Source organism: Plecotus auritus (genome assembly GCF_963455305.1).
Source record: "Plecotus auritus genome assembly, chromosome: 4".
Lineage (NCBI taxonomy): Eukaryota > Metazoa > Chordata > Mammalia > Chiroptera > Vespertilionidae > Plecotus > Plecotus auritus.
Window position 1 is genome coordinate 43,225,840 of NC_137775.1, and position 51,923 is coordinate 43,277,762.

The 51,923-nt window shown below is 41.8% G+C and overlaps 1 protein-coding gene across 1 annotated transcript; it reads left to right on the forward strand.

Annotated features, from left to right (window-relative positions):
* The first annotated feature begins 12,654 nt into the window (after positions 1-12,654).
* On the forward strand, positions 12,655-37,263 carry POPDC3 (popeye domain cAMP effector 3). The gene is made up of 4 exons (XM_080664282.1): positions 12,655-12,798; positions 32,535-33,271; positions 35,692-35,800; positions 36,787-37,263. Exons 2-4 carry the CDS (start codon positions 32,787-32,789, stop codon positions 37,066-37,068), a joined length of 876 nt encoding a protein of 291 aa, XP_080520408.1. The 5' UTR covers positions 12,655-12,798; positions 32,535-32,786; the 3' UTR covers positions 37,069-37,263.
* The last annotated feature ends 14,660 nt before the right edge of the window (positions 37,264-51,923 follow it).

A 51,923-nucleotide genomic window follows, 5' to 3' on the forward strand; every position in this document is an offset into this window, starting at 1 on the left:
CCAGAGTCCTTTCCACCTCAGAGTTCTGGGAATTCACCCCGGACATCGCTAATAAATGTAACAAAGCCAGGGAGATTTTGCCTGAGTCTAGCGATACCACTCAGCCAATTCCTGGAATAACTCTCTAAAGGGGGACCAGACGTTACTGACTTCCTCTCATTTAATGATGGAGCAATGAGGCCCCGATACTCCATTCACGGGAAAAGGAGGGCTGCAGGCAAGCCACACAACCACAGGGCAGATTCTTCCTGGCTGCCCTGCATAACTTCTTTATGGCTCTAAAACCCAGCAGCAACAGGCACTTTTGCTGGACAGGTGGCCCCAAAGATGCTGGCTTTACATGTCAGTTTCACATGCAGAGCTCCAAGCACATCAGTGAGAGTGTCCACACTTGCCTTCTACCTACCGTCCTACCCAGCATGCACTTAGTGCCCTCCCATCCTCCGAAGAGAGTATCCAGGTATGGTCAGGGTAATGTCCCTGATGACCGGTACTGCCTACCTGCGGCCACAAGAGCAGCCCATTGCTTCAGTACAACAGACCAGTGAAAGAAACCAATTTACTCAAATTTCTGGTCCACAATAAAGTCAGGATCCTTCCTTATGTCCTTGCTCTTTCTTAAGGACTCTTTTTAATTGCTTTATTGCTGATTATACATACAACATAGTATTTAAAAAGGGAAAAAACAGAAAAGTATACAAAGTAACTTAAACAGTATCTATTTTTTTCCTTATAAATCTCAGATATATAATAGTCTGTGGTATGGATAATTCTATATATATATATATAAAAGCCTAAGTGACCGTTATGACCAAATGATCAGAACGACCAGAATGACCGGAACAACCGGAATGACCAGTCGACCAGTCACTATGATGCACACTGACCACCAGGGGGCAGATGCTCAATGCAGGAGCTGCCCCCTGGTGGTCAGTGCGCTCCCACAGCCAACCTCCCGCAGCCCCTCCCCATCGCTGGCCGGCCCCCATCGGGCTCTTGTGCTAAACCATTCGTAGACAACCTGCTTCTGGTTTGGGGTTTCGTATGTAACAGAGCAGCTCCCTCACTGCACTCTATTGAAAGTCGGCCCTCGAAACAAGGGTTTGTCTTGCTCTCGTCCTCTCCCTTCCCCAGGGCTGCCCACCCGCCGCAGTGGTGGCATGGTGGCGAGGGAAGGAGAGGGGGGGAGGCGGGGAACCACACAGTGGCAGGGCGCCATTGGTGGCATCTGTGTCTGGCATCCATTCCTTCCGCATCCAGCCTGGCTACCACTGCCTCCTCTCCCAACCCTGCCGGGGCCTTCAGGCCTGGGCTGGGATGGGAACTGGGGGGTGGTGGTGGTGGATGCAGCCCCTTTCCCAGGGGGCCGAGAGCCAGCTCCCTCCTCAGGGCTGGTGGCCAACCTCCTGCCATGGTCCCTCCCCCGGTCGGCCAACCTCCCCGGTCCTGCTCCCCAGCCCCCTGTGCACGAATTCGTGCACCAGGCCTCTAGTAGTGACAATAATAATGATGAGATAGCTTATGTGCCAAATGCTGTTCTGAGGGCTTAATTTGCATCATCTTGCTAATGAAATCAATGCTGGACAGGAGATATTGGACTTTTCCTCCAGGTCCAATCCAGTCTGGCACTTTTAAGGAGTCAGATGTTTTCCCTATTTAAAAAAAAATAAAAATCTAATGCTAGCAAACATCAAAATCAGTGAGGTCATCTTATCATCTTAATTATAGCCTCAGATATATAGTTAACCCTAGTTGGTTTGGCTCAGTGGATAGAGCGTCAGCCTGTGGACCAAAGGGTCCCAAGTTTGATTCCGATCAAGAGCCCATACCTTGGTTGCAGGTTCCTCCCCAGCCCAGGCGCTCGTCAGGGCTCATGCAGGAGGCAACCAATGGATGTGTTTCTTTCACATCAATGCTTCTCTCTGTCTTTCCCTCTCTCTTCACTCTCCCTAAAAAAATCAGTTGAAAAAAATATCCTTGGGTTAAGATTAAAAAAAAAAAAAGTAAGAGGTATCCTTAGCATTAAAACCTAAAAAAAACTAATAAAAATTAACATGGATGATAAGCCTCTAAATCAATAAGGCCCCTCTGGGCTTTGCTAATCTGAAAAGTCAACAGTAGCCCATCACCCTTCCTTACCAGACCAATGGTAAAATTATTAGTCTAGTTGCAGAACCGTTTCAAGTTTGTGCTTTAGCCAAACTTTATTTTGATGACTTGTTTCAGACAGCAATAGAAATGTCTGAGGTTTTTCCTGGGTGCTGATGGAGATCTAGTCAAGCCAGCTTACTCTACTGGACTGCATCTCAGAAGGTTTCCTGATATATCTCCTCAGGCAAAGGAAACAAAGAAAAATTGGATTATATCAAACTAAAAAGTTTTTGCACTGCAATGGAAACCATCAACAAAATGAAAAGACAATACATTGAATGGAAGAATATATTTGCCAAGGGATTAATATCCAAAATTTATAAAGAACTCAACTCACACAACTCAACACCCAAAAAACAAACAATCCAATTTAAAAAATGGGCAAAGAACCTAAATAGACAATTCTACAAACAGGACATAAAGATGGCCAATAGACATATGAAAAGATTATCTACATCACTAATAATTAGAGTGATGCAAATTACTAGTAAAACCACAATGAGCTATCATCTAACACCTGTCAGAATGACTATCATCAAGAAATCAACAAATGATACTAGTGTTGGCGACAAAGTGGAGAAAGGGAACCCTCTTACACTGTTAGTGGGAATGCAGACTGGTGTAGCAGGTATGGAAAACAGTATGGAAGTGCCTCAAAAAATTAAAAATGGAACTGCCTATGACCCAGTGATTCCACTTTTGAGTAAATATCCAAAGAAATACAAAACACTGATTCGAAAGTATATATGCACCGCTATGTCCATTGCAGCATTATTTACAATAGCCAAGCTATGGAAGCAACCCAAGTGCTCATCAATAAACCAGTGGATAAAAAATGTTGTGATACATATATGCAATAGAATATTAGTCGGGCATAAAAATGAACAACATCTTACCATTTGCAACAGCATGGATGGACCTAGAAGGTATTATGCTAAATGAAATAAGTCAGTCAAAGAAAGACAGATATCATATGATTTCACTTATATGTGGAATCTAAAGAACAATATAAACAAACAAACAAAACAGAAACAGACTCATCACCACAGAGAACAAATTGATGGTTGGCAGAAGTGAGGGGAACGAGGGGACTGAATGAAAAAGGTGAAGAGATTAAGAAGTACAGATTAGTTGTTATAAAACAGCCATAGGGATGTAAGTGCAATATAGTCAATGATATATATATATAATAGAGGAATATGCAAATTGTCCATTACAGCGTTACGTCACGACAGGATCAGCAGGCTGCGTCCCCGCCCTCTGCTCAGGCAGCTGCAAGGCCTGGGGTAGGATAGGATACAATAGGAGGGGATAAGAAAGGAGAGGGAGAGGAAGGCAGGCCTGCATGCAGACTGGCCGAAAGGAGAAACAGAAATACAGAAAGGGAACAAGAAAAAGACACAGGAATGAAAAGGGGAAGGAAACTCGGAGCTGCCCACGGAAGGGGGTGCCGACTGCGGGGTGGGGGTGGGGCGGGAGGGGACAGAGCAGGTGCACCTGGTGAGGGGCGGGGCGCAGGCGGCACAGGGTGGGGAGCCCCGCCCAGATGCGGGAGGAGGGTGGTGGCGCCATTGGCGGGGAGGTGCCCACGGGTCCGGGTCTGGTATGGAGTGGAGGATGGTTCAAGGCCCTCTGGGCAGAGGTACTCCTGCTTCGCAGAAGCAGCACCCAGGCCGCATGGGCCTCGGCCACCCTTGCTGGGCCACTGGGAATGGGAGCGGGACAGCAGAAGGGAGGACAGGAGGACAGGGAAGGGGGATGGTGAACACCTGGCTGGGGCTGAGCCCTGGGCTGGGGGTTCGCTCCCCCCCCCCCCCAATGGAAGCTTTATGAAGGGAAGGAGGGAGGGAAGAACTTTATAAAGGAGTCAGTAGAGAGCAGAGTAAAAGAAGGAAAGAGGATGTGTGAGTGAACTGTAAAAGCTATAATAAAAATCAAGTATAGTTGTGTAGTGGGGACAGATTTTAAAAGTAGGAGTCAGAAAAGAAAAAAGATAAATGATGGTGAATAATTAGCCAGGTAGATAGATATTAAAACAGTGCAAGTAAGTAGAGAAGAATGTACGGGAAAGGTAGGATGAGAGAGAAAGAGGGAGGGAAGAAAAGTTTTAAAGGGGAGCCAGTAGAGCTTAAAAGGAGAATGGGAAGAAGGAAGAAATGGGGGAGGGAGCAAAGCAGGTCCGAGAGAGGAAGTGAAGAAAAAAATTAAGGTGGGAAGGAAGGAAAAGGGGAGGGAGGGCGAGGGTAAAGAAAAAGGAAAGGAGGAATGTGGGGAGGGAGGAAGGGTAGGAGAAAGATGGGAAGAAGGACAATGGAACAGAAGTAGGAAATAAGGAGGAAAGAAAAGTTTACAAATGATGAGTCAGTAGGAAAAAGTGTTACATAAAGGAGAGAGAAAAATTGTGTGAGAGGGAGAAGCCAATAAGGAAGTCAAATACAATTCTGTATGAAGCACACTTTTCCCGGGACAGTTGATTGTGTAATTCCTGCAATGCCTGGAGGCCCACATCATGATACCATTTTCCTGTTATGTTGGTAGGAAGCATAATAAAAGAAGGCTGCTTTAAAATTAATATATCTTCATTCAGGTTATGCCTGGAAACACAGCTGGTAAGGTTACAGTAATGGTATTGGACAGCATAATGGGTGTCCAATCTGGTGATATGCACATTTCCAGTCACCAATACATATGGGGGCTGGACACAGGCTCGTAAGCCATAGCAAGGGCTCGATGTGCATGCTCCTTTAGTATTAGTTAAGAAAGAGCCAGTAAAATTAAGAAAGTCAAGAGCAGCGGGCTAAACACCACAGATCTTTCTGTAAATTTCCTGTTTTCGTGGTTAGGGCATTACCTTCAAAACCTCCTGGTGACATAAGCTCGTGATAGGAATATTTAGCATCAAGCCTGTGGGACCAATCTAATACATACAAGTCAGAGCCAGAAATATTATGTCTCACTGGTATAGGATTGGCACAATCTTGCCATTGAGGAAATGCTCCCAACTCAGTAGTGGTGCTATTAGGGCAGGAGGGAAGCAGGGGATGCTTATCAGACAGCCATTGGGTGGCCTTAGGAAATCCTAGTTTAGTAACTGTCTGAACATATTTTCTCATATCCCAGGGACCTTCAATGTTAGCAATGTTTGTGCCTCCATAGGACGTCTTATTTTCTTGGCCAAGCTGCAAACATCCTGAAGTCCCCCTTTTTGTAAAACAAATAGGGAGCTCCCCACTAAAGCCATTATAAGTATAATCACCTTGGGAAGAAGGAGTTATATGCTTTTCGGAGCTACCCCCGACCATATCAGTGTCAGTAAACACTGGCACTGATTCTCTGGTCCAGGTGGCTGGATTGATCATAGGGGGATCTGGAACATAAGTCCAGTAAGTTTCTGCTGCAGCCATACTTACCTGGCAGCTGACAAGTGCCATCATAGCAAGAGAAAGGTTGGAGGGGGTTACCTGAACCCCCGTTCTTTCACCACTTGCTGAGCATCGGTGGTCAGCTTCTTCAGTTGACCCCATATTGGCACCTCAGTCCCTTGCGTAGCCTTCAGTTTTCTTCTTCCGCTTTGCTGTCATTGGGGCACCTCTCAGTCCTTTTGAGTGAAGGGACAAGAAGCTTCTCTGGGTCCATTGTGGTGACGCACGTAACGCTCTGGCACCCAAATTGGACTTATTATTTTGGGTATTGTTACCCTAGTTACTGTTATTGCATCTGCTGTGACTGCTTCTCTTGCTTTGACCCAAAGCATCCAGAACACAACGTTTGTCAATTAATTGACTCAGAACACCTCAACTACATTTCATGATCAAGAAGAGATAAACAAAAGGCTAGAAACAAAGCTGCGTTGCTCCTTCTGGAAAGATATAAAACACAAACTCTTCCCCACATTATTAATCTGATAAAAGTCTTGTCTGGTTTGTGCCTCCTTCCACCTAGCTAACTCGGTGGAGGCTATTGTACAGGAGGCCTGATGCCTTTCGCCTACTGTACGATCCTTTGCATCACAATTCAAAAATTTTAAAGTATAAAGAGCATGACTGAGTTTGTTTTGAGGTGACACATAACATCCATCTCCCCCTTTTTGTTTTAGTAATTGCATTTTAAGAGTACAATTGGCTCTTTCCACTATTGAGTGACATCCATTTTGCCAGATTTAATTAGGTTTAAGTCCTCGGGGATTTACCCCTCAAGTTGGCACAGGGAGGTGGATAACACACTGAGGACATTGCTTCCAATAAAACATGAAAATTGTCGTTCTCAAATAACATTTTGAAGGCTGAAAAATAAATGGAAAAGTTCCTCTGAATTAGTGTGCCCTATAGTAGCTGTTTCAATAATTTTGCCATAGTTACCACATAAGCACTATCACTATAAGTTGATGGGCTCCGTAGCAAAATCTGTTAAGGCATAAATAAGAGCTTGTATTTCTACTGAAATATAAGAGGTTTGAAGGACCTTTGCTCCCCTGATGCAGTAGATCCAGCCTTTCCAGAACTGGACCCATCTGTAAAAATGGTTAATGCCTGAGGTAATTTTAATTTTTGCACAGAAATATGACTGCTTTGGATTCGTTGCATGTTAAGCAATTTTACTATGAGATGAACTATCAATAAAAATTTTAGTTAACTTTTAACTAGAAACAGGTTTTTTGTCCAGTACAATTAAATTTTCTTGAATATTCACTTATTTCAAGTAGCCAATTTTAAATAATTTGAAATAAGGTTTATTTTTTAACTTCACTTGTAAACTTCTACAATTAGTCTTTAAATAACTTTAACATAAACTATCAGGGAGGCAAAAACATGAATTACTTACTTCAGTTTATGAGGCCAAATATATTGACTTTCAATTACAATCCTTACAACATTTGAAGGAAACCTCTTTATTTCCTTCCAGAATAATTTTCAGGCTACAGAGAGTTTCACTTAAGAATCTTTGTCTTTCTTTACACCAATAATAAGTACTGGGTCATACGTCCGAGTAGCCATATCACAAGCACTTTTACATTAAAGTTAACTACTAATTTACTGTCAGATTTAATACTTTAACAACAATCTTAGTTTATACCGTAAATATCAGTGAAAGAGTTTCAAAATTTTTAAATTTCTCCTTTTTATTAAGCTAGGATTTTATTTTTAAAGAGTATCCCCTTAGGCTTATTTGCATATACAGAGCGATTATGGGAGGTCTCAGTAACTTTCTTAGAAGACTTAATCAAATTGCTTACAAAGACATTGGCTTATTCAAAGGAAGGGGGTTGGCCTTTGCTGTTTCAAAATGGCGGCCCCCATGGGAGCAGCAAGCCATGAGGCCAACATGGTGGCTGCCAAGCCAGGCAGTCCTCATGGTGGCTTCTAATCTGTTCTTAGATTTTACTTGGATTCAATTACTTATAAAAACATGGCTTCTCATGTAACTTAATTTATATGAGACCTTGATTATATTTTAAAAAGCTAATTTATAAAGTATTTAAGTAGGTATTTTTATTAAAAAAGCAAAGCAAGCAAATTTAGTAAACTTATAGGTCTGATTCACAAAGCACAAACGCTGCCCCACAACCAACCTATTTAAAATGCAGGCGGCTATGGGCTTTTTGTTACTTTAAATTCCATCTTAAAATTTTGCTATTGAATTTTAAGAAATATTTTGCCCTCCTGAGAGGCCAAAACCTTCATAACATTTAATATATGTATATAAGTAAAATATATTGATTAATTTTTATTTGATAAAGCTTTCCATGCGATTTCAAGTATCAATTGGTTTAATTAAAAAATATTTCTTTTAAGAGAGAACAGACTTTTGAAAACATTTCAGGGCCCATGAAATGTCCGAAAGTTATTCTCAAAGTCTTGAAATAACTTGGAAAGATCATATATATATATATATATACATATATATATATATATATATGATTTAAAGATTATATACTTAAATTATCTTAAAGAATATCAATTACATTTAAACTGGTTCACAGAATTAATCCTCTTTTTTAATTAGACCAATAAGTAACATATTTTGAATTCCTAATTATCAGAGAAAACACAAAAATTATTTTCTCAAAAATAAATTGCTATACTCTAGGCATTTAATTACCACAATTATATAATTTCTCCCAATTCAATCTGAACCTTAAACTTTCAGAGCTTCAAATTTTAGGTAGCAAATTAAATACTTAACATTTCTCAAATCAATACTACTTTTACATTTTTAAGGATACATTTCAAATAAAATACAAGGTATATTCAATTAATAGATTAAATTTAATCCTCTAGACTTCATACGAGGCATACTCAGATCAACATTTCAGTTTTATATCATTTCAATATATTTAGATATAAGTTTTTATCATTTGATTTAGTAAACTTCAAAGTTTTTAAGTTTCCAGCTGACAGGCCTGGCTCAGAAGCTTGACTTTTATTTTTTTCCCAGGTCAAATCTGCCATCTTTAAGCATGGGGAAGATGAGACCTTTTAAAATGGCTTTCTCGGGGAGTGGGCATCCATATTGAATCGTCACGTGTCTCCCTTCCCCCACCTTCTTCTTGCTTTTGGGGAAAATTCAGTGATGGTCTGGCATCTACTGTTTTTATTTTCATTATTATTTCAATTTTTATTTATTTTTATTTTTATTTTTTAAGGAAATAAAAAGATTTTTTAAGATAAGGAATCATTGGCAGTTGCTGAGAAATTCCTTTAATCCTTTCTACTTGGTTCAGCCTAATAATACAAGTAGTTTGAGCCTCCGACAAAATGAAACATGAAGTCACTTTTGGACAAGCGCCAGCATCCAGCCATAAAGGCTGGGCAGCTGCGAGCAAAACCTTTCTTATCCCGCTCACAGTGATGCTTGTCCCGCTCTGCCTCAAACTCTAGCTCCTGCTCATAATTACGAGATAAATCTTTATCAGGTGGGTTTTTGACTGTGGTCACAGGAGTGTGCACGTGGAGGTGAAGGAGGCGCAGAGAGGGGAGGTGGTATTCTTTGAGAGTCACACCCCTCCACTGTAGGCTGAAAAGCTGTGGCCACATCCCGCTTAGACATTCCTAAACTCTTCTGTGCTGGATCAAGGCCATCACAAATTAAAGTAGGAATAGGAATCTTCTCTGGACCTTCTGCTGTGTATCAGTCACGCAACTGCTTTCTGACCTTTTCCCATGTTTCATCAACAAAACTTAAGAAATCAAGAATCTGACTATGCTTAACAGAGCATCCTTGAGCTTTGAACATAGTTTTAAACGAGAATTACCCATGTTTTACACCCAGCTAATACAACTTACAACAATCCGCTCCTTACCTTATTCCGTGGTGCGCACACTTCTTGGAGCAACCCCCTCGCCTCTTGCCTCTGTACTCAGCCAGACCACATGGGCGCCAAATGTAACTATTTTCTCTCTTTTCCGCATCCAGTGCGGCTAGAGAGCAGGTCCAATTCCTCAGTAGAGGCGGCTGGGGATTGAGAAATAAAAGAAAGAGACAAGACACAGAGATAGAAAGAAAAGCTGGGGCCAGGTGGACCACTGCCCTCTTCTGATGGAGAGACAGCCAATGCAGTGTGTTTATTTTATACCCCCAAATACCAGGAAGTTTCATCAAAAGGTCAAGACAAAGGAGATTATTTGCATTCTTGAGTAGGCCCTGAGCATTCCTGGTGCTAGGCTGGATTTAGATATCAAAACCCACTTCCCCACACCATGGGCTAAAATGAAGGTCAAGTTGACAACACCCTTGCACTTTTAGCAAGGTGTGTTCCCAGGGCATGGCTTTGCCGACGCCACTGGATTCAGCTGACAATAATTAAAGAATGCCCATGTGCCTTCCTAGGGGGCCTTCTACACCTAGTCTTCACCATAAGTGTTCCTCACATTGCAGTTGCAACTTGAATTGTGCAAGCTGAGTTGACTGTTTTTCCTAGAGTTAGTTAAGAGAATATCCCAAAAGACCTGAAGGGATGAAGTCTATGATCTCGGACTCAGGAGCAGGAGCAGAAATGCAGCTGGAAGTCCCAGGGAGCCCTAGATCTGTGGCTGATGTGTGGGGCACCATTTCATTAGGTTTCTGTCTCATGGAGACTCTGCAATGAAGATCAAGGCAGGGACATGTATGTGAAGAAATAAGGAAGAAAAAAATCAGAATGCAACAGGGCAGTCACATTTAACACAAAATTTACCAAAGAAGGAATTACACTGTATGCACTAATATGTTGACTATCTAAACAGCACATACACGCTGTATTAGTTACCACCAACATAATTGTGGAGAGCGGCTACAGTGTTTGGACAGGTTCAAGCCTTGGACTAATGAGAGGGCACAGTCCTCTCATGGCCACGTGCAAGTCCCAGCTTGGAGGGCAGAGCCCTCCCAGCACAATTATAGCCAACAGCTATAGTTGTAAGCTTGAACCTATGGTCTGAACATGTGGCCCCACATGCCTGAGTGATATGGGCTTAATAGAGTTCAGGTGCATGTAATTGAGTAGGAACAAAACTCACGAGAATGTTGTAAACATCTTGACCACGCCCTTACTTTACCTCGTGGCATCTGGCTATAAAATAAAGACACAGCTTGTAGTCTGTGATGCTGTGTCTCTCCATCAGAGAGGGCAGCATCCCACCAAAACCCAGCTTTCACTCTCTTCTCTGTCTTTTCTCAATCCTTCACTGGCCCCACTTGGGCTCACTGAACCTGGCTGAGCTGGCACAACACATAAGACGCCCAATGTGGGGCTGAGTATGCCATGGTCTTGCACTTAATGGCTTAAAAACACACATTTATTATCTCACAATTTTAGTGGGTCAGGAGTCCAGGCACAGCTTAACTGGGTCCGCTCCTTAGCATTTCACAAACCAAATAAGGTGTCCTCTGGTCTGCATTCTCATCTGGAGGCTTGACTGGGGAAGAATACATTTCCAAGGTCACTTAGATGGTTGACAGAACTCATCTCTTTGTGTTTGTAGGGCTGAGGACCTTGGCTTCTTGCTGGCTGTTGGACAAAGGCTGCTTTCAGCTCCTAGAGGCCACCTACAGTTCCTTGCCAGGTGGACTTCCCCAACATGGCCACCTACTTCATCAAGCCAGAAAGGATATCTCTAGAGTCTGCTAGCAAAACAGAATCTTTTGCAATGTATTGCTGTCACAGAATTGCCATCCATCACTTGTGCTATATTTATTGTTTACAAGCAAGTCACAGGTCCCAAATGCACTCAAGGGGAGGGGATCCTACAAGGGTGTGAACACCAGGAGGCAGTGGGAATCATGGGTCACCTTAGAGTCTGTCTGTCACACAAGCCTATCTTTGTTGCTTCTGAATTTTTAAATTAAAAATAACCATGAATATTATTCTTTAAAATTGTAATGTGAAACACTGAATAAGTGAAATTTAAATTCAGAATATACTTAATGTCAATGCTCATGACCTTCTCACTTCAAATTTTACACACACACACACACACACACACACACACACACACACAAATGAATTAGATCCACTTTAAACTGTATTTTCAACATTTCTGAATAAATCCCTGGAATGAAGAGTAAGAGCAAAGGCCTGGGAGTCAAATGGTTTCTTGCCACATATGATATGTAGGAATATGGTTTTTTGTTCTCAGTTCCAGCATCAATTAAAGGAGGATAATTTTACCATTTGTAAAATTATTCATTACTTTTGCAGTTATTCTGGGAGCCAAAAGAGACACTGAATATTCAATAAATGTTTGTTCCCAGCATCGCTGTCACCAATGTTTATATAAAGTGAAAGCAAGGATATTGAGAGAAGGGAGGAGATGGAAATCCTTGAGGACGTTGTGTGTTTCACTGATCCCTCATCAACCATGATATGGTTTCATCCCCAAAACAAAACAAAAAACTTCACTAAGTTCATAGGATGAAAAAATGCATTTGATGGTTGCCTTAAATTGCATGCATTTGGCTTATTACTGATTTGAACTTTGTTTTGATCATTTGCACTTTAATATTGTTTTTCTATGATTGTCTATGATCTTTACCCAATTGCTTGAGATGCTTACTGATTTGAATCAAGATATCAACCTTTCTCTGTCATATACATCCAATATTCCCATTTGCTTCTGGCCATATCTCATTTAAGTGTATGGTGTATGTGTGGGGGGTGGGGCGTGGGGGAGAATTTAAGAGTGGAGAGTGAGAGGGCGAATTCACAGTAGCTTTTCATTCCAGTAGTCATCTCCATCGCTCTCTGCCTGTTATAATAGCAAATATCTGGTTTATGTTAAAACCGTGACCAGTGTCCACTTCCAAAAACCAGTCTTTGCAAACTTTGTCCGCAGTGGCCTCTAGGTTTATAGGAGTCCTGTAAGGCGTTGGCCACAGTGCCTGCTCCCTGGAGGCCTGGGCTGCCCGGCCGCCGCGGCCGCCGCTACCCCCGCCCTCCCCGAAGCGCACTGGGGCGCGCGTCCGTCCCCGGCGCCTGTCCGCGCCGCTGCGCCGCTCCGGAGCTGCCTGCTGTCACCCGGCGCCCACGCGCGGGGCGGGGGCCAGCGGGGTGGCCGGCGAGGAGCGCGGGAGCCGGGCGCGAGGGGCTCCCGCGCGGGCCAGCGCGCTGGGCTGGGGGCAAACTTCTGCGGGCTCCAAGCAGAAGCTCTGCGCAGGACCGGAGAAGGAGAGGTAAGAAGGGACCGCGGGCCGCCGTGGCCGCAGTTTTCCTGGAGCTGTCCGCACCCTGGCACCTCCTGGCGCTCGGGCCAACTTTGCCGGCAGGGCTAATGCCCCGGCCCCGGCCCCGCCCCGGGAGGGGGGCTGCGAGGCCACCGACCTCCCGGAGCGCCCTTGCTTCGCCGCCCACTGTTCCGCGCTGCCCGCTAGGAGCTGGGCGCCCGGCCCCGCTCAGGCCAACTGCGAGCCTGGGGTGCGGGCGGCGCCACCCGCAGCTGAGGGTCCGCTGCTGCGGGCTCCTCCCGCGCCGGCCCCTGGGGAGCCGTCCTTAGAGGCCAGTCGTCCCCTCAGATCTGTTGGTTCGACTCTCGCCCCAACCACCGTTGGAGTGCAAAGAAAAAGACGGGATTTTCAACGGAGAAAAGCCAGTCCTAGAGGACCTGACCGTCTTAAACTTCACCCTGGGGAAGTCCGTGCAGTGTGACTGGGAGTTGCCTGTCCCTTGTCTGTAATGGGCCTGGCTAGGGTTGGGGACACTGGTTTGGGGCAAGAGAAAGCTGCCCCATCAAAGGTCACGCTGACCTGTTTTCTCTATTTGGGGATCGCCCTGGCAAAATAAATAAGGGAAGGAAGGAAAGAGAAAAGAATTTTGAAAACCACTAAATTACCTCATACCAAGGTCAGTTACAGAGGTATAATACATAATGAGAGTCTGTATTTTAGGAAAAAATTAAAGGCACATAATCAAAATGCAGTAATTGGGCCATGGCAAAAAAAAAAAAAAAAGTTGTTTTAGCCAGAAAACATTTGCAAAAATTGAAAATTTTCCATTTTAAATAATACATGGAAAAGTAGAATTAGAAGCCTGCTTTTGAACATTATTTAATTTGATGGACTGAACTTTTAGAATGTGACGATCTTCCTTCCCGGCTTTTTACTGTAACTCTCGTAGTTAGGTATTTTGAATTTGCAAGCTTGCACACTGCAGTTGAGTTTTATGGCACCCATAAAAATTATTGCTCTCTGTTCATACTAAGGTTCGGTGGCTGTTTTCTTTTCTGTTGTTTTTAATATCAGAAACTGTTGCATGTACATATCCCTGGTGTGACAGTACAGTTACTTGGCCTTGTTCTTTGTGGCAACAGAAAACCAAACAAGGACTATGTGAAAACAAAATATAAACAAAACAAAAGTTGGACCTCTTTCCACATTTGCAAAATGAGGTCTGGCTGATCTCAGATGAACTTTTAAGTCTCTTTTCTTCCCTGAGAGACTGTGTTTGTCTTTTGAAGAATTTTGGGATACTAATATTAATTGAAATCTAGAGTAAGACATTATTCATCCTAAAATTTTATGATAGGAGACATAGTTCAGTTTCTTTCATCTAATCAGTCTCTCAAAAAAGCTGAATCATTGTGCATCCTATGCTTCTAAATGGCGACATTATGTGCTATTAAATAAAAATGTGTCATGGGAAACCAAAATCCCATGCTTTTACACAAGACTGACTCATAGGGTTGACACACTGAAGCATTCCTATCTGCCTATTTTGTAATAGTCTGCAGGAACGATCAAGGATGGTTATGAAGCATTTGCTGTAGTACATGAGCATAACACGTAAGCAACACAGCCGTCAAGAAGTTTCTAAACTGCTTTGGAAAATATCCAAGATAGATTTGCAAGCCTGAAAATTGTAACTAAAATCGGTTGTTGTTGTTGTTTTCTTTTGTGTGTGTGTGTGTGTGTGTGGTTTTTTTTTTTAGCAAAGGTGGAGATTTATTGAAGAGGAAGTACAGACTCCCAGGTGGCGGGGGGGGGGGGGGGGGGGGGGGGAAGGGTCCCCTTTGTTTTGTTTTTTTTTTTGGTAAATATGGTTGTTGGTCACCTGCGATTATGATTTATAGAGAGTAAATAAGAATTTACAAAAGTATATATTAAATAGATCTTTTAAAGGAAAAGGAGAAATGTTTCTTTTATCTAAGGAAAATGTTTTAAAGTGAAAGTTACAAGTATTTTCCAAATTAAATAAATAACCAAAAGTTGCTGACTTAAAGTCCCTGTAGTAATGTTGGATCCTCCTCAAACCCAGAGAATTCATGGAGTAATTCTCAGAGACCCAGAGTGAGACCTCAGAGTAATAACCCCTAGTGACTCTCACACACTCTGAAATTGAAGGAGGTGAGGGGGCAGATTTAAGCTCTAGAAAGACAAGCAACTGGCTGTACCTATGGAAGAATCTTCATCTCTCTGAGCCTCATTTCCCACTCTGAACAATGAAAATACCAATTAGGCTGCAGAGTTGTGACTCCTAAAGAGGTCAGTGTGGAAGGCCAGTACCTGGCATGTGGGAAGAGCACAGGCTAATCTTAGCTGACCCTGTCTTGCTTAGTAGGTGTTTGTTTATTGACCGAACAAACTGGAGGATGAACTGGTTACAGTGTTTACTTTTAATTTCAAAAAACTATGTGGCAAAGTCTTGATAATTGTTGAATCTGGGTAATGGGTATGTGGGGGTTTACTATATAATACTTTCTGTTTTTGTATATGTTTAAAATCATTCATCAGAAAAAAAGTGTGAATCTGAAAAAAAAACCCACATTATAAGATACATTTCTAATCTTGCATTTCATTTTAAATGCAATTTTTAAAATTATTCTATGTAGACTGGAAGGTTAAATACAATTATATAGAGAGAGCTTTGGGTGGGGAATGGAACTAGAGAACAATCCATGGTGATCTTCAGTTTTTTGTGTGGAATTTAAAATATATATATATATATTTATTTAAAATCAATATGTCAATATATATAAATATATATATATATTTAAAATCAATATGTTTTTATTGATTTTTAGAGAGGAAGGGAGAGACAGAAACACCGATGAGAGAGAAACATCGATTGGCTGTCTCCTGTATGCCCCCAAGTAGGGATTGACCCTGAAACCTGGGCATGTGCCCTAATGGTAATCGAACCAGTGACCTTTTGATGCATGGGACAATGCTCAATCCACTGAGCCACACCAGTTGGGCAGGAATTTTTTTATTATAAAAAAGACCCCAAAATATGACAGTGTTGATGTGTTGTGAATTCTGGTTGTTGGGCTCATGAATTTTTATTATATTCTCTGAAATTCTTCTATTTTAAATTTTTCAAATTAATATAAAATCATTTTATTGTTAAATTATAAAGAATGCAAATAATATAGATATGTACACAAAGTAATAGTACCCCAGCATCCAAAAATAGCCATCCTTAACAATAAGTGAAGATCGTTTTATGTGTCTTTCTTTGCACTTATACAAATAGAAGGATACAGACACATTAATATGTAATGTGCTACCCCAGAGTCACATAAGATGTTTTTGGTTTCTTTGTTTTTGTTCTTTGATAGAAGTTCTAAATAACAAGCTTATTTGTATTTTGATTTTTAAGACTTTAAACTGTATTTTAAAATATAGCATTTAGCCCAGCCAGTGTGGCTCAATGGTTGAGTGCCAAACTATGAACCAGGAGGTCACGGTTCGATTCCCTGTCAGGGCACATGCCCAGGTTACGGGCTCAATTTCCACTGTGGGGCATGCAGGAGACCCCCGATCAATGATTCTCTCTCATCATTGATGTTTCTATCTCTCTCTCCCTCTCCCTTCCTCTCTCTGAAATCAACAAAAATATATTTTAAAAAAATATATAACATTTATTTTAAAACTTTTATGAAACAACTGACTTTAAATGAGTTTTAAGTGGCTGATGTTTATTTGTACATAAGAAGTATTTTTAGCTATTTAAAACAGACCTCATAATTTGAAACTGGGTTTAGTGTCACCATTTGAATTTCACTAAAATGCAAGTTCTATGAGGACAGGGATTTACTATTGAATTATTACATATATTAATAACATTTTCCTGGACATTTGGAACTTAATGATATAGTCAGTTATCATTCTAATGCGATAGAAATGTTCTAGAACAATTTGAGCATAACGTGAATTTTGCACTTGATTATGCATGATTTACTCAGCAGAAACACCAGGTACACACATTAAACTGCAACCAGCTGACCTGAACCATGTGGGAATACACAATAAGCAAACATGCACAGACTTCAAATGTCTAGCAGCTACCATGGTTCATTCTGTGTTATCCTGAAAGATGGTGTTTTGCTGTTCTTTTGCACTTGTGAACTTTTCTTTATAAAAACACAGTCATTGCCCAGCCAGTGTGGCTCAGCTGGTTGGAGTGTCCTCTGGTCCCTGGAAGGTCTAGAGAGGCAACCGATCCATGTATCTCTCTCACATAGATGTTTCTCTTCTCCCCCTCCTTACTCCTCTCTAAAATCAATTAAAACACACACACACAGATGAGAGAGAGAGAGAGAGAGAGAGAGAGAGAGGGAGAGAGAGAGAGAGAGAGAGCGCGCCATTCAGCATCCAAAGAACATCTAAGCATTTTGATTCAAAAGTGCCAAATAATGCATGACAAAGGAAAGTTTCAATACTGAAAAGAAGCTTGAGATAATCAAACATTTTAAAAGAATCATGAGAATATGTGGCATTGTTTTCTGAACAGCAGACATAAGGGAATAATCCACATTGTGGGTCATGCATGACAGGCAACGCCGCAAAAAATGTAAGAAATATCTGTAGCTGGAATAACTTCAGATCCTGTGAAGTCAATAAAAGCAAGGCTGAAGGAACTAGAAGAAATGAAAAGCTTGAGGAGCATGTGGATTGAGCACCAAACAGTGAGCAACCTTTCTCCCAGAACAACCTATCTCTATACAATTTCCTGGAGAGAAATCGCCACACCTTGCAGAAGTGCTCCTTTGAGCATCAGTAGTGGGTGATTTGGTGGTTTCCAACATCGTTGACCCTGGTGCGTGGGCCACCCAGTTATTTAGCCAGAAAAAAACTAAAAAAGGTTATAGACAAGTAGCACACAAACTTTCTAGGTGTGTTTGCCAGGAAAGTACATGAGAACCTTAACTGTAATGAGCACAGAAAAAGTGAGTTCATTTGCTGAATATAGGTCACTTGAGAAGGAAATGAAGGTGTCTCCCTTTGACTCATATCAAGAAAAGACTGTTTAGCCCTGGCCAGGTGGCTCAGTTGGTTGGAGTGTTGACGCGTAGAGATTATGGGTTCGATTCCCAGTCAGGGTACATACCTAGGTTTTGGGTTCAATCCCCTGCCGAGTCGCGTACGGGTGGCAAATGTTTCTCTCTCCCCCCATTCCTCTCTTTAAAATCAATAACACACACACACACACACACACACACACACACACACACACACACACACACACGTCTTTGGGTGAGAATTAAAAAACAAGAAAACTGTTTAATGTGTACATGAACCCACTTCTCTTGGTATCTTTCATCAGGAACTTACGGTGCACTTACTGCATGACATAACAGCAACTTATCCAAAGTAAGTCCCTTCCTGCTTGTCCCTTTAGCCATTTCCAGGATATGGAGAAGTCAGGAGAGCTTGAGGTAGAGCATGTGGATTGTTTCCCTACAGCAATCAAATGACAAGCTTGACAAGGAGAGGTTTCTTTTTTTTTTTTTTTTAATAAATCTTTATTGTTCAGATTATTACAGGTGTTCCTCTTTTTTCCCCCCATAGCTCCCCTCCACCTGATTCCCCACCCCACCCCATGCCCTTACCTCCCGCCGCTGTCTTCATCCATAGGTGTAAGATTTTTGTCCAATCTCTTCCCACACCCCTCACACCCCCTTCCCCCTGAGAATAGTCAGTCCACTCCCTTTCTATGCCCCTGATTCTATTATATTCACCAGTCCATTCTGTTCATCAGATTTTCCATTCACTTGATTTTTAGATTCACTTGTTGGTAGGTATGTATTTGTTGTCATTTTGTTGTTCATAATTTTTATCTTTACCTTTTTCTTCTTCTTCCTCTTCTTAAAGAATACCCTTCAGCATTTCATATAATCCTGGTTTGGTGGTGATGAACTCCTTTAGCTTTTTCTTGTCTGTGAAGTTCTTTATCTGACCTTCAATTCTGAATGATAGCTTTGCTGGGTAGAGTAATCTTGGTTGTAGGTTCTTGCTGTTCATCACTTTGAATATTTCTTGCCACTCCCTTCTGACCTGCATAGTTTCTGTTGAGAAATCAGCTGACAGTTGTATGGGTACTCCCTTATAGGTAACTAACTGTTTTTCTCTTGCTGCTTTCAAGATTCTCTCTTTGTCTTTTGCCCCTGGCATTTTAATTATGATGTGTCTTGGTGTGGTCCCCCTTGGATTCCTTTTGTTTGGGGTTCTCTGTGCTTCCTGGACTTGTAAGTCTATTTCTTTCACCAGGTAGGGAAAGTTTTCTGTAATTATTTCTTCTAATAGGTTTTCAATATTTTGCTTTCTCTCTTCTTCTGGCACCCCAATAATTCGGATGTTGGTACACTTAAAGTTGTCCCAGAGGCTCCTTACACTATCTTCATATTTTTGGATTCTTTTTTCTTTTTGTTTTTCTGGTTGGGTGTTTTTTGTTTCCTCATATTTCAGATCTTTGGTGTGATTCTTGGGGTCCTTTGATCTACAGTTGAATTTCTGTATATTCTTTATTTCAGACAGTGTATGCTTAATTTCTGACTGGTCCTTTTCCACTTTTTTTGGCATTCTCATTAAGATCCTTAAAGGTCTCATCAAGTTTCTCGGCAATTTTTAGAAGATTCTTGAGTAACCTTATAAATGTGGTTTTGAACTCTATGTCCAGTAGTTTGCTTTCCTCCATTTCTTTCATTTGTGACATGTTTCTTTGTCTCCTCATTTTGCTGCTTCCCTGTGTTGATGGAGTGGTTTTCTGTGGTAGGTGACCTATAGGGCCCAGTCGTTCAGCCTCCCCATCACCTGAGGTGGACACTCTTGGTGCACCCCTTTGTGAGCTGAGTGCAAAGTCTTGGTGTAGTTAAGCTTTGATTGCTGTTGGTACACTGGGAGGAATTGACCTCCAGGCCAATTGGCTGTGAGGACCCGCTGTGTCTATAATGGAAGAACTGCTGTGCTGGAGACACGCTTATGGGGCAGGACTTGCTTCAGCGGGGCTTTGGTGCTCACTGAGTCTGCCTCTTGAATGTGTCACTTATGGATGTGAGTAGTTGAAATCTGGTGTCGTCTCACACTGACCACTAGATACACTAGCTTCTGGTTCTCCAATGGTATGCAGGTCAGCTACTGTCTGAGGCCACCCAGCAGGAGCTACAGCGAGAACTACAGTTTTCTCCTCTTTGCTTGGGGTTTGGAGGTTTTGGAGCTGTCTGACCAGAGCTGCAGTTTGTTAAGTTAAGCTGCGATAGGGCAGGCCATTTATATGCAAAAGCCGCTGCATGGAGCTTGGGTGGGTTTGTAGATTGCGCGGGACGGGGTCTCAGGGAGTCACTAGGCTAGGGCGTGGCAAACAGCGATGGCTGCCAGTCAGCCATCTCTGCGTTTCCGCATTTCCAAGTCCCCGCGTCCCGCGCCCCAGCGCAGTAAACAATGATTGCTGTGTGCACCACTGCAAGAAAGCCACCCTCACTTTCCAATCTGATGGCAGACAGTCCAGCTTCTCCTCTTATGAGTTTGGGTCCCCAGCGTCTCCCCAGAAACTGGAGTTCAGAGTAATCAGGAGCTGGTCTCCCTTCGGGTTGAAAAAAGCAGCGCACCCAGTCTCCCGCCGCCAGCCCGGATCGCACGCCTCCGTACCTCAGCTTTCAGCGCTTGTGCACGTCTCAATGCTCTTTTCTCTTTCCCTCTAGTTGTAGAACTTCCACTCAGCCAGCTTTCCCGTGGTTCTGGGTGATAGACGTTTTGTCTTTTAGTTGTAGTTTTGAAATTGTGCGAGGTAGCAGTTTAGGTGTTTACCTATGCCGCCATCTTGGTTTTCCAAGGAGAGGTTTCTTGCTGTTTCTTCAAATCAAGAATTACAGAGCATTGGTGATTCAACATAGGACCCACCCTTTTATCCCTGTGTTGCTCGAAAATTTGTAATTTCTTAAGAGGACATTTAAATTCGTTGAATCTAAAACTGAAAGGAGAGAAAACAAGAATGCTTTTGACGTGTCCTAATACATCCATATTTAGATTCAAACTGTACATGAAGCAGTAAGCTGTGGTGGTTAAGAGAATAGGTGCCTGCATCTGTCTGGCTGGCAGTGCATCTGGGCTCTATCATTTGTGTGTCCTTAGGCAACCTACTAAAGTCCCTATACCTCAGTTTTTCTCATCTGTAAAACTGGCGCAATAAAACTACCTAGTTCAAAAACTTGTAATATTTGAAGGTTCTTAGAAACATGTCTGGCACATAGAAACATGTCTGGCACTTAGTAAGTAAGCGCTTACTAAATGTTAGATGCTGGTGGTAGTAGCCATGGTTGTAGTAGTAGTAATAGTAGTATATGAGGATTAAAAACATGGCAACTAGATATTGCATTTCCCTTTGCTCAACTCAACTGAATTTGGCGGAGTCACACAATTCAACAATTACAGAGCTATTTGTTTTGAGTTTCTGTGGGCTGTCTTTTGTGTGTGAGTCTCTGTATGTGTTTGAAATGTCAAGTATTTGCCCAATACATAATAGTTCAATTTTACAAAGAACTGACTAAGCTGAACATCCACCAAGGAAACATGGTATTCCAGGAATTTTGGAGATAATAAATTTGTGTTGTTTTAAGTAACTAAGTTTGTGGTGAAAAAAGAAAAAACACTTTGTAATAAATTACTGCAAACCTAGTTATGAATGACATAACTATTCTGGAAGTTGCCTATGTGTATAAATGTTTAGCAGTGTTGGGGCCACCTGACTCCATGAAAGGAAAACCTAAAAAGTGGTGCTGGGAACTACAGTGAATTTCATTGTCATTTTCAGGGCCTCTCATCGGTCTTATTTTCCAGATACAATTGAAGAACAATTTGCAACTAATTTTCCTGACATAAATCTAGCAAGCATTGAGTGTCTTTTGTTTCATAGATCTGTATCCCAAGTCCATCATAAAATGTAGATTTTTAGATAAATAAAAAGCCTCGTGTATAGTGAGTACTCATCATTATGTGTGTATTCATTTTCCATTGCTTTGTAACAAATTGACACAAACTTAGTCAATTAAAACACAAATTTGCTTGGCCTTAAAATCTCCTTTGAAAGAGGAAAAATACAGTTTTAGAAGCAAATAAACCCTCTCTTTTAAAGGGCAGTAGGTGATGTGCACTTTCTCTTCAACTGTAAGAATTGATGTCTGGAGCATGTTTGCATTCTGACCTGAGCATCTTCTTCTTAATAAGAAAATTTTGCTCATAAAAAAATTCCACAAATTTATTATCTCACCGTTTTTGTGAGTCAGGAGTCCAGGCTGAAGTGGATCCTCTGCTCAGGGTCTCACAAGCCTCCAATCCAGGTGTCAGCCACACTGCTACACTCTTCATTTGCAGTTCAGGGTCTTCTTCCAAGCTGTGAGGTGGTTGGCAGAATTCAGCTCCTATGGTTGTAGGACTGAGGTTCCCTATTATCTTGGTAAGTGTTGGTTTGGGGACTTCTTTTAGCTCACAGAGACCATTGCAATTTCTTGCCTTGTGGCCCCTATAGGCAGATCACAACATGGTATTTTCTTTCTTACAGTTGAATAGGAATATGTCTCTCTAATTTCCAGTTCCTTTCCAGTCCTACAGTGGAGTCTTATATAACATAATCACCAGAGTAACTATTCTAGCACCATTTGCCATATAATGTCACCTAATCAAGGGAGCATCTGTCCCATCCCGTTCACAGGTTCAGTCCACACTCAAGGGGAGGGGATTACAGGGCCTGGGCACCAGTGGGGCAGGAATCTTGTGGAGCATCTTAGAATTCTGCTTACCACAGTATGTGGTAAAGTGAAAAATCGAACCTGGCTGGGGATAATCCAATGTGACTTTGGTTGAGATGTGAGAATCAGAGAAGTCCAGCATGGCCTGCAGGCAAGTTCTCTAATATCCTCAAGTCTCAAGAGAAGCCAAGCTCTCTATGAGGGTCAAAGGCACAGTCCAGCTTAGGAGCCTACTGTGCATGAAGAGAGTCATGCATTATGTGAAAACAAAAGCTGGTGTGGACCCTATGGAATCCAGAAGGCCACAATCCAATCTCCAGTACAAAATTTAGGAGATTGTGTGTCTAGGATTTCCAAAAGGTATCATCAAAAAATGAAATGAGAAAGTGAAACCATGTCATATAATTGCTTGGAAAAATGGAATTCTGAGGCAGAAAGATAAAGTACTATAAAGCACCCTATCTGGTTTGGCTCAGTGTATAGAGTGTTGGCCAGTGGACCGAAGGGTCTTGGGTTCAATTCCAGTCAAGGGCACATACCTCCCCGGCCCGGGCCCTGGTCAGGGCGTGTGCAGGAGGCAATCAATGGATGTGTTTCGCTCACATCGATGTTTCTCTCTGTCTTTCCCTCTCTCTTCTCTATCTAAAAATCAATGGAAAAATATCCTCGGGTGAGTATTTAAAAAAATAAATAAATAAAGTAGGATAAAGGCCAAGAGCTATAGTAGGATTGGCCATCTATGTAGGCAGACACAGATGGTGACATCTATGCTTTGGATAACATTAACTGACTGTAACAAGTGAATATTGTAGCCAATATCATTTACATTCATATAAACTCTGTTCTTAATCTTAGATAATTCTTCCATATTTATACACTTATACATTATACATATGCACTGTTTGCACAGCATCATGCCAAGTCTTCATTTCCTCTCTCTGTTACATGAAAGATTCTAGACCAGCACTGTCCAAGAGAAATATAATGCGAGCCACATATGCAATTTTAAATTTTCTAGTAGGAACATTAATAATAAGAAGTAATGGGAAAAATTAACTTTAATATTTTCTTTAACCCAATATTTCCCAAAACATTATCATTTCAACATGTAATCAATATAAAAATTATTAATGACATATTTTTATCTTTGTATTAAGTCTTCAAAAGCCATTGTGTACAATACATCTCAGCTCAGACCAGCCACATTTCAGGTTCTTAACAGCCACATGTGGCTAATGGCTACTGTGTTGGACAGCACAGCTCTAGAGTTTTATCAAAGCCCATGATCATGGCATTTAACTTTGATTCTCAGTTTTCTCTGTACACACTTTCTAAATAATCTTGCCAACTCCAGTCTTTAGTCATTGTTGTCCTGTGTAATAGTAACTATTAAATATGTGTCCTTCCAGCTTTTTATTTTTTGTTGTGAATTCAAGACCCAAGAGCATCAGATTAAACATAGCTAAAGCTGAGTTCCTCTTTCTTCTGATTTCTTTCTGAACTTTGGGATCTCCTTCCATTCCCAAAACTCACCAACCCTTCTCTGTTCCTCTGTCAGTAGAGACACTTCTTCTTTTGACTTCTTCCTCATAGTCTGATAAGTACTTTTATTTATTTTTAGTCTAACACCTGATCCATTGATTCAGGTATTGGGCATCTCTCATTTGAGCTTCCTGACTTATTAACCTGCTTGTTCCAAAACTATCCCAAACACTACTTTTCTACCTGAGCAATGTTAGCCTTATCAGTCAGTAAACATTTATTGAAGACTCACTCTGTTTTAGGGAGGGGAATTCCAAGTATATACAGGGTGGGGGGGAAGTAGATTTAAGTTGTTCATATGGAAAATAATACAATAACTAATAAGTAATAATATAAGAACTGTCTTTTACATACTCACAACTGTAAACCTACTTTTGCCCCACCCTGTATATCCACACACATGCCAGTCAATAAAGCTTATATCTTAAAAATACACATACTATGTTAATTTCTTTTTAAATTTAAATATGAGAGAATAAACATATTATGACATATATTATTTAAATATATATAATAAAATGTAAATATAACATCTATATGTATATTCTATAATAATAAAAGTGTAATATGCTAATTAGACCAGACAGCCGAATGACCTTCCGGACATCCTTCCAGTCGACCTTCCAGATGAAGCTGGGGCTGTGAGGGCTGAGGCAAGCCACTGCAGCTGCAAGGGTTGAGCCCCTTGCATGAATTTTGTGCATTGGCCCCTAGTCCTATCTAATAAAAGAGTAATATGCAGATTGACCATCACTCCAACACACAAGATGGCTGCCCCCATGTGGTCAAAGATCCTGCCCCCATGTGGACACAAGATGGCCGCCACAAGATGGCCAGCAGGGGAGGGCAGTTGGGAGGGACCAGGCCTGCAAGGGAGGAGAGTTGGGGGCGATCAAGCCTGATGGGGAGGGCAGTTAGGGGTGACCCGACCAGCAGAGGAGGGAAGTTGGGGGTGACTGGGTCTGCAGGGAAGGGCAGTTGGGGGGGACCCAGGCCTGCAGGGGAGAGCAGTTGGGGGGGATCAGGCCTGCAGGGAAGGGCAGTTAGGGGTGACCAGGCCTGCAGGGGAAGGCAGTTAGGGGCAAACAGGCTGGCAGGGGAGCAGTTAGGCATCAATCAGGCTGTCAGGGGAGTAGTTAGGGGGTGATCAGGCTGGCAGGCAGAAGCGGTTAGGGGCAATCAGGAAGGCAAGCAGGCGAGCAGTTGGGAGCCAGTGGTCCTGGATTGTGAGAGGGATGTCCGACTGCCCGTTTAGGCCCAATCCCAGTGGGGGAGGGTCCCAGATTGGAGAGGGTGCCGGCTGGGCTGAGGGTCACCCCGCCCATGCACGAATTTCATGCACCGGGCCTCTAGTATATATATAAAACCCTAATATGCAAATAGACCAAACGGCGGAACAACTGAACAACTGGTCACTATGACGTGCACTGACCACCAGGGGGTGCACATGGAACATGGCGGGCGTTGGCAGCAGGTGGCAGAGCGCGGGACATGGCAGGCATCAGCCACAGTGGGATGCTGGAGCAGGTGAACAGGGGTGCTAGACCAAGGCGGGACGCTGGTCGCTGTCATCGGGGCAAGCCTCTGGTGGTTACTGAAAATTCTTTGCTCCTGCATGCCATGGTCCCGCCGGGCGCTCACACCTGCTGCCAGCACTGCAGCTGCCACTTGCACCCGCTGCCAGAGCCTGGTGCCAGCCCCAATCATTTGGCGCCGTCAGCGGGTGCAAATGGTGGCTGCCGGCCCCCAATGCCCCTCAGGGCCTCTCCACCTCCCCCTGCTCCTGAGGGGCAATCGGGGCCAGCAGCCACTCGCACCCACTGCAGGCAACAGCCCCACTTGCACCCGCAGCTGGAGCCGGCGCTTACACCCACTGCCAGCGCTGGCCCTCCTCGCACCCACAGCTGGTGCCAGAGCCACTGCTCACACCCACTGCTGGCACTGGCCCAAATCACTCTGCACTGTCAGCAAGTACGAGCAGGAAGGGTGCTGTCAGCATGTGGGAGCGACAGCAGTGGGAGCGGGGCTGCTGGCAGACAGGAGACTGGGCAGGGCCACGGCGGGAGGGGCCAGGCAGGCGTGCAGAGGATGGGCTGAGACCTGCCCCTGTGCCCACCACAGCCTTGTGGCCCACAGTTCCTTTCAAGGTGCACGAATTTGTGCACTGGGCCCCTAGTACATTATACTAGTACTAGAGGCCCAGTGCGCAAAAATTCGTGCACTCAGGGTGGCCCCTCAGCCCGGCCTGCACCCTCTCACAATCCGAGACCCCTCGGGTAGGATCCCTAGGCCTGGCCTGAGATCAGGGCCTATTGGGGCTTTCCTTCCCTGGGCTGCAGGCAGCTGGCCTCACCCCCACTGCTGCCTGCAGAGTGAGGCCACCGGTGGCAGGGGAGGGGGGACAGCTTGCCATCTGTGCAGCGCAGCCCCCCCCCCCGCCACTGGTGGCCTCCCTCTGCAGGCAACAGGCTGGGGTGCAATGGCTTGGCTGACCTGAGCTTTCCTTTTTCTTTGCTGGGGGGCGGGGCCAGCCCTGCGAGGGGCGTCTGCCTACCTGATCGCACCTAATCGCTCGCCTACCTACCTGATCACCCCTAACCGCTGGCCTGCCTACCTGATCTCCCCTAACCACTTGCCTGCCTACCTGATCACCCCTAACCGCTGGTCAGCCTACCTGATCACCCCTAATCACTCTTCCTGCCTGCCTGATTGCTCCTAACCGCTTGCTTGGAGGCGGGGCCAGCCTGGTGAGGGGCTGTCTGCCTACCTGATCTACCCTAACCCCTCTGCCTGCCTGCCTGATTGCCCCTTACCGCTTGCTTGGGGGCGGGGCCAGCACTGACTTCCAGTTGGTCAGCCTCCAGTCATTACTGGTCGTTGCAACCCAGGGTTTTTGTATATTAGGATATTATATCCATCAATATAATGTAATATAATATATGATGGAAGCCTGCAAACAGGTAATAAAGGCCATAAAAACTCAGGGTCTCTCTCTGGCTGGATGGCTCAGTTGGTTGAAACGTCATCCTATACACCAAAAGGCTGTGGGTTCGATTCCCCATCAGGGCACATACCTAGGTTGCAGGTTCCTTCCATTGTCGAGGTGCATAAATAGGCAACCAATTGTTTCTCTTACATTGATTCTCTCCCACTCTCTCCCTTCCTCTCTCTCTAAAAATAAACAAACAAAACTCAGAGCCTACAGAATGTTCTGATGTCTCTTGACCCTGACCCCCTTTCCTGTCTTAGTTCAGTAGTTCTTTTTTTTTTTATATATATATATATATTTTATTGATATTTTTACAGAGAGAGGAAGGGAGAGGGATAGAGAGCTAGAAACATCGATGAGAGAGAAACATCGATCAGCTGCCTCCTGCACACCTCCTACTGGGGATGTGCCTGCAACCAAGGTACATGCCCTTGACCAGAATCGAACCTGGGACCCTTCAGTCCGCAGGCCGACGCTCTATCCACTGAGCCAAACCGGTTTCGGCAGTTCAGTAGTTCTTTTGGTTGTACATCAAAATCCCTAATAAATTTATGGGAGGAAATGCCAGTATCTGTGCCCTCAACACAGGCCTTAAGTAATTCATTAAAACACCTCTAGATTTGGGCCCAAAACATAAACCTGCTGTTAAGAACTGCAGTCTTAATTCAGTTTTACCACTCTACTCTATATTTTGACCCACATTTGGAGTAATCAATCTTATATTCTACATAGAGTCATGTTATTTTAGAACTAAAAGGACCTCATGTTATTTTGTCCAACTTTACCATCTTACCACTGAGGAAACACGTCTAGAAATAGTGAAAAAAATTGCATAGTTATTTAGGGGTATAGCTAAGACTAGATCCATTCTGTTAAGTAGTAATGTGAAATGGACCAACTACATAACAGAATGGTATGCTAACACCAGTACTATAGCCACAGAATGACAAGTAGGGATTAAAGAGCAATGCACCAATTAATCAGCCAAGAAAGACAGGCTAGTGGTCAACCAGGAATGGACAAACTGAGGCCCTGAAAACAAGCAGCGATAATTCAGAGGCCATTCAAGAACAACATAAAACAATGCCTCTCAAACATGAGTGCGCATAGGGATAAACTGGGAGCTTCTTAGAGATTCATCTTCCTGGCTCAGTAGTTCTGGGGTGGAGCCAGGGAAGGGTCATTTTTTAAAAATCTTCATCCAGGGATATATTTTTTTTTATTGATTTGAGAGAGAGAGGAAAGGAGCGAGAGAAAAAGAAACATTGATGTGCCATGACTGGGAATTGAACTGCAGCCTTTTGGTGCAGGGGGCAATGCCCAAACAACTGAGCCACACCAGTCAGGGCCAAAGTTGTTTTTAATCAGATCAGTAATTCAATTGCTTTCTTTAAGGAGCTCAAAGTTGTAAGAAGACAAAAGGATTCCCCCTGTGAATTTGGAGTTATGCCAGACATCTTATATAATAAAAGGCTAATATGCAAATCTAATGAACAGCAGAACAACTGGTGGCTATGACACGCACTGACCACTAGGGGGAAGATGGTCAATGCAGAAGCTGCCCCTGGTGGTCAGTGTGCTCCCATGGTGGGGGGAGCACCGCTCAGCCAGAAGCTGGGCTCATGGCTGGTGAGTGCAGCAGCAGTGGCAGGAGCCTCTCCCCCCTCCGCAGCAGCAGTAAGGATGTCCAACTGCGACTGCTGGCTTAGGCTGAGCAGTACTAATCCGTCAGTCGGACATCCCCCGAGGGGTCCCAGACTGTGAGAGGGCACAGGCCAGGCTGAGGGACCACCCCTGAGTGCATGAATTTCGTGCACCGGGCCTCTAGTTTTAAATAAGTGATGTCCCAATTCCATAATGTCTTTGTTCTGAACTATCTTGGATGTTGGGATCTTCCCCATATCTGTTCCCCTAGGTCAGTGGTCAGCAACCTGCGGCTCACGAGCCACATGCGGCTCACGAGCCGCGGTTTGCCGCTCTGTTGACTAATGAGTTTGCCGACCACTGCCCTAGGTGACAGAAGTTAGACCATCCATTAAATTGGATGCAGACTTGGAATCCAGAAGGCAGAGTGTTTGCACCTCTACACCAACGATTTTCAACCAAGTGTGGCCCAAGAATTTTTAAAACATACAATACTTGACTATTTAGTCAGGGCACTGACCTCTTTTCCCTTAGACTGTCAAATTAAAAAATGACAACGCCCAACACAACAATAGCCATCCGATGTGAATGAATTAAAATTATACCTATTTTTTGTCAGATTGGCAAAATATGTATTTTTTGGTGTGCTGCAGAATTTTAGCAATTACTTTATGTATGCCATGAGATGAAAAAGGTTAAAAGTCACTGCTCTGCACCAATGCATTCAATTAACAGTCATTGAGTGCCAGGGGTTAGAACTACGAAAACATTTCTCTTTGTCCCTTAAGAATTTCGGAATCTAGGAGAGGAAATTAGTCGATGTTGAATAGTAATAAAGCAAATCATTCCATGAGTGGCTTTCTATGCCTTTGTCCCTTGTAGTAGTCTAAGCATTATGGATTGAGCAGTACAAGCGGATATAGCAGGTCTTAAATATGCACTGTTGGGATTATTATTTTCCCGGCAAATCAGTACTGGCAGAATATCCCACTTAGGTCTCCCAGCAAATTAATATATCAGGTCGATGTCCTTGAAAGGTGGCAGTGGCTGCTGGAGAGGCAAGAAGCTGAGCGGAGGGGGACTTCCACTTCCACCCGCCATGGTGACTTACTGCCTCTTTCGCCTGAAGCAAGCGACTTTACCAATCTTGTGCCCTGCTTTTCTCATTTGTAAGCTGGCATGATGATTTAGATCCTGCCTCCCTCGTGACAATCAGCGTGATGCAATGAGATAATAAATGTACAAGTTCTGAACAGATCAATGCAATTTCCGAGCTAATCTTCATTCGTTTGCCACCAAGTTTATATCACATTTCATACCTTCCTTTATATAACTACTCAGGGTCTTAAATTTTAAAAATAAAAGGGGGGTGGTGCTTGGAATTACTGTGTTCATTTGCATTCAAGTTTGTCTCCATCATTTGCATCTCCGTGTGCTGACTTCTTTTGTAGGGAAGATAGATTTTGTTGCCTAATGTATCCATTGTGCCACTTTAGCATTCCAGCGTTTATTTACCCAAAAACATGACTTTAAGGCCTGCATGCCTTTAGCAGCTGGTTGATGAATCATGTTCAGCGTTCATGCAGCACTGCTGGCACATAGCAAAGGAACACTCATGCTCAGCACCTGCCCCTGTCAGTTCTTCCTCTTCTAATAAAGTGCATCTGTTTTGGTGACGGAATAAAAACACACCAAGTGGAGAAAGGCTGGGTGTGGAGTAATGTAATCAGGGCAGTGATACAGTATCAAGGATAGAAGATGGCTTGGTAGCAGCTTATTGAAACCGAAGCCAACTGGAAAGGACCCGAAGCACAGTTCCTCTTATAATCATAGAGGGTCACACTCCTGGAATATACGTGGCCCAATATATCCCCCGAGTCAACATTTTAAGGGGACAAGATATCCATAAGCTCCCTTCGGAACTGCCACAAACAGTTTACATGGCCTTTCCCCATAGAATCACTTTAACGTTTTGCCAAGGATTATACATTTTTAAGGAAGCTCAAACCAAAGCTCAGAGCTCCGCGAGCAGTGCTCTTTAATATTGGCAGTGGTGGCTGTTGGGGACCCTGAGGAAGCGATTAAGTGAAAATACCCTACTGTTAAAAGCAAAACAGCAGGGAGATTGACATTTGCAGTTTGGTATTTCACAGTTCTCACTCCTCCCTGTATTTTTAAAAATTTTTCTTTGAATATCCACTAGTATATAGTTTTGTGTTTTATTTAAAAGAGGAAATTAAACATGTTCAGGGTGCTGGTCTCCCTTGAATCTCAGAGTGTTGGGGGAGGTGAGGGGGTAATTAGGGGGATGCAGAATGTTTGAAATGTATTTGAAAGCAAGTTGAGTCAAAACAAAAATATCACTGTAAGTTATAGGTCTAGTTATTGTTATTATTATTTTGCTTATTTTACTGATTCACCTGGTAAGCATTCTTAAAGTCATTACTTGCTGATAAAAGAATCCCTATCCAAGATGGAAAATCAGGAACTTCAATAAAGCAGCATCTTTCTTGCCATGTCTAGTTCTGTTGCTGTTTTTAAACTTCAGCCAAGTCATTTTCACCTCGTGTGCATATTTTTTCTATGAAACAAAATCTGTGATACCTGATATTTTATTAACAGGTGTTCTGGAAATAATCTGTCTCAAAAATAACCCTAAATATAGCACACAAGTTCAAGGGTTTTGAATGTTAATTATGACTTTAAAGCATCAATCTAATGAATCCTTCACATCAAAGCCATTTATTGTTAAGAAACCTGGTGATAAAGGATACATATCCTACAGCTCTGTCATCGTGGTTTAAATATGTGACTCAGATCACATATTAGCATTTTTACCATATGGCTGAAAGGGTAGAGAATATATGTGTAGGGGAACAAGTCGGTAACATTTTGGCCATCTGGTAAATAAATATGCCAGTAGCAGGAACTGTCATATTTATTTAGTTATATGGAGGTAACCTTTACTCTGAAATAACCTCTAATACAGTAAAGTATAACTGAATTTATATTTCTCAAATAATTTTTATCTAAGTCACTGCACATTTTACAGCCCATTTTACAGCTCTTAATATCTGACTTCAATTACCAGATGGTGGTTTATTTATTTATTAGGTCTCCTTAAAGTGCCTAATTTAAAACATCTTTCGGAGGAGGCAACAGGATGGTATCCAGCATACAGGCTCAAGTGTTGATGTTATGCTCTGCCACCAACCTCTGTGTGGTCTGGGATAAATTGCTTGGCCTCTCTGAGCCTCAAATTCTTCATCTGTAAGGCGTGAATAACATTGTCAAACTGCGTCTCTCGGAGGGTGGGCCATCGAGGGCCAGGCACTGATGCATCAAAATCATGTAGGAAGCTTGTTCTAAATACCAACTTTGTAGCCCTCCCTCCAGAGAAGATTCTGAGTCAGCATGTCTTGAAAACAGTTTATGAATCTGCACTTTTAGTCTACTTGCCCAAGTGATTCTGAGGTACACGGAACTACTGTTACAGAAACTGGCTGGCTATAGCACTTAGCTCCCTTGAAAAATATGTAGTTAGCTAATCCTAACAAATACCAAAGTGTCTGTTAATTTTTTATTATTAATAAGCATAACTCTAAAAACTAATTTGCATCTCCTAGAAATTTAACACTTGACAGCATTGGTGCTTAAAATACTCCAACTTTATGGAAAATAGGAACTCATCTTGAATAAGTAATATTGGTGATTTCTTAAATATGTGTCTCAGTTCTCCTTGTTTAACTAGATCCTTTTTTTTCCTCCTTACATAGGAAACCACACAATATTCGTGGTCTAGATCTAAATCAGGAGCACAGATGAACTTATCGAAGCCAGCATGGGATTCTTAGTTTTTCAAGATCCATACACACCAAACCCTTAATCACCACAACTCCAGTGACCAGGCTTTCTCCGGTTTTGTGAGGATTTAGTGAAACTCAGATGATGGAAAAGCAAAGGACTTAATTACTCATTTCGATATCATCTAACATCAACGGGAAAGTGAACCAGACAGTGGTACAGCCATGGAAAGAAATTCAACTGTATGGAAGAACCTAATAGATGAACACCCCGTCTGCACAAGCTGGAAGCAAGAGGCCGAGGGAGCCATTTATCATCTTGCCAGTATTTTATTTGTAGTAGGTTTTATGGGTGGCAGTGGTTTCTTCGGACTCCTTTATGTCTTCAGTTTGCTGGGGTTGGGTTTTCTCTGCACTGCGGTCTGGGCTTGGGTCGATGTCTGTGCCGCTGACATCTTCTCCTGGCATTTTGTGCTCTTCATCATCTGCTTCGTGCAGTTTGTTCACATTGCATATCAAGTGCGCAGCATAACCTTTGCCCGAGAATTCCAGCTGATGTACAGCTCCATTTTCCAGCCTCTGGGCACCCCTATGCCCGTCTTCAGAACGATTGCTCTGAGCTCTGAAGTGGTTACTTTGGAGAAGGAGCACTGCTATGCCATGCAGGGGAAAACCTCCATTGACAAGCTCTCTCTGCTTGTTTCAGGAAGGTTTGTACTCTTGGTGCTTGAATGTCTTTCTTCTACAATAGTTACTAGCTTGTCTTCCTTTCTGCTATGTTTTCTATCTCAGCATAGCATAGTCCTGGGTGGCATTTAACACCCGGAGGCATGAGAAAGCCCCTGACACATGAGTCATGGTCATAGGCCACAGGCATTTAGAGTACATGGTATTATTTACCTGGAGCAAGAAATAATCTAAAGCCTTAATCGTTCTTCTTAGAAATCAAATGTATGAATTGAGTTATCTGGATATGCTATCTATTTCCAAGATAATTACTGAAAGTCAAAACGAGTACTGAATTAATACAATACTTTTGTTGTCATGCAAAGTATTTTAAATAGACTCTCATAGGGCATTCTTTTAAGTACTAGAGATCATTAAATTTTATAATAATCAGTTTTATAATGATCAACTCTTTCAGTAATTTCTAGCAATTGCCCATTTGCTAAAAGTGAAGTGAGCATACCTCCTTATATACACATATGTGTATATACACTGAGTGGCCAGATTATTATGACCTCTGAATGTATAATAATCTGGCCACTCAGTGTATATCCTATATAATAAAAGGCTAATATGCAAATTGTCCCCTCGACCAGGAGTTCGACCATGGCAGGCCGGCCAACCGCCCATGTCCCCTCCCCCTGGCCAGGCTGGCTGGACCCCACCCATGCACAAATTCATGCACCAGGCCTCTAATACACACACACACACACACACACACACACACACACACACACACACTGAGTGGTCAGATTATTATGCATTTAGAGATCATAATAATCTGGCCACTCAGTGTATACACATATCGTATATAATAGAAGGCTAATATGCAAATTGTCCCCTCGGGAGTTCAGCCGACCAGGAGTTCAACTGCTCACTATGACATGCACTGAGCACTAAGGGGCGGTGCAGAACAAAGGAAGACCCCAACTGGCAACTGGCAGCTGTGGGGAGGAAGGCCCTGATAGGCCTTGATTGCCGGCCAGGCCTAGGGACTCTACCCGTGCACAAATTTTGTGCACTGGGCCTCTAGTATATACATATACATATACATATACATATACATATACATATACATATATACATATACATATACATATACAGACACAGACACAGACACAGACACACACACACACTGTTGACCTTTGAACAACACAGGGGTAGGGATGCTGATCCCAACAGAGTCAAAATCCACATATGACTTTTGACTCCCACGAAGCTTTACTAATAGCCTACTGTTTGACCAGAAGCCTTACCCATCTCTTAAACCAGGGGTGGGGAACATCCAGCCCCCAGGCCATATAAGGTCCTCGAAATCATTTGGTCTGGCCCTGCCAAGGCATTAGGGGTGAATTAATTAAATGTTTGACCAAATAGAAGGCTAATTTTTAAGTTGATAATTTTGTATGGCCCATGAATGATGATATAAATATCCAAATGGCCCTTGGCAGAAAAAAGGTTCCCCACCCTTGAGTCCTAAACAGTCAACACATATTTTACATATTATATGTATTATATATTGTATTCTTACCATATAGTAAGCTAGAGAAAAAAAAATGCTATTAAGAAAGCTATAAGAATAGATCCAGAGACAGAGAAACATCGATCAGAACGTCAAACCTCAGGGAATGTAGGGGAGGATGGGGATAAGGGGGAGAGATCAACCAAAGGACTTATATGCATGCATGTAAGCCTAATCAATGGATGCAGACAACAGGGGGGTGGGGGCATGAATGGGAGGTGGGGGGTTATGGGGGAATAAGGACACATATGTAATACCTTAATCAATAAAGAATAAAAAATAAAAATAAAAAATAAAAAAATAAGAAAGCTATAAGAAAGAGAAAATACATTTAACAGTATTTATTGAAAAAAATCACATGTAAGTGGATCTGCATAGTTCAAACTCATTGTTCAAGGGTCAATATATATATATATATATATATATATATATATATATATATATACTTTGAAAACAAAAAGTTTGAAAGAGGAAACAATATGATTATGTTTTTTTAAGGTTAAGTATTTAATTTTCAGAGGCACTTACAGTGGTACCGCTTTATGTTCTTCAGTGTTCTATTTCATTTAAAATCTGATAGAGTGCACTGAAATTTTTTATGGAAGTGTAATATACATGCAGAGATGGCACATATCATAAATGTACAGCTTGATGAATTTTTTGATGAATTTTGCTCAATATTCCAGAATCCTAACTGTGTGAGGAACATCAGTACATGAATCTTACAGGAGACTTGCCATTTATTGTAATGCAGGAATTTAATCTTTGCCCTTCAAAATTTTAATAGCCAAAAAGGTCCTCAGAGACCTGAACTCTCCCCTCACCCCAATTATGTGCTGGCTTTCTCCTTCCTCATAAATGCTGTTCTTTGTGTCTGGGTAGGATCAGAGTGACAGTTGATGGCGAATTTCTGCATTACATTTTCCCCTTCCAGTTCCTTGATTCTCCTGAATGGGACTCACTGAGACCCACCGAGGAAGGCACTTTTCAGGTAAGCGATAACGAGCGCACGCAGTGAACATGGCCTCTTCCACACAGATAAACAAACACAACAGCAGGTGACAGAGGAATAATTTATATGTCACTTTGGAACGTACTATGCAGCATGCATGACTTTCTAAAGCTGTTTGACTCTTGACAATTAATGTCACTTTATAGGGGTCCAGCAACAAGGAGAAGAATGAGTATTTCATATGACAGAAAGGAGTCTGTGAGAATTAGTCTTACATTTTTCTTTGCTGAACTGCATATACGGGAATGAAAATTATTTGAGATTTGACAGTACACTACACACTGCCACTGTGACCGTTGAGAAAAACACCAAGAACAAAAAATCTGCCCTTATTACAAACTAAGTTATTTTTGAAATTTAAGATGCTGATGGATTGCAGTTGTTTCTAGCAACAAAATGCTAAACTTCCTGTCCCTGCTCTGCTGCCAGGTCTGGGAGTTTTGAAAGACAATCAGTTCAGGAGGTTCTATCTATTATAGTATATACTGTTTTCCTATGATTAATACAGGTAACATACATGTGTGTCTACAAATACAAATCCATTTGCATATGCAAGATAGGTAAATAAATTCTATTTTGTACTACTGAAACTGGATTAGGGTTAAATGTCCACAGTCTTAAGGACTGACTGGAGATACTTCTCTAACATTAGTCGACTTCATTAATTTTTAGTATAAGTAGCTCTCGCTTCAATAAAAAGCAAAACATAGATATCTGAACTTAGAAAACAGATAAATTGGAGATAGGCACAATATTGTGACTATTCATGTTATAAATTATATATAGTAATACATTTTCTGATCTCTTTTTCTATTTTTACAGTGTGTTTTGGGTCGGTGGACTTTTTTAACCTAAAAACAAAACAAAACAGAATGGACATTCATTTAAAATGTGAGGCACAAAAAATGTGACAGAACTTTTCTTGCTCCCTAATCTTTGTTTATACATGGTTTCATTGTTTTTAGGTAACCCTCACAGCAGAAACTGATTGTCGGTATGTGTCATGGAGGAGAAAGAAATTATATTTGCTCTTCGCTCAGTATCGTTACATCTCCCGCCTGTTTTCAGTTTTAATTGGCAGTGACATTGCAGATAAACTCTATGCCTTGAATGACAGGGTATATATAGGAAGAAGATACCACTACGATATACGGTTACCCAACTTCTATCAACTTGCAGGTCCTGAAAAGCCCAGATCACCCCTGATAGGACATTTTCGAAATTCCAGACAACACTGTGATAAATGACATTCAAGTCTGAAGTTTTATAATTATATTAAAAAAAAAGACTCTCTTCATCATTCCCCAAATGAAATAGCAAAATACAGAAAATTGAGATCATTAATATTTTTTATAAATCAAACTCAGAGGCAAGATGCCATTGCCAGCTGCTTTATTCATCTCAACTTCTGCATTGTGAATAAATTTTACCAGTTTTTCTGTATTGCTTATTTGAACAAATTGGGGCAGGGTGGGGGGAGGGTGAATAAGGGAAGTTTGTCCTTTCCTGCTTCAGAACCGGGAGAATGAAATTCTGCTTTCTCCAATATTTCCTCCGATTTACTCAAATCTGTGGTCTTGCCTTATGGAGTTCAGCATTGCTTCTCTAGGAGCAGTTGGTAAGTACTCTCAGCAGGAGGAGGGTTCATGTGGAAACACATGAGTGTTCCTGGAATTCACTTTTTGCTACAACCTCTGATGAAAGCAAGATGCATTACTGTAGTAGGCAGCAATTATTTATTTTAAATGGGAAATTACTTAATATGCTTAGAAAGTAGAACAAATGTGAGAGATGATAATATTCCCATCTTGAAGGCTATTCTGTTGCTACACATCATCAGCTTAATCTTTACAATAACATTTTAAACGCGGCAATTCATGGAAAATAAAAATGCATAATAATTACTGAGTAAAAAAGAATACTCGTGAACAAATAGTAAAAATGTTGCACAGCACTTTTGTTTCATACATTCAGCTGAAAGGGCAAGTGTGAGTGTTTTGATGGGACCCTGAGGGACTCATAGTGAATGCTCCACCCACCAAACAAATAAGGGAGCCGGCTTGATAAAGAAGAGCTTAAGAAAGGACAGGTCCCCAGTCACAAATCCAATCCCTATTTTTAGAAAACAGTTGTTGTTTTTTTAACATCACATGCAAGCCATGTCCTTTGGGAGAAAGATATATCATCATAAATTTAATGAATGTGTATTGAGCACCTACCGTGGCTTCAGGTGCTGACCTGGGCAGTGGGAATACATCAGGTAACTGACAAAGGTCCCATTCCTCACAGAGTTTACATTCTGGGCATGAAAGACAGATAATAAAGTTAATAATAATAATTAAAAAAAACTAGAGTTAGAAAGAGAGAGTGCCATGGAGAAAGGTAAATCAGGGAAGGTGGATAGGAAATACAGTGCAATTTAATAGGGTGGTCAAGGAAGGCCTGAGTGAGAAAGTAATGTTTGAACAAAACCTGGAAGAGGCAAAGGAACAATCCCTGCAGATATCTGGGGAAAGAGCAATCTGGGCAGAGAGGGGAGCACCTGAGAAGGCTTTTAGGTCTGAGCAGGAGCAGCTGGAAGGCCAACATGGCCAGAGCAGAACCAGTGCTAGGGAGAGAAGGCAAAGAGAGACTGGGTGGGCTCTAATAAGTCATAGTGTGATATGCCTACTAGACCCTGAAGTACATAGATGAGTCTACAGTTCAAGAGAAAGATCTGGGCTAGAGAGAAAAGCTTGGGAGTATTTCAGAGAGAGATGATATTTAAAGCCATGAGATAGCCAAGGGAGTGAGTGCAGATTCAGGAGAAAAATGGTCCAAGGACCTTTCCTTGGGGCTCCCTGTTATTAGGATGGGGGAAAGCCAGCAAAACATGAGAAGGCTAGTGAGGCAGGAAGAAAATCCGAAGTGTGGAGTCCTGGAAGCCAGGTGAAGAAAGTGTTTCAAGGAGAAGGGAGGGATGGACTGTCTGAAATGTGGCTGACAAGTGATAGGAGGTCTGGGGATGAGCCATTGGGTGGAGCAGCATGGAGGTCTTTGGTGAACTTGTGGGAGCAGTTTTAGTGGAATCATTGGGGACAAAAACTTGACTGAAGTAGGTGTAGGGGAAATGAAAGGAAAGAGTTTGAAAGAGCAAGTATAAGTAAGGTTTTCAAGGAGTTTTGATGTGAAGAGAAATAGAAATGGACAGCAGCCTGCACAGGAAATAAGGTCAAGAGAGAGAATGTTTTTGTTGTTGTTTTGAAGATAAGAGAAACAATGGCATATTGGTATGCTGATGGGAATGATTCAGAAGAAAGGGGTGAATTGTTGAGTGATGATGGGACCCCGTGACCTTAAACAGGAACATGGACAATCATTAGTAAGGAGAGAAGGCAGAATACATGGGAAGACAGTTGCTGGCAAGTGAGAGATGTTGTAGAAACTTGTAAAAGTTCTGTCATAATCCCTTCTATTTTCTCAGTGACCTAAGAAAGAAGTCAGCAAGGACGATGGGGAAGTACTGGGATTATGCAAAGTACATTACTTTTTCTATATGTTAGCATCTGCCATAAGTCATACAACGTGACAAGGGCTAAGTCATTAGTCTGGATGAGCTACCCAGGTTTGGCATGAACAGAGGAAATATTGGAGGGGTTTTCTGTGTCCAGGACACCATGGCCATCAAGGGCAGCTGTCTGCCTGGTGCAATTGAAGGCCTTCAGAAAGCACTCGCTGGCTTGTCAGTGGGCTTCGCAATGACTCTGGGGTAATTCATTCCTTGGAGTCTTTAAGACTTTGTGATACTGAATATTAAAATAAAGCTCCCTAAGTAGAAGTCACACCTTAAGTTAGTACCAGCTAATAGTTTAACAGGGGTTAACTATCAGATCACTTTCTAACCATGAAAGTCAACTGAGAACAAAGCCAAACAGAAATGGGATGCAGGTTTTTGGCTCAATTCATGTGGCAGACAGTGAAGACTCTATAAGTTTTGAGGGAGGGAGGGCAATCATGACAGGATATAGGCATGCTGGAAGAGGCAGTAAAGAGATGCTGTGAAACCTTCACACTTTTGTGTGGGGCTGGCGCCATCCCTCCATATTAACAGACTAGAGGCACGGTGCACGAAATTCGTGCGGGGGTCGGGGGGGGGGGATAGGTCCCTCAGCCCGGCCTGCACCCTCTCCAATCCGGGACCCCTCTTGCAATTCGGAACCACTGGCTCCTAACTGCTCACCTGCCTGCCTGTCTGATCACCCCTAACTGCCCTCCCCTGCCTGCCTGGTCACCCTAACTGCCCTCCGCTGCCTGCCTGGTCACCCCTAACCGCCTCTGCCTCAGCCCCCGCCACCGTAGCTTTGTCCAGAAGGACGTCTGGATGGATGTCCAGAAGACGTCCAGTCTAATTAGCATATTACCCTTTTATTAGTATAGATACGCTATTATCTGTTTGCACCCAGTTTTTCTCAAAAAAAAAAAAAATCAAAACCCTGTAATAGCCTCTATGTATGTACTCTATATCTTTGGTTTGAAATGTCTAGTAAATCACATTTCATTTTCTCAAAATAATCAACCCAGATGGAAAGAAAAAAATACTTATATCCTGGAAAAGTACCCCTCAAGTGCAACATCACAGTGTACTTAAATTTTCATTTCTATTAAAAATTGGGCTTATTTTCATCTCAGCCTAATTCTTCCAGTCCTAAATTCCTTTGATTCATTTATTCCGGGTAAAAATGCAATAAGATGAGGAACTGGTTGTTTTCTTGCCTTAAAAATGCTTCATGGCTTTGTACATAAGATCTGTATATGCATAAATAAATGGAGCACCTTGTTCAAAAGGTATTAAGATTCAAGGCCAAGACAATAGAGCATTAAACCAAGGGTGGGGCTCTTGTAAGCTCGAGGCTCTTTGCAACTGTACAGGTTGCAGGCTCATGAAGCCAGCCCTGGCCAAAACTTGTCCCTAGGACTTGAATTAGGGTGATTTTCTGCCCTAAATTTCATGGTCAGGAAAGACTAAGAAGTAGACTGAGGAGTAAAGAAGTGGCTTAAAAAGAGCCCATAAACCCCTCCACAGGCAAATTCCCAAGGGCTTCTTGCATATTCTTTACTTCACCTGGATATTTGAAGGCTTCATGACTGCCCAGGGGGCTGGTCCTTTGAACCTGATTTGACCTTTGTCTAAATCTGAGAAGGGAGCCACATGATTTGCCCTGGACTCTGCACTCCTAGGAACACATGGTGCTGAGATTACCATAAAAAAACAGTATGATGCTCTCTGAACATTTACGGGGTGAAGAATTTTCTCTCTTCAACAGAGGAGCAGAAGGAAATTCATTTGCTCTCTACTCATCTGGGTAAGCTCTGGGTGGGTGTCATATTGTTACACTGCACAGAATTGACTTCGCAGAGCATTATAAAGTGAAATCCCTCAGCTAAACTGTCAAAAGCCATAAGAAAAACATACCAGGCAGATAGTTCATACTAGAGGCCCAGTGCACGAAAATTTGTGCACTTGGGGGTGTCCCTCAGCCCGGCCTGTGCCCTCTCGCAGTATGGGAGCCCTCAGGGGATGTCCAACTGATGGCTTAGGCCCACTCTGCCACACACACCCCCATCCCCTCCTTCTGCCCCCTGGCACCGGCCTTGGCTCCAGGCACTGCCTGGTCGCCTGACCGCCCCCCATCGACTGGTCATTCCATCCTTAGGTCAATTTGCATATTATGCTTTTATTATATAGGATTATTTTAGAGCAACACATTATACAACATTATGTACTTGAGATTCCTGGTTTGACCAAGGGCATAAGTGGCCTTGGAGTACACTTTCTAACTGGGTTTCATGTTCTGTTACATTGCACATGATTATAGAAGATATTAACCTTCAAAAATGGTGGTCCCAAATTAAAATTTTCTTAATAAAAGACAGTTTTTACACAAACTAGAGAAATCAATGGACCCAATTAATTCCATTATTTTTCTTCATTCTACTAAAATTTAACACATATCAATAAAAGATACAAATAAATATCAAATACAAATAAGTACAAATAAGTATCGTATAGACCAGGGGTGGGCAAACTTTTTGACTCGAGGGCCACAATGGGTTCTTTTTTTAAAAATATATATATTTTATTGGTTTTTTACAGAGAGGAAGGAAGAGGGATAGAGAGTCAGAAACATCGATGAGAGAGAAACATCGATCAGCTGCCTCTTGCACACCTCCAACTGGGGATGTGCCCGCAACCAAGTTACATGCCCTTGACCGGAATCGAACCTGGGACCCTTCAGTCCGCAGGCCGACGCTCTATCCACTGAGCCAAACCGGTTTTGGCCACAATGGGTTCTTAAACTGGACCGGAGGGCCGGAACAAAAGCATGGATGGAGTGTTTGTGTGAACTAATATAAATTCAAAGTAAAGGAGCGGAGGGGAGAGCAAGAGAACCGGATAGAACAGCCGGATCCGGCCCGCAGACCGTAGTTTGCCCACGGCTGGTGTAGACCAATTATAATAAAATACAGGTTTAATTTTATAGAACTTTGTTACTTCAAGACCAAAAATCTTACAATAATGAAAAGATGTTGCAAGATTGAAATAATAGTTGTTTTAGCTCTTAGTTATCTCACCATGGATATATTTTTTTAATTTCTTTATTGATTAAGGTATCACATATTTGTCCTCATTACCCCATTCCCATCCCAAACCCCTCCCCACACATGCCCCCACCCCCCTGTTGTCTGTGACCACTGGTTAGGCTTATATGCATGCATACAAGTCCTTTGGTTGATCTCTCCCCCTTACCCCCACCCTCCCCTACCTTCCCTCTGAGGTTTGACGGTCTGATCGATGCTTCCCTGTCTCCGGGTCTGTTTTTGTTCATCAGTTTATGTTATTACCATCATTTAATGCTGGGTTGTACATTTGCATATAATATCAGCATGATTTGAACATAATTTGAAGTTTTATTGTTATGCTAAATTTGAGTAGTTTTTAAAACTGCTAGCTATTAAAGATTGACAGGGAACTTTCCTTTTCCCCTTAAGAACTGAATATTTATATCTTGAATTATAATTTTTCCTGTTACTCTATTTCTTTTATTTATTTATTTATTTACTGAATTTATTGGGGTTACATTGGTTAATGAAATTACATAGGTTTCAGGTGTACAATTCTAAAAATACATATCTGTATATTGTATTATGTGTTCACCACCCCAAGTCAAGTCTCTTTCCATCACCATTTATCCCCCTTTTACCCTACTCTGCCTCCCCACCCCCTTTCCCTCTGGTAATCACCATAGTGCTGTCTGTGTCTATGAGATTTTTCTTCTTTGCTTAATTCCTTCTCCTTTTGCACCCAACCCCTCAACTCCCTTCCCCTCTGATAGCTGTCAGTCTGTTCTCTGTATCTGTGTGTCTGTTTCTATTTTCTTTGTTAGTTCATTTTGTTCATTAGATTCCATATATAAGTGAAGCCATATGTTATTTGTCCTTTCCCGGCTGGCTCATTTCACTTAGCACCTTTACTCTAATTTAATTCAAACTCTGATGATCTTAATAAATGTAACTTTATTTTATTTATAGGATTCCAAAAATGTCATAATTTCATAAATGTTTTTACATTATTTTATAGTAGGATTTTAGCTCCACTTACTATAATGCCAAATGTTTTATCATCTAACATGAGATTACTATTCTTATGAAACATACAATTATTTCCCAAGTTATATAATTACAAGACAGTATCTTACATCTATTTAATACTTTATCGTTTACAAAGTATGTGCCTACACATGATTTCATTTACTTGTTCCTTGGAAGAATTCCATTTTATGGATAAAGATTAGAAAGTTTGAATCATAGTAAATGGTGACACTCCACTTAAGCCAGTTCTTCCAAATCAGTGTCCTTGGATTTTTCCCGCTACACTGACCATGGTGTTCCTCCGTGACTTGAAGAGGACTAAAATGTCCCCAATTTGAAATGAAAGAAAGCTCAAAGCAAAATGCCAGTTGCACATCTGCTGGATTTGTTAATGACCGTATGGGTTCAAAATATGAAACTTTCTTCCTCAGCAACTAGCTTGAGCTCAAATGTGGTTTACAAGTGAAGTTAAACGTAGCTGTTGAAAATGGTTATAAACTTATATCATGAAAGAGCATGTCCAAACTTCTTGATGCAGTTTTTATAAGATCTTCAAATGTTGGATCTGTCCCATTTCCTTTCAGATATTCCCATGGCGCATTTGAGATTATCCCAGGAATTTTACTGAGAAGCCTTCCTTATCTGGGGTCACCAAGCGTTGGGTGGCACCTCCCGAACTGATAGGGAAATTAATCCAGTACCCCTTGTAGTGCTGTTTAGCTCTCTCTTTTAGGACAGAATAAAATTTTATGTACAGTGGAACTTTGTAAACTGAAGCTTTTCAAATAGCAGCCAGTAAGATCTCCAAGACAGACATATTCTTAATGTGATATAAGCAGGGGTTTCTGAAGAACAGGGTATTACTATGGGATATAAATTGATCCAGCTGAGATAAAAGTTTAGTCAATGCATCAGCACAGTATCTATTTTTCTGAGAAAAGAACTTCCCACACTGGTCTACATCTTATTCGCCGTTTGGAAAAGTAGCTGCTTTGTAAATATTTGTTGAGTAAAAAGAAAGTAATTGCATCTGTTCTTAAATCTGCACCTGAATTTTAACACTGAATCCCCCTCCCAATTTGACTTCAATGATGCAATGCCATCAGCAGTTTTATCATGAAATAAAATGTAAGACCTGTAATAATGTCATTTTTTCTGCATGACGCAGGACCATTATTTCTTTAAATGGTTTTCAAAGCCACATTTTTCTTCCTGATATCATTGAAGTGAGTTTGAACAGCACTTGCTCAGAATGCAGTTATTAGTTTTCAGGTTCCAAGGTCATTCTTTGAGCTGAAAATCTGCAAGCTGATTTAGCTTAGACTGATCTTTGTATTTCATTTTTCTCAAAAAATGTATGGTTTGGGAGCTCTTCTGACCTCATTTAAAGCCAGTCTCCACACTTCTATTGCATTTTTCTGTGCAAAAATCGCCCCTGGTCTAGTGCCTGGTATGTAGCAATTGTTTGTTAAATTACTTTTTTAAATGAATAAGATAGGCAGCTGGTATAAATTGAGAAGAGATTGATCAGACACCTGCTACACACACTTTTCTTTAACCGGTCATTGATCTCATCCTGCTTTCACACTCTCTGCCCCATAACAGCAGAAAATACGTGAGATTCTAGAACTGAAAAGTGATTTCTTTCCATTTTAAACAGCATTTAATATGAACCCCTCAGGCTTTCTGTTTCTCTCCTTGCTCTGGGGATGCATGGAGGAGTAGCAGAAGTTTGTTGACCTCTCTCTGACCTCTGAGTCCTCCCTGGGTCCACTGCAATGCTGCTTGACCACTTGGTCTCTGGGCATCTGAGCTGATGGCCCAGTGTGGCTGGTCCCACCTTTGCCTCTGACAGTGGGGTCTCTGTGCTCTGCCCCACAAGTGCATCCTGACCCAGCATTTCCCACCCATCAGACCACTCAGTGTTTCTAAATGAATGAATCAATGCACTCAGGGTAAAACCATGATCTCTTCCCACTCATTCCAATTTTACTTTTTCCATCTTTTTTCTGTTCCATGATCAATCAGCTAGACAGGAAGGGGAAGGAGAGGTAGGTGGTGCTGGGGAGTGTGAGGGTGGGCCGGGGAGTAGGGTGTCACTATTATGGTAGAGCGGTCACCATAATTCTAATAAAGTGATTTTTAATCTAGTAGAATATTAAGTGTCATTTTGTTGTTATTTATTCCTTCTACTAGATAATATAACCATATTATAAACAAGTTGAAATAGGAAAAAAATGATGAGTTCCACTATTCTAGCACAATTTCTATTAACATGTTGGTATATATTTCTTCTGTTATTTTCCCCATTCATGATAATTTAAGTTGTAAAACACAATTTTAAAAAATATTTACTATTTCTTCTATTTAAGAATTATACTTGAAAACAAATGCACCCAATTATTCCATCAACTAATATTTACTGAGCTCCATGAATCACATGCTGGGTACCAAGGATATATGAAAGATAAATTGAACACACTGCCTACCCTCCAAAAAATTATGGCCTAGACTCAAGAACCAGGACTTGTACATAAACATATAAAAGGTAGCAACTTTTATAGATAGAATAGAAACTTACTGTTCTGGGGAATCATATTTCTGTAATATCACTTTAAAACCCATGCCAACAAGTTAAGTCATTAATAATGTAAGTAATAAATGCCAAAGCATTGTTAATGATTTCATCATATGGCATCTTATAATGGTCATTAATAGTAATATTTTCTCCTAGAATTTTTCCCACTTGACATCAATTTCCTAAGTATTAGAAGTTTTATTTATTCATTAAGCAGTCATACGGGATCATCTGCAAGACTTCTTGACTCACATTGGAACACTCTGTTGCTTTTAGATGCCATTTTCTAAGCTTATAATATATTCATTACACTTCTCTTCGGATAACTTAAAGTGGTGTAGTGGGTGTAAAAAAAATATTAAGAAATCCCTAAGTTGTAGTATGCAGTAAAACTGCAAAGAATCGTTTTGTATATGGCATGCAAACCAACATGGTGTTCTGTCAGAAAATGTGCTACCCAAGGTACTTCCATTCTTCCCACGCTCTAAAGAGACTCAATGACTATAAAATCCACATCTCTTCAAAATACGACCTTTTTTTCTCCCATGAAAGTATGTGAGGGTTTCTGTAGTTTTCAAACCCAATATCATCATAATCATTTTGTATGGTTTTAAATTGTTCCAAATATATTTGATCTTGGACTAAAAAAAATGTTTCCTTTTGTTTACTACTTTTTATGCCAAAAGGTAACACTGCTGGTATGTGGCTCATAAATTTTATTAGGTTTTATATATGCATGAAACTAGCAAGGTGTCTTATTTTCATAAACTCATTACAACAATTTAAGTAATGTTAATAATAAAAATTTGCATTTAAATAATTCTTTTCTCCTGGGAAGTCTGAGTGCTTTTTAACATCAATTAATGCTGGATGGCAGCCTCATTATTCCCAACTTCTTTTTATTATTCCATCTTTATAATGTGTTGCTTTGGGTTTTTGTTTCTAGCCGATGTTAATTACCAGGCTGGCTATTATCAGGCTTCACATTTCCCTCCAAAACCACCCCTTTTTGAGAATTAATTACATAAGGGAATGATTTTGCTCAATGGAAACTGTGATTGAAAGTTCTGCTTTGACCAGATATAGAGTAAAAGTCACTCCGTGGCTTCACTTTCTTTGTTTTTTAAATTTTTAAAAATTGATTTTTACAGAGAGAGGAAGGAAGAGGGAGATAGAAACATCAATGATGAGAGAGAATCATTGATCAGTTGCCCTCTGCACTCCCCTTACTGGGGATCAAGCCCACAACCGGGACATGTCCCCAGACTGGGAATCAACCAGTGACCTCTTGATTCCTGGATTGACACTCAACCGCTGAGCCACACGGGTCAGGCCCATGGCTTCACTTTCAATCAAAATCTTATTTAAACCATCAGATTACATGTTATTAAGAATTGCCAAAAGTTACTTTTTTTTTAATCATTAACAACTTCTCCTTTCTAACCACCAAATATTTCATATAAATAAGTAATTTACACACTTCGAAAACCATACCTTTAAAGGCACCATCCTCGGAGTTGCTGCATTTCTTGCCTCTAAGAGTAGAGGTGCTTATCTTGGGGTTCATAGACAGGCTTCAAGCGCCTGTTTCTAGAAATGGAAAGAACAAAGCACAAGCCAGGTTGTCACAGTGGTTGGTGCCAGACTTTTGGACCTGCTATTCCAGGGGGACCTGCCTGGACCCAGGATCCAGTTCTGTTTTGCGGACCCAACCTGCCTCCAGCTCTGCGGCTTCTTTGGGATTGATTGTAAATTCAGAGCTGTTTCTCTGATCCTCTTTTGACACTTAAGACAGAGATTCTATTGTACGCAGTTACTTACAATAAATTTCTCCTCTTTCAAATAGTAGCTTCCTAAAAAACTGGGAAAGTTTATTAAATGCTTCACCTATGGCCTTCATTTGTTACTGTCAGTATTTAAAACAATTCACAAATGCAATCTTCTGTTTTAGAAGAAAAGCTGTATGAGGGAGAATAGACAGAGCGAATATCAGGCTGTTAGTTTTTGATATTATAGCCACTATATACACATTTCTGCCAACCCCAAAATGATGAATTACTGTAACTTAGCTCTGCCAAGTGGTCGGTTTCTAGAATCTATACTATTGCATATTTCATGAGTTTGCTTTTGAAGCCAATATCTCATTTCTGGCTACTCCAGGGAAATCCCAAACCACGGGAAATTTTAGCATATGCCAAAGTCTTATGATGTGCAAATTTTCTTGTCAACAGTCATGTGTATATTATATTCCACCTATTTAAAACAAGCAAATACATAGAAGATGAAACTACATCTTAGCTATTATATGTATTCATAGAATATTTCAACTATTTCATCAGACTAGGGAATTCTGATGATTGAAGTTCTGACAATTTTTATTGATTGTGTACCATGTGCAGGGCACTATAAGCGGTCTAGAACAGATGTGCAATTAAGCTACCAAAAGCTGGATGCCAGGCATTTTAGATGACATAGTCGCTAAAGGTCAAAATAACCCTGTCAACTACAAATTATTTTCCCAAATTAACATACAAGTAATGGAGGCTCAGAAAAGTTTGATAAATGACTTGAACTCACTGAGCTTATTAAAAGTAAAACTGTGGTTCAAACCTAGATACTAATGCTAAAGCCTGGATTTTTTCAATTGCCTTCATAATTCACTGTCCTCTTAAAGCTCTGGATCACTTTTTAAAATTTTAGTTGTGTTTTGTTTCTCTTAAGAGTTGTTGAATGAACCATTTGGGTAAGAGCTCCATGAATCAAATGTAATTCAACTTTTTTAAAGCACTTCTCCCTGAAGTTAGTATTAAAACTAGTTAGATATGCCCAGCCGGTGTGGCTCAGCAATTGAGTGCCCACCGATGAATCAAGAAGTTGCTGGTTTCCAGTCAGGGCACATGCCCTAGTTGAGGGTTTGATCCCCTGTAGGGGGCATGCAGGAGGCAGCTAATCGATATTTCTCTTTCACCAATGTTTCTATCTCTCTATCCCTCTCTCTCTCTAAAAATCAATACAAACATATTTTTAAAAAACTAGTTAGACATTCTTTTTTTTTTTAGTTAGACATTCTTTAAAGCATTCCTTTTTTTTAGGCTCTGGGCCTTGGGATGCAACAATAATAGGAAAGCTTGCACATGAAGATGTGCTTTGAGGTGTTGTTCCCTGTTTTTAATTTAGCCAAACTGTAAATAACCTGTTTGATTATTTTGAACAAACAAACCAACGGAGTCAGTTTAAAAAGCAAAAGTCACCTATCAGAATGGCTAACATTAAAAAAAGTGGTAATAGCAAATGCTAGCAAGAATGTGGAGCAACAGGAACTGTTACTCATTGCTGGTGGGAATGGAAACCGGCACAGCCACTCTGGAAGACAGTTTGGCAGTTTCCTATGAAGCTAACATAGTTTGACCGTACTGTCAAGCAATTGCACTTGTTGGTATTTACTCAAATGAGGTGAAAACATGTCCACACAAAAACCTGAACATAAATGTTTATAGAAGCTGTGTTCATAATTGCCCAAATCTGGAAGAAACCAATAAGTTCTTTAAAAGTGGTGAATGGATAAACAAACTGTGGTACATTCATACTATGAAATATTATGAGCTATCAAGACACAAAGAGACATGGAGTATCCTTAAATGCATATTGCTTACTGAAAGAAGCCAGTCTGAAAAGACAATATTCCATATGATGCCAACTTTGTGGGATTTTGGAGAAGACAAAACTATTGATGTAGTAAAAAATAAATAAATAAATAAATAAATAAAAGCAGTAGTTTCCAGGGGTTAGGGAGAAGAGGAAGGAGGGGGATGAGTAGGTAAAGCACAGGGGATTTTTAGGGCAGTGAAACCATTTGGTATAATACTGTAATGGTGGCTACATGGCATTACCAAAGGAAAACTGTTTCCTCTGCTCACAATACTTCAGACATCATATGTGTGTTTTCCCCACACCAACCAATTCTCCATCTCTCCAGACACCAAATGGGTGTCCCACGATTCAATTCTGACAATAATACCCAGAGTTAGTGCAGATCCCACAGGCTAAGGACTCAGTTCCACAAGCCTGCCCCCCACTTCAGATGCCAATCACAAGTAGTGGGTCCCCAGGTTCATACTTAATGTCCAACTTGGCTATAAATCAGGGTTCCCATGACCTTGTCCTCAGATTTGACATGTAATAATTCAGAGAACTCAGGGAAACACTTATTATCTACTAGAGGCCCGGTGCATGAATTTCATGCATGGGAGGGGGGGTGTCCCTCAGCCTGGCCTGCACCCTCTCCAATCTGGGACCCCTCAGGGGATGTCCGACTGGGATCAGGCCTAAAGCAGCAGTTAGACATCCCTCTCACAATCTGGGACCACTGGCTCCTAACCGCTAACCTGCCTGCCGGCCTGATCACCCCAAACTGCCCTCCCCCCCCCCCCCCCGCCGGCCTGATTGCCTGCAACTGCCCCCCCTGCTGGCCTTCTCACCCACAACTGCCACCTCCTGCTGGCCTGCTCACCCACAACTGCCACCTCCTGCTGGCCTGCTCACCCACAACTGCCACCCCCTGCTGGCCTGATCGCCCCCAACTGCCCCCTCTGCCAGCCTGATAGCCCCCAACTGCACCCCCTGCTGGCCTAATCACCCCCAACTTTGCCCCCCCGCCAGCCTGCTCACCCCCAACTGCCCCCCCTGCCGGCCTGCTCGCCCCCAACTGCCCTCCCTTGCCAGCCTAATCACCCCCAACTGCCCCCTCTGCCAGCCTGGTCACCCCCAACTTACCCCCCCCCCCACCGCTGGCCTGCTCGCCCCCAACTGTCCCCCCTGCCAGCCTGCTCGCCCCCAATTGCCCTCCCTTGCCAGCCTGATCACCCCTAACCATCTCCGCCTCAGCCACCACCACCATGGCTTTGTCTGGAAGGACGTCCAGAAGGTCTGGTCTAATTAGCATATTACCCTTTTATTAGTATAGATAGGTGGATATATGACATTATATATTTGGCAAAACCCATAGTACTGTACAACACAAAGATAAACCCTTATGTAAACTCTTGTTAATAATAATCAATTAACTATTTGTTCAACAATGTGACAAATGCATCACACTAATGCAAAGGGAAACGGTAAGCAGGGGAGAGAGGGAACATTCTACACTAACTGCTTAATAATCTGCAAACCTGAAACTGCTCCAACAAAACAAAGTATATTCATTATTTTTAAAAAGAAAAAATTTGAATAGTCAATGAGGTTGGCTGTCAAACTGGTCAGTGAAAATAGTAATATAACATTTACTGAGAGGAATTTAGTACAGAAAGAATCTAGTTAAATCATTGGTTAATAATCCATGTTTTATCAGAACTGTCTGCCATGAGACCCTATCAGAAGAAGTTATGGTCTCCATGCAATTAGGAGTAACAGTTGAAAGAAAGGCTACACTGACATAAACCAGGGGCAGATATAGATAAGAAAGATAATGCTACATACTTTTAAAGTCAATGACCCCCCCACCAAGTCTTGTTTTATTCTCACATTTATTCTATCTGAATTCTGAAATCTCATCATTTTTTGTCCAAATAGTAAAAGCACACTAGGATGCCCCATCAAGAAATAAAGGCAGAAATAATGGTTTATGTCCATCTAAGATGTGCTAGCCAGTCATGCAGAGAAGACAGGCTGCCCTATATTTTGTCCTTTTCGTTCTATCCTTTTGTGCAAGTTACCTCCTTGCATCATGTTCGTTTTCAAATAGTGCTGAGAATATTTCCATCCTGGATGGTTTGTAATATTCTACACACTCTTGTAACTTACTTTTTCTGTTTAACATCTTTCCATGGGAGACAGTATATAGCTAGAGTTAGAAGGCGGCAGAAACTGTGTAGTGAAGGAGAGTCCAACCTTTGAAAC

Coding starts and splice junctions, on each gene's coding strand:
- POPDC3 (XM_080664282.1), top strand. CDS start 32,787: ATGGAAAGAAATTCAACTGTATGGAAGAACCTAATAGATGAACACCCC. Junction 33,272..35,691: donor TCTCTGCTTGTTTCAGGAAG/GTTTGTACTCTT, acceptor GTGTCTGGGTAG/GATCAGAGTGACAGTTGATG. Junction 35,801..36,786: donor CCGAGGAAGGCACTTTTCAG/GTAAGCGATAAC, acceptor CATTGTTTTTAG/GTAACCCTCACAGCAGAAAC.